This window comes from Ornithorhynchus anatinus, chromosome 17, assembly GCF_004115215.2.
Source record: "Ornithorhynchus anatinus isolate Pmale09 chromosome 17, mOrnAna1.pri.v4, whole genome shotgun sequence".
Taxonomy (NCBI): Eukaryota; Metazoa; Chordata; class Mammalia; order Monotremata; family Ornithorhynchidae; genus Ornithorhynchus; species Ornithorhynchus anatinus.
The window spans coordinates 11,877,534-11,948,866 of NC_041744.1; the positions used below are offsets into that span (position 1 = coordinate 11,877,534).

At 47.5% G+C, this 71,333-nt stretch overlaps 1 protein-coding gene across 3 annotated transcripts; it reads left to right on the forward strand.

Annotated features, from left to right (window-relative positions):
* The first annotated feature begins 231 nt into the window (after positions 1-231).
* YPEL2 (yippee like 2) lies at positions 232-56,838 on the forward strand. 3 transcript variants are annotated; one of them, XM_039914433.1, is made up of 6 exons: positions 273-290; positions 4,763-4,821; positions 20,424-20,739; positions 46,992-47,035; positions 48,761-48,869; positions 52,460-56,838. In XM_039914433.1, exons 3-6 carry the CDS (start codon positions 20,623-20,625, stop codon positions 52,763-52,765), a joined length of 576 nt encoding a protein of 191 aa, XP_039770367.1. In that variant the 5' UTR covers positions 273-290; positions 4,763-4,821; positions 20,424-20,622; the 3' UTR covers positions 52,766-56,838. The 3 variants fall into 3 exon arrangements, with proteins under 3 accessions (XP_028937863.1, XP_039770366.1, XP_039770367.1); XM_029082030.1 differs by lacking the exon at positions 4,763-4,821 and having other exon boundaries at positions 232-290; positions 52,129-56,838; XM_039914432.1 differs by lacking the exon at positions 4,763-4,821 and having other exon boundaries at positions 232-290.
* The last annotated feature ends 14,495 nt before the right edge of the window (positions 56,839-71,333 follow it).

The following is a 71,333-nucleotide window of genomic DNA, read 5'->3' on the forward strand; positions in this document are numbered from 1 at the left end:
GGGATAGGCGGGGGGCGTTGTCCGTCCCGTCCGGGCCCCGCCTCCGTCCCCGCCCCCGGCCCGGCCCCCGGCCCCCGGTCCCGGCCCCGGCCCGGGAGCGCTGCGCAGCGCGGCGGCGGCGGCGGCGGCGGCCTCGGCCTCGGCGGCGGCGCCCACCCCATCCCACCCCATCCCACCCTACCCTACCCTACCCTCCGCCTCGTCCGGCCCCGGGCCCGCGCTCCCCCGCCACCCCCGACCCTGCCTCCCCGGGACCCACCGCCCCCGGACCCTCCGGACAGCAGGACCAGGTGAGCGAGGGGGGTGGAGCCCCCCCACCACCCCCGGGGGCGAAGGAGGCGGCAGGACCGGACCCGGACCCGACCGGTCCTTCGGTGCTGGTCCCGGTCCCGGGGAGGGGCCGCAGCGCCACGTGATCGGTTTGTTTACAAACACGGGCGACCGAGGGACGGCGGAGATCGTCCCTCCATCCCTCCCTCCATCCCTCCCTCCCTCCCTCCATCCCTCCCTCCATGCAGCCGTGCATCCCATGCAGCCGTGCAGCCGCTGCTCCCCGACCTGGCCCGAGGTCCCTGCACACCCTCGGAGTCCCTCCCCTGTCCGGCCTGCTGCTGTCGGGAGGGAGCCCGGGCCTTCCTAGGGCCCCCTCCCAGCCATTCATTCAGCCAGTAGTGTTTATTGAGCGCTTATTATGTGCAGAGCACTGGACTAAGCGCTTGGAATGGACAGTCCCAGCCCAGCTCGGGCAGGACCGAGCCCGGGCCTGGGGGTCCCCAGGGCCTCGACGCTTCTGTCCCCGGGGCTGGGGTCGTCTCCCTTCTTCCTCCATCATCATCATTTTAATAATAATTATGGCACTGCATTCATTCAGTAGTATTTACTGAGCGCTTACTATGCGCAGAGCACTGGACTAAGCGCTTGCAATGGACAGTTCGGAGTCATCTCCCCAGCCCAGCTCGGGCGGGACTGAGCCCGGGCCTGGGGGTCCCCCAGGGCCTCGACGCTTCCGTCCCCTCTCCCCCCGGGGCTGGGGTCGTCTCCCTTCCTCCATCCTCTCCTCCATCATCATCATCATTATGGTATTGCATTCATTCATTCAATAGTATTTATTGAGCGCTCACTATGTGCGGAACACTGGACTGAGCGCTTGGAATGGACAGAAAGCGCTTACTATGTGCTGCGCACCGTTCTAAACGCTGGGGCCGATGCAGGGCCATCAGATCGTCCCACGTGGGACTCGCGTTTTTTAGTCCCCATTTTTACAGAGGAGGACACTGAAGCCCAGAGAAGTGAAGTGACTCGTCCAAGGTCACACGGCAGACAAGTGGCGGAGCCGGGATTAGAACCCACGACCTCTGGCCCCCAAGCCCGGGCTCTTGCCACAAAGCCACGCTGCTTCTCTATGTTTCTCCATCGCCGTGCCCGGCAGCGGGCACCTGGGCGACCACCGCCCCCCGGACAGGGGGGGACAGATCCCTGGGGACAGCTGCACCAGGGGGACGGACATGGGGAGGGGGCCAAGGGGCGGGAGAGGGGCTCCGCCGCTGGCTTTTTATACTTTCTTCACCTCCTTGCTGCTTGAGCTTGCTTGTTTATTCGCCCACCTCGCAGCTGTGACGATATTAGACACACACAAAAAAAACCCTCCCCCAAAAACAGAGGGAAGAAGGGAAGCCACGCTTTTCTCTCTTCTCCTGGAGCGTTTGGTTGTGGGGGAAGAAGAGCGCTGGATGGGGAATCCCAGAGCTGAGAGAACTTTAAATTTTCCTCCATCAATCGGTGGTGTTTATTGAGCACTTACTGTGTGCTGAGCGCCCAGGAAAGTACAGTAAAAATAATAATGTTGGTATTTGTTAAGCGCTTACTAGGTGCAGAGCACTGTTCTAAGCACTGAGGTAGATACAGGGCAATCAGGTTGTCCCACGTGAAGCTCACAGTCATAATCCCCATTTTACAGGTGAGGTAACTGAGGCACAGAGAAGTTAAGTGACTTGCCCACAGTCACACAGCCAACAGGATTCGAACCCATGACCTCTGATTCCCAAGTCCGTGCTCTTTCCACTGAGCCATGCTGCTTCTCTAGGATGGGGGTAGGCACAATGCCTCCCCCCGAGGAGTTTACAGGCTAAAAGGGGAGACTGGTTACCACTCCTAGCTCCAGGTTGTCTGGGCAGAGGGGTTTTTTAAGGGTACCTTTACGGCCTGTGTTGTTGGATAGGGATCGTCTCTATTTGTTGCTGAATTGTACTTTCCAAGCGCTTAATACAGCGCTCTGCACACAGTAAGCGCTCAATAAATAGGATTGAATGAATACACAACAGTCCTTATTAATCCTACTGACTGAGGTTGTATACCAGTCGACCACTCAGTGTTTGTCACGGTAGTTAATGTTTGTGGTGATTAAGGGTTTCTAGGTGCTAAACAGTTGGGGTGGAACCAAGACCATCAGGGTGGACACAGATCCTGTCCTAGGTGGAGCTCACAGTCTGAGGAGGAGAGAGAACATATGTCGAAGTCCCATTTTACAGAGAAGGAAACGGAGGCGCAGAGAAGCGAAGTGACTTGCCCAGGCTAACTGAGCAGGTCAAGATTAGAACCCAGGACATCTGATTTCTAGGCCCTTGCTTTTTCCACCAGACCATGATGCTTCCCCTGTTCCTCATGTGGCTGCCATACTATTTGCTACAGCTCTAAGCTGTTTACAATGGGTCTCTTGGTGGCCTCATCTTTCCTTAACCTGTAGTTAAGGAAAGCCAGACGGCTCCCGACTGCCAAACCCAAAGCTGATCTGCTGCTGCTGTTATTTCAGCAATCCGTTAGAGAACTGGTACTCTTTGGTTCGAACTCTGCTAGGGAGAGAGTGGATGAGGGTGAATGCTACCAAGAGATTGTCTTGCACAGTATATCCACGAGGCTAACTAAGCGGTTCCCCTTTTCTCTCTCCCTGCCATTTGAGGGGAGCAGGACTTGCACTTGATGCTTTTTAGTAATAAAATATGTCCACCAACTCCATTGTAATAATGATGATATTTGTTAAGCACCTACTCTGTGCCAAGCACTGTTCTAAGTGCTGGATACTGTACTTTCCCAAGTGCTGAATAATAATAATAATGGTATTTGTTAAGCGCTTACTATATGCCAGACTAAGCGCTGGGGTGGATGCAAGCAGTCGAGTTGGACACAGCCCCTCACGTGAGGCTCAGAGTCTCAATCCCCATTTTACAGATGAGGTAACCGAGACCCAGGGAAGTGAAGTGAGTTGCTCAGGGTCATACAGCAGACAAGTGGCCGAGTCAGGATTAAAACCCATGACCTTCTGACTTCCAGGCCTGTGCTCTATCCACTACACCGTAGTACACAATAGTGTACTCTGTAATAGTACACATAGTACACTCTGCATACAATAAACTCTCGATAAATATGGTTTGTGGTTTGCTCTACATTTTCTCACCACTAAATAGTTGTACTAGAACTTAATGAGCATCTACTGTGTGTAGAGAACTGTACTAAGTGCCAGGAAAGAGTGTTCAGGTGGGAAGTAGACATGGACCCTGTCCCTCAAGGAGCTCACATACCACAGAATTTTAAGGTGATGCTCCATTTTATTGCCTTAAAGTGTCCTGCCCTTTCTGCTTCCACAGGCCCCATTTCACCCTCTGGGAGCGGACCGGCTCCCCTCCTATTCATCGTCTGTTCTGCTCATTTATCCTACCCAGTAAAGCTGGACCATGGTCACTCTTGCCTCGGTGATGGTCAGTAGACCCTGTTTCAGGCCCTCATTGTCTGTTCTGCTTGTCTTCACATGTGAAGGTGGTGTTTAAGGTTAAGACCTGACTTGTAGGTGACCCTGATGAAACGCCTGGAAAAGTCAGAAGTGTCTTTTGGGCCAAGCCCGGTCTCACTCTTGGCCCTGCTAGTTTCATAGCCCTTTCTGTTGGTACGGAGATTCAATCCCCATTGCCACCAACCCTTATGTGTCCCCCAGTGGACATCTTGGATTTCTTAATACCCTTTTTTACTTGGGCTATTTGTGTATTGTTGTTGGGCGGGTTTCAGTGCCAACATTCCGTTATCTTTGGTTGTGTAGAAGGTTTTTGTTTATATGGGTGTTTTTTTTCCTGGTGATAATGGGTTGCTACCCTTGGCCTTCCAGGGAGAAAACTTACCTTCATTTTGCTCTTCATGTCTGGTTTTGGGGCAGCCAGACTTCCTGTGACAGTTCTGGGAGCTGAAATTCCTTCTGTGCACAACAGGCCTCATGTGGAGAATCGCTATTAACACTTTCCTCTTCCATTGCCCACTGACATCCTAACTTTGTTAGGATCCTGGATTTTTGGTAACTGAGTTAAGCAATTAAAAACACAAATGTTCCAGATAACTTGGTCAGCCCACTCGCCCTATGGCTGAAAATGCTCTTGTGCTCTTCATCTTGAACTCTCGGATTTCCACGATTGGCCTGGAATTTGTCTTTGTCCATGCTCCATGTAGATCCTAGAGCATTCTGGAATTAAAGTTTCCCCATGTTCTGGGTTTGTTGTGTTTTTTTGTTTTTTTTAAAGCCACATCATCCCTCCCCTTCCCCCCCCCCCCCCCCCCCCCCCCCCCGGGCCATCACCATCACCAAGAGGGAAGTGGAAGTTTCTGCTAAAAATGAAGTGGTCTGCTTACCTCTAACCTAATGTCAAAGGAGCCGCCTCTTGGGTGCAGAAGGGAAAGGCAATCTTGGGCTTTGCGGACATGACCTTTCTTTGCAAAACTCTAGGTCTTCCCTGAACCTAGAAGTGAAATCTGGTGGACCCGGAGGTGGGAAGGGGAGAGAAGGTATGTTCTCTTTCTTTCATTTGGCCCTGTAGTCAGCTGTCTCGGAAAGGTCTTTTTTTAATTTTCTGGTTGTAAAAGTAGTTGTGAGGATGGATGTCTCTCTGGCTTCCTTTGTTGGGGGTTAGGACTGAGGAGGTGAAAAAGCTTGAACTTCATGAGCACGGAGTATAAAGATCACTCCTAATAGTGATTGTGGTATTTGTTAAGCTCTTACTAAGTAAGTGCTGGGTAGGACACAGTTCCTGTCCCCCGTGGGGCTCTCAGTCTTCATCCCCATTTTACAGATGAGGGTACTGAGGTGCAGAGAAGTGAAGCGACTTGCCCAAGGTCACACAGCATTAATAGAGTAGCCTGGAATTAGGACCCAGATCCTTATGACTCCCAGGCCTGTGCTCCTTCTACTAGGCCACGCTGTTTCTCAAAAAGCCACCTGGGTGGCCTTTCATTTACTGAGTCAGACACAAGAGTGCCTCCCCACCCCCACCAAAAAAAGAAAAATGAATCCATAAAACCAAGGGCTGTGGCCTGTGGTTACGCTTCACTACTCTGCTGTGACCCCTTGGTCTGAGCATGTGCCAGTGTTTACAGTGAAGCCTCCTAGAGCCCTAAACACCCTGGCCCGTACACCTGGTTGGCCTGCTTGTCGACCCCGTATCGTCTTCTGTAATGTCGCCATCTGTGGCAGGAAGCCGGTTGTTTAGATAACGATATGCCAAGGGCAATTAACAATTTCTGGAAGAATGTCGGCTTGGTATGTTTTAATATGTGTTCTAGACTTTGTAACCTGGGGAAGGGATAAGGAGAGGATTCCCCAGCGGCCTCTTAGGTATACTATTCGGTGTAATCCACACTCAGCTTGGAGCCGTCCTCTGTATTCTTCTCTGTGGCATTCATTCACTCATTCAGTCGTATTTATTGAACGTTACTGTGTGCGGAACACTGTGCTTGGGAGAGTACAATGACAATAATCAGGTACATTCCCTGCCCATAACGAGCTCACGGTCTAGAGGGGGAGAGAGACATTAATGTACACAAATAAATACATTACAGATATATATATATATATATGTGCTGTGGGGATGGGAGGCTGTGGGATGGATAGGTAAAGGATTGAGAGTTAAGGAAGCAGGGAAGGAAGAGAGGAAGACAGCAATTCTGTCTGGAAAGTCCCCGGAAAAAAAAACCCAAACCACTTGGAAGCTTTCATTCCCGACTCTGTGTCCAGATCCACCAGAGTGTGCCCTGCTGGCTTCAGGCTGTAGCTCATTTCAGGACAACACATATGTAAATGCACGGCCTTTTGTTTTACACACCCATCCAAAATGCACTTTCTTAAAAACAAGATCATTTACTGTAGCTTTCCCAATATGAAATTGGACCAAGAGTCTCGCACTTGTCAAGGGTGTTTATGCTCTTAAGATGTTGGCGAAGATCCAAACTCAAAGGAAAGTAGTTGAGGCTAGTGATGCTGGAGAAGGTTTTGTGCTCTACTAGAAAGCAGGACCGTAGGCGAGCATATTTTCTTAGGAAGAAACGGTTTAAAATTCCCCAGTTCTGCATTCTCTAAGGTCACCAACAACCTCCCCATGGCCAATTCCAATGGGCTCTGTTATGTTCAAATCCTCTTTGACCTCTCGGCTGCCTTTGACATAGTTCCTTCCTCCTTGAAACACTATCAGGCTTTGGTTTTGCTGACACCGTACTGACCTGGCTCTCGTCCTCCCCCTCCACTCCCTCTCACTCCCATTCACCAGCTCCTCTTCTGCCTCGTAACTCCTAGCTGTGTGTGGACCCCAAGGCTCTGTTGGATCTCTATCAGAGAAGCAGAGTGGCCTAGTGAATAGAGCATGGGCCTGGGAGTCAGAAGGTCATGGGTTCTAATCCCGGCTCTGTCTCCTGCCTGCCTTGTGACCTTGGGCAAATCACCTCCCTTCTCTGTGCTCATCTGTAAAAATGGGGAGCGAGACCATGAGCCCCAGGTGGGACAGGGACTGTGTCCAACCCAATTTGCTCTTATCCCCCCAGTGCTTAGTACAGTGCCTGGCACATAGTAAACGCTTAACAAAAACCGTAATTATTATTATCAATCAGTGGTATTTTTTGAGGGCTTACTGTCTGCAGAACACTGTACTAAGTGCTCTGTTTTGTATTCTTTTAACACAACATCCGCTCACGAGGCTTCAGCTACCGTGCTGTGTGGGTGCCTTCCAAATCTACCTCTCACCTTACCTACAATCTCACATTTCCTCTTGCTTCTAGGACATCCCCACCTGAGTATTCCCCTGCCACATCAAATTTAACACTTCCCAAACTGAGCTACTCATCTGCTATTGTAAACCTTCTTCTCCCAACTTTTCCATCTCTATGACACCACCAGCAGTCCATGCCATGGCGTAATCGTGGATTCACTATCTGAACTCTCATATTCAAGCCTCCTGGTTTATACCACACATTTCCCACATCCTTCCATTCCTCTCTTCCCAAGATGACCCACATTAGTCCGAACTCTTGTCCTATCTTGTCTGGGTGATTTTGATCGGCCTTCTCACTAGATTCCCTGCCTCCTGCCTCTCCGTTCGCCAATATACACCAGTTGCAACTTGAAGCGCTGCTCTTCCCTCATCTCCTCTCTCCTCGGATCCCTCCGATGGCTTTCTGTTTCCCGTTTCCTCAATTAAAAACTCCTCCTTCAACTAGACCTACCTTACATTTCAGCTCTCTTCACCTGCTACTCTATATCTCATTCTCTGTATCCCTTCTAACTGTACCTCACTCTTGACTCTCCTGCCTCTGTCCCCTCCTCACCTCGTTCTGCCCACCTGGAATTTCCTCCCCTACCCCCAACCCTAATCCGTCAGACCATAGGTCTCCCCACCTTCCAAGTCCTCCTAAAATCCCACCTCCTCCAACAAGCCATCCCCAGTTAACTCCAACAATCCATTAGTCCATTTGTCATCTCTACTACTTTCATGTAAGTTAAACCTTCCCTCTGCACTTATCTATATGTGTAAGATGGTTCACTCAGCTTATTAATTATTAGTAGTACATTTGTCAATATATTCAGCCTATTTTTCCCCATCGGAATATAAGCTTCTTGTAGGCAGGGAACATGCCCAGTGCTCCTGTTTTACTTTATCAGGTATTCAGTGCAGTGCACCAGTGGGTGTTCAATAAATACTTCTCTTCCTACTGCTAATATGGCAGAGGCAGGATCTGCCTCCTTCTCCGACTTCACCTCCAGGATCCTCTGGCCTAAATAATGTAGTACTGGTGGTATTTGTTAAGTGCTTACTAGGTGCCAGGCCCTGTACCAAGCTCTGGGGTGGATACAAGGAAATCAGATCGGACATAGTCCCTGTTCCATATGGGGCTCATGGTCTCAGCCCACATTTTAAAGATGAGGTAACTGAGGCCCAGAGAAGTGAAGTGATCACACAGCAGACAAGTGGCGGAGCCGGGATTAGAACCCAGGTCCTTCTGACTCCCAGGCCCGTGACTCCCAGACGTTGACTTTGATTTGCTCAGGGACAGTGTCCTTGCTTGAACAGACAGAGAGAAATGGTCACAACTTTGGAATGGCTCCCCCAAATTTCAGTCAGGTCAGTGGTGTCCCATGACCCTCTAGGGGCTAGAGAGAGGTCCATGGGCAGGGAGGGAACTTAGATCTTGGCCATGGTCTTGAGAGAATGCCGCCTAGGCTGAAACCAGGCTGTGGTTGGGCCAGAGAGGGTTGGTTTGTCTGGTTATTGGACTTGTCCATTTATCTCCCTCTTTCTTCCTTCCCACCAGATGGGAGACTAGGGTGGCAAATGATCAGCACCAAGTGTGTAGTTTTTAGTCCAGAATTGAATTCTGTAGGCTTCAGGGAAGTCAGGAATTTCTTAATGCCAGTAGAGAACAGAACTACTTGCTTTGGAGCAGATGATTTTATTCAGCTGGAACTGTAGCCCTTTGTGATCCGTATCAGAAAGTAATTACCGTTTCAATAGCATCACCCAATTGCTACTTCCTTTTTCAGGAGTTCAGGCTGGCTGGGGCTTTTGGTATTTACCCATCTTTAGCCAGTAAACTATCTCTGCATCAAAGTCATTTATAAGTAAAATTTCCGTGCGGTGAGCTTTCCCGTTGGACCCAGTAGCAGAATCAATTCCAATAATGATCACAATAACAATAGTTGTAGTATCTGTTAAGTGCTTACCACATCCCAGGCACTGTACTGAGCACTGGGGTGAATCCAAGTCTATCAGGTCTGACACAGTCCCTGTCCCACAGAAGGCTCGCAGCCTTAATTCCCATTTTACAGATGAGGGAACTGAGGCACAGAGAAGTGAAGTGACTTGTCTGAGGCCACACAGCAGACAAGGGGCAAAGCTGGGATTAGAACCCAGGTCCTCTGCCTCCCAAGCCCGGGCTCTTTCCATTAGGCCATGCTGCTTCTCGAACTCCAGTGTAATATATCTTTTAAAAGACCTCAGAACGGGAAAGGCCTATATGATGAAGCCGCCAACATCTTGTCCCTTCTGCAGCATTTACTGTAATTGGCTAATGGTGTTGACGTGTCAGGGGGGATTGGAGAGGAATTTGCAGAATTGAGGGGTAACAGATATATACATTTTGGATTTCTGGCTTGAGCAAAAGGACCTTAGGAGGAGGAGACTGGTAATTACAGTTGGAAGAATTTATTTTTCTTCCAGCTCATTGTGGTTCAGATTTCTACTTCTCTGTCCTACTCACCAGTAAGGTAACCAGATTTCTGGTCATCAAGATGGCCTGGGAGTGAGGCCAGAGAGACTCAGGAAAGAGCGAGTCAGAGACCCAGAGGAGGAGAGAAAGGGAGATGGAAAGGAATATGAATCAGTCAGTGGTATTGATTGAGCATCTGCTCTGTGCAGAGCGCTGTACTAAACGCTCTGCACTAAGCACTTGGGAGAGTACAGTGTGACTCACTAGCTGTTGCTCACCATTTCTCCCTGAGTAGAACGGGCAGTAATAGCAGAGAGTGGCATCAGATTATCAATGGTATTGAGTACTTACTGTGTGCAGAGCACTGTACTAAGTGCTTGGGAGAGTCCAATGCAACAGAGTTGGTAGACACGTTCCCTGCCCACAGTGAGCTTACAGTCTGGGGGGAGGAAGAGTGGAAGAGAGGTTCCCCAACCACCTCTTCTCTTTCTTTGAATAATAATAATAACTGTGGTATTTGTTAAGCGCTTACTACGTGCCAAGCACTGTTCTAAGCATTAAGGTGGATACAAACAAATCGGGTTGGACACAGTTCCTTTCTCCCGTGGGGCTCACGGTCTCAATCCACAGTTTACAGATGAGGTAACTGAAGCCCAGAGAAGTGAAGTGACTTGCCCGAGGTCACACAGCAGACAAGTGGTGGAGCCAGGATTAGAACCCATGACCCGTGGGCTCCCAAGCCCGGGCTGTAGCCACGAGGCAGTGCTGCTTCTTGGTGGCCTCAGCTCCCACTGCCTGAACTAGCCAGCCCTTCTTGGGTCAATTAACTGGAGGTCCGTGCGGCGCTTCAGCCGGGCCAGAAAGACCCAGGAATGACTCTGATTGGACTAATTCTAGTGCAGTTGGTGGCTGTGGAAGCAATAACCATTTTTGGTTTTTTGCCCAACCCGACCTCCCAAGTCAAAAACATTTCATTCATTTAGTCATATTTATTGAGCACTGACTGTGTGCAGAGCACTCTACTGAGCGCCTGGGAGAATACAATACAGCAATAAACGGACACATTCCCTGCCCACAACCAGCTAACAGTTTCCTCCCACCCTCCTTGGACCATATGTGTAAAGCTAGGCAGTTAACACAAACTTTTGGGGCAATTCTGACCCAAAGCAGTGGCTGAGGCAGGTTTTTCATTATGGCAACTATTGATGGGGGGAAGGGGGAGAGGGCCCTTTGTCCACAGGTGTCCCCAGTGACAGTGGCCCCACATCCTAGACACCTGCAATTCTGGTATTGTTCCGGACCCACGTTAGCAGGAGCGTGTTCTTTCTGTGTGTGTTTCTGGCGCAGTAGCTCTGTAGAGGTTTGCCAACACCTGCAAGAGCTTGTGTGAAAAGACAAGACACTTTTACCCATGGTGACGTCTGTCCATCTTAGGCAGAGAGGGGAAACCAAGAAAAATGCTTTGTCAAACCTCCTTGTTTGTTTGGGTAAATAACGACAGGAAGCCCCCCTCTAGACTTGAAGCTCACTGTGGGCAGGGAATGTGTTTATTGTGTTGCACTCTCCCAAGTACTTAGTACAGTGCTTTGCACTTCATAAGTACGATCAAATGAATGAATGAAAGTGTCGGCCAACTCTGTTCTATTGTACCCCCCAAGCCGTAGTACAGTGCTCCGCAAACAGTGAACTCTCATTAAATATGATTAAGCCATTAGGTGTGTGAAATGGCTGAAAGATTAATAATAATAATAATAATGTTGGTATTTGTTAAGCATTTACTATGTGCACAGCACTGTTCTAAGCCCTGGGGTAGCTACAAGGTAATCAGGTTGTCCCATGTGAGGCTCACAGTCTTAATCCCCATTTTACAGATGAGGTAACTGAAGCATAGAGAAGTGAAGTGACTTGCCCACAGTCACACAGCTGACAAGTGGCAGATCCGGGATTCGAACCCATGACCTCTGATTCCCAAGCCCGTGCTCTTTCCACTGAGCTATGCTGCTTCTCTGATTAGGCAAAGACCTCAGTTTTAATGGTGACTGCTCCTCTCCTTTTTGTTTTTTTGGTCTTAAAATTTCATCTCTAGATTGCATTTATGCATACCATTGTGTCTCTCCTTGCCTTGCTGTTTTTTGGTTTATTTGAAGTGAAGCAATATGCCCAGTGTGACCTGCCAACGTGCAAAATGGGTTTTGACACCTGCTTAATTCACTTGTGCCTGTAGATGCAGGGTGGATGGTTTCTTAGCAGAGTCTGTGGAGTAGCTGGATTTCCCAAGATTGTAGCAAGTACCGTCTCCAAACTTCTGGCCGCTTGCTTCTCTCATCTGCCGTATGACATACTGGGTAGAGTGCGGGCCTGGGAGTCATAAGGTCGTGGGTTCTAATCCTGGCTCCTCCTGTCTGCTGGGTGACCTCGGACAAGTCACTTCAATTCTCTGAGCCTGTTACCTCATCTGGAAAATGGGGCTTGAGACTGGGAACCCCTGTGGCGCAGGGACTGTGTCCAACCTGATTTGCTTGTATCCACCCCAGCGCTCAGTACAGTGCCTGGCACATAGTAAGCACTTAACAAATACCATAATTATTGATTGGAAGCTCATTAAATAGATGTCCTTATTTAAAAAAAAATTACCTGCTCATCTATTTGTCCTTTCTAGTCTACTCTCCCCATTAGCGGCAAGGAGAATGGGTTCAACATTTTCTTCCATTTTCCCAGAGAAATTGCCACTTGCTTGGGCTGCATTAGGGAGTGACTTTTTCCCGGCCTCACTTAGTGGTATCACAGCAATACCCTCAGTAATTGCCAACTATGATGGTAGAGAAGCAGTGTGGCCAATGACTAGAACACCGGTCTGGGAGTCAGAAGGACCTGGCTTCTAACACTTGTCTGCAGTGTGACCTTGGGCAAGTCACTTCTCTGGACCTCAGTTACCTCCTCTGGAAAATGGGGGTTAAGACTGTGAGGCCCTTGCCGGACAGGGACTGCGTCTAACCTGACAATCTTGTATCTGCCCCAGCGTTTAGTACAGTGCCTGGCACGTAGTAAGTGCTTAAAAAACAAATAAAAACTATGGTGGCCCTCTAGCTATAGGGGGTGAATGAATGCTGCCTTTTATTCCACTCTTGAAGATTCTCTTCCCTGACATTCATTGAAACTGCTTATTGTTCACTTTGGCTTGTCCTAGGATAAACTCAATGATCTTCTCCTCTCTGATCATTGAACCAACCCCCATTAAAAATCATCTTGATCTTGGCTTCTCTTTGGCCCTGTGCAAAAAGGAATTAAAGAATATAATTGTAATGAGATTTGTCTCTATCTTTGGCCCCCCTCCTTTTTTTATGGTATTTGTTAAGCACTTACGCTGTGCCAGGCACTGTACTAATCAGAGAGATAGATACAAACTCACCAGTTTGAACCCAATCCTTGTCCCAGATGGGGCTCACAGTCTTAATCCCCATTTTGCAAATGAAGTAACTGAGGCATGGAGAAGTGAAGTGATTTGCCCAAGTTCTCACAGCAGACAAGAGTCAGATCTCCTTGCAACATGGAGTTAAGGAGGAAAAGGCTTTCCTCTTATGCCCAGCCTGAGCCAAGGTTAAATCTTTGGCCTTTCCCGGACCAGGAGGGAAGGGAAAGTCATGAAAGCTGTTTCTGCCTTGTCAATTAAGGATGCATAAAGGAGTCACCTTTACAAAGGGAATCTGGGGAACCTGAGCATCTTTTAGGAAACCCCGGTAGCCACCCAGAAACCGATCTCCCAGAAACCAAAGCGTCTCCCTCTCAGACCAGTGTGGCCTAGTGGATAGAGCACAGACTTGGGAGTTAGAAGGACCTGGGTTCTAATCCGTGATCCGCCATCTGTCTGCTCTTTACCTTGGGCAAGTCACTACACTTCTCTGGGTCTCTGTTACATCATCTGTAAAATGGGGATTCAGTGTGAGCCTCTTGTGGGACAGGGACTGTGTCCAACCTCATTAACTTGTATGTGCTACAGCGCTTAGAACAGTGCTGTGGCATATAGTAAGCGCCTAACAAGTACTATTATTATTTTTATTATTATTACCACCACTGCAGTGACTGCCTACAAGCCCAAAGATCAGTTGCGCCGATCAGGCCTCTTGCAGAAGCTGAATGACGATGATCTCGAAGGCGGTAAAAGGGATTATGTAACTGCAAAGCTGAGTATAGATTGGTTATTCAACTCTGTGCTGAGGGGCACAATCTGCCAATCTCAGTGATTCCAGATCACTAACCCCGGCTGGGTCTACCAGCAGGAAGCTGTGTGGTGTTTAACATTTAGAAAGGGCTAAAGATATGTGTCTTCCACACACTACAAATTTTGCTCCAGTAAATGCGCTGGGCAGAGACCAACTAGGTAAGGAGATTAGAAAGGTAGCCTCCCTAGCCAGAAACCATTTTGGGGTCGCAGATCCCTCTCCTTAGTAAGATATCATAGCCTCCCTACCGCTTCAAAACCAACAGAGGAGAAATCTTGAGTCACAGCTTCAAACTGACGGCTCTCCAGCAACCACCAGGGAAGCAGAGGGGCCTAATGGAAAGAGAGTGGGCCTGGGAGTCAGAGGACCTGGGTTCTAATCCCAGCTCCACCGTTCGTCTGCTGTGTGACTGTGGGCAAGTCACTTCACTTCTCTGTGCCAGTGTGACCTCATCTGTAAAATGGGGATTAAGGCTGTGAGCCCCACGTGGGACATTGGACACAGTCCAGGTAGCTTGGATCTACCCCAGGGCTTGTGCCTGACACATAGTAAGTGCTTAACGAATACAATTAAAAACAACAAAAACAAACTACCACCTTAAATACAATTAAAAACGAAACAACAAATTAAAAACCAACTACCACCTTGAGCCACTAAACAATTCAAATAATTTCTATTAGTCAGATGCAGCATTGGGTGATTCTGGGGAATCAGTCACCTCTTTTTCTTGCAGATGTTGGACAGCTGCAAGCCACAGGTGGGAGGATGTCCCCGGAAAAATCAATGAATGAACAGCCATGGAGTAAACACATTCACTTTACTAGCAGGTGCTGGGAAGATAACCAGCAGCCACCCTGAGCACACACCCACCCTCCCTGGGCTGACTAATCGGTGGCCAGAAAACATGTCTGCAGTAGCTCTCTGACTGTGCCATGGTTGCATCGAGCTGGCTGGATGCAGCTCCTGATATATATATTTTTTTCCTGAAAACCAGGGCCTTTCGGAAATGAGATTTCACAGCTGGATACACGGCCTTGGACTTAGGCAGCAGAGTTATCAATCCCTTTGTGTTGGATTTGGGGACTCTGTGGAAATGGAGACCGTTTCATGCTATTCAGGGATGAGTGGGTCTGTTTGATTTCCTGAGATAAATATTTTCCTCTGAGTTGGTTTCTTGTTTTTTCAGAATAGTATTTAAGAACGTATAATTGTATTTGGTTTTTCTTTTTTCAAGCATCAAAAGAGGCAGTGTAAACGGTCCAGATATGGAATAGAAAGACCCTCAGGCTTCAGTTTTCTAGTTTGTGGAAACCTTTCTGTTCCTGGAAAGGCTGTATTTGCAATACGATCCTTAAAAGAGGTGCCCTCTCCCTCTAACTTCTCTATCGTATTTGTGATATTCCCAGCATTGCAAGTCAGATTCTGATACATGGTCATGGTGGAGGATGGAATTCCATTCCAGAAAGGGGCTTCAAAAAAAATCCTTTAACCCAATCCAGGTAATTCTCTATCCCTCCCCAAGCCCCGTGAAAAAGATCCTTTGCAGTGATAATAATTATAATTGTATTTATTAAGCACTCTGTGCCAAGCACTATATTAAGCACTGAGGTGGATATAAGCAAATGGGTTTGGACACAGTCCCCATTCCATGTGGGGCTCGCAGTCTCACTCCCCACTGTACAGATGAGTACCTGAGACACAGAGGAGTCAAGTTACTTGCCCAAGGTCACACAGCAGACCAATGGTGGAGCCGGAATTAAAACCCATGACTTCTGACTCCCAGGCCTGTGCTCTATCCATTACTCCATGCTGGCCTTTTTACACCTCACCTATTCACTTTTTTGTCTTCTAGCCAAACAGGTCTACTCCTAACTTTTTCCCCCTTTTTCCTTCCAAGCCATCCAGTAGGGTTGGTACAACATTCTGCTCTTCAGCACAAGAAATCATCTTGCCCCTCATTTTTTTCCTTGAGGACAGAGACCAGTGGTTTTTTTGTTTTGTTTTGGGTGTTTTTGTACCTGGGAATGGGTTTCAGGAACAGTTTGGGTTCCTAACACCTGATTAGGGGCTGGAAGGTACCTGGTGACTTATAGAAAAGGCTGCTTATCTAAGTAATCATTCTGTCATATTTATTGAGTGCTTACTATGTGCAGAACCCTGAACTAAGTGCTTGGGAGAGTATAATTTAGCAATAACAATCACATTCCCTGCCCAAAATGAACTTACAGTCTAGATGGGGAGATAGACATAAATAAATGACAGATATGGATGTAAGTACTGTGGGGCTTGGGCGGTGGGGAACGAAGAAAGGGAGCAGGTCTGGGTGACACAGAAGGGAATGGGAGAAGATGAAAGGAGGGCTTAGTCAGGGAAGCCCTTTCCATACTAAACGCTTGGGAGAGTATAATAGAACGGAGTTGTTATATATGTTCCCTGGACACAACAACGGCTCTCTTCCTTCCTTCATGGTATGTGTTCAGCGCTTACTATGTGTCACTGTTCTAAGTACTGGGGTTCTATTTAGTTGCCATTGTTTTTACGAGATGTTCTTCCCCTTGACTCTATTTATTGCCATTGTTCTTGTCTGCCTGTCTCCCCCGATTAGACTGTAAGCCCGTCAAAGGGCAGGGACTGTCTCTATCTGTTGCTGACTTGTTCATTCCAAGCGCTTAGTACAGTGCTCTGCACATAGTAAGCGCTCAATAAATACTATTGAATGAATGAATGAATGGTTACAAGTTAATTAGGTCAGACACAGTCCCTGTCCTGCAAGGGGCTCACAGTCTAAGTAGGAAGAAGAACCGGTATCCTCATTTTACAATTGAAGAAACTGAGTCACAGAGAAGTTAATGCTGTCTGTGAGCCTTGCTTGCGTGCTGGAGTCTTGGCTGCTTTTCCTCCAAAGCTGCAGTGAGAAGCCTGTCTTTTCTTGGCCCATCACTCAGGTGGGAAAACTGAGTTTACTTTAGGACCCCCAGACTGAGCAAACCCAGAATATCTCTCCCATTAGATTGAAGATTTATGGTCGGTCGTTCACCTACAGAAAAGAAGTGAAGGAGGAAATTCTGTTTCTCCTGTTGTATGCATAATTTAGGCACCTCGTGTATGAGAAAACAGACTCTGTAGTCTGCTGTATGAACCTAGAGTAGATGCCAAAAGGTTTGCTTTTTTTCCTTCTTTCCCCACCCCTGCCTCCTAGAGTGTTTGCATAAGATGGGCCAGTTTCAGAGTACCTTGGTTCTGGGTGGGAGTCAGGACTGGGTTTCAGGAGCATTTGACTGAAGGAGAAACTGTTGACTCTTTCTCCTCCCCTGCTCTTTCTTGCTTTGGAGCTTAGACCTTTCCCTTCCAAAGCTCAGACCCATTAGAAGCTGGGTCTTTAAGGTCTCCGGCTTGGTTGGGACTCGGGAAACGTTGAGTGGGTCACTGGCCTTTTCCAGCCAAAAACGATGAGTTTTAATTAGAGAAGTAGAGTAGAGAAGCAGTGTGACCCAGTAGATATAGCCAAGGCCTGGGAGGCAGAAGGACCTGGGTTCTAATCTCGAATCTGCCAATTGTCTGCTATGTGACCTTAGGTAAGTCACTTCTTTGTGCCTCAGTTACCTCATCTGTAAGTGGGGATTAAGATTGTGACATGGACTGTGTCCAACTTGATTAACTTGTATCTATCCCAGTGTTTAGTACAGTGCCTGGCACGTAGTAAGCACTTAACAAATGCCATTTTTTAAAAAATACCATGAATTGACCCCGCCAAGCCTTCCTTTTTCTATCAAATCCTGCCTTTCACTACACTACCTTTGCTCAGTTGGACTTAAACCTCAACCTAGTCCTAGCAAGCCTTTCTTTACACAGGAACATGAGATGGAGGTAGGAGATGGGAGGATTTTCTGCTCCTAGAAACCTGGTTGAGACTATTTTTGTGGGTTTATTTTTCTAATGGTATTTGTTAAGCTGCTGTATTAAATACTTAGTTAAGTACAGCTAACCAGGTTGGACACAGTCCATGTCCCAAATGGGGCTCACAGCCTTAGCCCCCATTTTCCAGATGAGGTAACTGAGCCACCTAGAAGTGAAATGACTTGGCCAAAGTCACAGAGCGGACAAGTGGCAGAGCTGGGATTAGATCCCAGGTCTTTCTGATTCCCAAGCCCATGCTCTAGCCATGAGGTCACACTGCTTCTCTGCGAGTTGGATGTTGGCATTAAGGTGGAAACGGATCCATCACTCCCTTTGACTAATTTATACAGGTTCCAGGAGAGTGCGGACCATGGCGGAGGAGCCTGCCTTTGTTTGGAAAAGTGTGTTGTTCACGTGATTTGGTTTGGCAAGAACCCAAAGGGTACAATCGTAAGCTTTCTCTAAACACCAGATGGATCATTTGGTAAAGATTTGATTTTTTTTGTTTGTCTTCCTCCCCCACCCCCTAAATAACTTTATCTTCAAAGCAAGTCACGAGTTTAATTTAACACCACCTTCTCTCCTGGGAGGTAAGCAAATGAGAACACCCTTGACAAACAGTGTTCCTACTGGATAGAGCATGGGTCTGGGAGTCAGAAGGACTTGGGTTCTAATCCCAGCTCCACTATTTGTTTGCTCCCTGACCTTGGGCAAGTCACTTAACTTCTCTGTGCCTCAGTTACCTCATCTGGAAAACGGAAGTTAAGACTGTGAGCTGTACGCAGGACATGGACTGTGTCCGACCTGATTCACTTGTATCTGCACCAGCATTTTGCACAGTGCCTGGCAAATAGTAAACGCTTAACAGATATCATTTAAAAAAAACAACAATAAAAAAGCACCCGAGATTAAAGAGACTAGAATTCTATTTATTATATTAATGATGTGTATATATCTATAATTCTTTTTATTTATATTAATGCGATTGATGCCTGTTTACTTATTTTGATGTCTGTCCCCCCCCTTCTAGACTGTGAGCCCATCGTGGGCAGGGATTGTCTCTATTTGTTGCTGAATTGTACTTTCCAAGTGCTTAGAACAGTGCTTGGCACATAGTAAGCGCTTAACAAATACCATCATTATTATTAGTAGTAGTAGTACAGTAATCTGCACATAGTAAGTGCGCAATAAATACGATCGAATGAATGACTGAATGAATGAACAAGCAGGTTACAGGTAGCACATGGTTTATGAGAACTGAGAGACAATCCCAGTCTGTGCTGTGTTTAGGACTCCAGAGACCTCAACCTCTGTGTCCCATGTACACATTCTCTCTGACATGTTCCAAGCTACTCGGCCTTAAACGGCCTCCTTTCTCTGCGCCACACAAGAGTAAGAGGAGACCCGGCTTCTGTAGGTTAGATGTTGAGCTCAACACCCAGCAATTTCTGGGCCTGGGTGTGTGTGAGGGTTTCAGAAGGAAGGGAATGCAGCCCCTTGTATCATTTACTGCCCTGAACAGCAGGGATTGCTTAACAAGAGGAAGCTGAGCAGCCAGGCGTCAAGATGACCTGGCAGACCAGCTGTTTCCTTCAGCACAGAATCAGGGGAGTTTCTACATTATGCTGCAGTACATGGGTCCTGAACATGACAACGTTTGTGTGCCTGCCTGTCCAAGTCTGTTGCACCCAACCCACCTTCTCTCTCATTGCTGTGATGTGACTCAATGAGAATCCATCTAGCAGAGACTGTGGGTGGTAGATAGTGGTGTGCAAACCACTTGCACTGCAATCAATTCCTTCCCGCAGGTTCTCTTTCATGAAGGCTCAGGACGAGGGCCATCCTTTGCCTCGACAGGAGACTCTGTCATCCGTATTGACATTCTGGGGCTCTTTTTCTTCTAGACTGTAAGCTCAGTGTGGTCAGGAAATGTGTCTACCAACCCTGTGGTATTGGACCCTTCCAAGTATTTAGTACATAGTAAGTGCTCAGATACCATTGATGATGATGAGCCGACTCTCTGGGCCATCTCCTGTGGTGAGATGGGGCTGTGAGATCACCTCAGGAGTTTTTTTAATGAGGAACCGTAGCCTAATCTAGCTTCAAGCTACTCCTCAGTTTAGGAGAAATACTGGCACTGCAGGGAAGGTGAAGGGGATTCTATCTTGTTGAATTTGGATGTAGAATTCCCGGCAGGAAACTGGAAACTGTGACCTTGCTGAGAGGGCCGTTTGGGTGTTGAGAAATAGCGTTACCTGGTGGAAAGAGCACAGACCTGAATTCTGATCCCGGCTCTGTAGCGCACCTGCAGTGTGACCTTAGACCAGTCACTGAACTTCTCTTTGTCTCAGTTTCCTTTCCTGTAAAATGGAGATTGGATACCTGTTCTCCTTCTGATTTAGACTTTGAGGCAGGAACTGTGCCTGCCCTGATGATCTCATATCTACCCCAGATCTTAGTACAGCGCTTGGAGTATAGTAAGCACTTCACAAGAAGTGTAATTATTATGATTCATCCTCTGAGAAGGAAGCCCATCACTCCTGAGGAGGAAAAAAAAAATCCCTTGCCTGTTGATTTTTGTTTCCAGATAGGGCAGGGCTGGCTGTTAGGAACTAGATCTCTTAGGGCTGCAGTGGATTTGGTTTGGCTTAAAGTCTTCCTTCAGTTCGAGAGGCAGCTGTGCCCTAATTTCTTCATCGGCGGCATCTGTGTCTGGCGCACCACTTGCTTGCTTATGAGTCAGAAGCGCTCGTTTCCCAGCTAATTCTTTTTTTTCCTTCTCTGTCTGTCTTGGAACCAAAGGCTGCTGAGAACCTGCCCCAGACTTCCACCCGGGCATCTGTCTCCTCCGAAGAAGTAACCAGTGTGTGGAGCCTGCCCCACACCCGCCACCTGACAAACCACGGCCTTTACCTGTGTCTTCCGGTGTTTCCCGTGCGACCCGTCCTGTGGGAACGCCTCCTGGGCCGCCCCCGAGTTCCCCCAGCATTCGGCGGCGCCAATGGTGAAGATGACGAGGTCCAAGACTTTCCAGGCCTACCTGCCTTCCTGCCACCGCACCTACAGCTGCATCCACTGTAGGGCTCACCTGGCCAACCACGATGAACTCATTTCCAAGGTATGTGCTGCCCCCGGCCCCTCTTCGTTTGTCTTGTGGGGTGCGGGGGGCGGCCGGGAATTCACCCAGGAGGACGGAGAGCTCTGCTCCACAGCTCTGGGGGAAGGGGGAGACAAGCTGATCCTCATTTCCGCTCTGGTTTGACTGAGGGAGAACTTGGGGACGGGGAGGGGAGGAGGGCTCTGAGTTTAATTTGTTGCTTTGGAAATTCAGTGTCAGCCCTGGGGACTGACCATGAAGAGACTGTTTCCCTTGGAGACTCGGGTATCTGTGAGTCAGAAAAAGGGTTGGGGTGACCAGACAGAAAGATCTTGAGTTTCTCTGGGTTGGCTGAGGCCCTGGGATGGGGGTAGGACCAGGGATTAAGTCTCCCACCTCACCTCTGCTGGGTTGGCAGATAGTGGCTTCAAGGCCCAGGCTGCTCATAACACATACGAGGCCTGAAAAAAAGCAAGAGGATGATGCTTCTGGAGATCTCGGGCTGGGTTGTTGGAGCAGTTGAATTTCCAGAATGGGCCACTGCAGGGAGAGCCAAGGCACCCGGAATGTGGCACCTTTGTTGGTCCTGTCTAGGAAAGGGACAAGAAGCCAACCGTCCCCAGAAACTCCTGCAGCTGCTGCTTCAAACTGGGGCCAAAATCCTAAAGGCAGAACCCTTTCCTGTTTGGGGCATGTAGCTCTTGGGGAATTGGGTCATTTAGGTAATTCAAATCCTCTCCCCGCAAAATAATAATTATGGTACTTGTTAAGCATTTACTATGATCCAAGCACTGTTCTAAGCGCTGGGGTGGAGACAAGCTAATCAGGTTGGGCACAGTCCCTGTCACATCTGGAGCTCACATTTTTAATCCCCATTTTGCAGATGAGGTAAGTCAGGCCCAGAGAAGTGAAGCGACTTGCCCAAGGACACACAGTAGACAAGTGGCAGACCTGGGATTAGACTCCCAGGCCTGGGCTCTGTCCACTGAGCCTTGCTGCTCCTCTAGGAATCTGTCCTCCTCCTGGCTCCTCTTCCAACTGTTCAAACCACTGCAAGATCTCTGCTGAGGCATCATTCATCCAAGGGGTGAATGGGACTTGTCTAGTCTTTGGGTAAGGGAAGAGAGGGATGAACATTGGTGAAGCACAGCTCCTCCTTGAACGTGGTCAGATAGACTAGCAGAGCCTCACTGAGATGACAGGGCTAGGTGTAAAAATCCTTTGCTGCTAGAGGAAGCTTATAGCCACATGATGGGAGATGATTGTGGTGGTGGAAAAGGGGGTTCTGTGCAAAAGCTCTGAGGGACTGGAGACAGCGTTTTAAGAGCGGGGCTTAGGAGGGATGGGATACCTGAGGATCTTGGTGGCTGAGTGGGGCAGATGTCTGGAGGGTTTTTTCATTCCTGAGACTGCAGAACCCCAGTAAGGATGGAACTGAGATCCACAGAGTAGAAGCTATTCGGGATGGACAACAGGGATGAGGAACCCAGATCATGAAGTTTAAATTCTTGGCCAAAGTAAGATTAAGTACTCCAAAGAGTTCCACTCTGCCTTCTGCAGACGTGTGGCCACGGGGAGGTAGGACGAAGGAGCCAGTGAGCAGCCCCACAAACACCAGCTATTTGACAGGAAATGAAAGTGCGTCCTATAGAAGCTGAAGTTGGGAAAAACAGGTTTGAGGTGGGACTTGGAAACCTGGGGCTTGTGTTCTGCTGTGACTGTGGGAGGAAAATGGCCCTGGCCAGGCACTTGGCATCACTTCCTGTAACTGGTCCCTGCTGTGCTGAGTTGGAGAAATCCAGTGACATCCTGGTAGGAAGAGGCAGGGTTTCCTACTGCCGGTCCCTCGGAATCTCCAGGGCGGGGAGCTAATAATAATAATTATGGTACTCGATAAGCACTTACTATGTACCAAGCACTGTTTTAAATGCTGAGGCAGATACAAGTTAATGAGGTTGGACACAGTCCCTGTCCCACTTGGGGCTCACACTCTTAACCCTCACTTTAGAGATGAGGTAACTAAGGTCCAGAGAAGTTAATTGACTTGCCCAAGGTCACACAGCAGGCCTGTGGCAGAACTGGGATTAGATCCCAGGTCAGGCTGACTCCCAGGCCCGGGCTCTATCCACTAAACCTGGAGGCTCTGCTGTCTTTTGGTCCTTTGAGCGCTCACTCCTAGGCTCTTCCTCTACCAAATCTTCTCTCTCTTGCCCCTCCACCCCCCATCCCGGTCTCCTTGCTATTGTTTTCTTGACTTTAGTTCCTCCTTGCTTGGTTAATGAGCCTTTAGCCCTTTCTCCCCTCCACCCCCCCCCACAGCCCAACTAGTCTCAGCTCAACTTCCAGTTTTCAGTGAAATCCTTGGGCATGGCAGTAAAGGAGCCCTGGATTCAGCAGCAAAAGATAAGACTCTGCCTTTTTTTTTTCTTCTGCCCTCAGAGCCACAAGAGATCAGGGGAGAAGGGAGCAGGCAGTGAGGCCAGAGCAGCTTGGTCTCTGGAAGGATAGTTCCCAGCCTGAAGGGAAATGTTCGGGTCAGGATTTAGGCACCGACGGGTTCTCTGGTGACGCCCCGCAGACTATCTCCTGGATTCAGCCCGCCCCTCTACAACCCCAGCAGTGGGGCAGAGAAGCCGACCACAGCCTCACAGCTAGATGGGTGGCTTCGGCCTTTCCGGTGGCTGTGTGCCGTAGGGGGTTTCGTTAGCAAAGGGATCTGCTTGGGTGGACTGGTAATACGGCTGTCGGACCTGAGTTAGATCAAGTGAAACCGAACAAGGGCTTAATGTGGTATCTGGCTTTTGGCAGGTTCTCGCTGCCTCTCTGCCCAAATTCAGAACTGCGGGGGTCTGTAACCTATGTGACTCCCCGGCCTGCTTTGAAAGAAGACACCGTGTTGGCCCTGGCCACTTGAGGGACATGGAGATGGGTCTTTGCCTCTACTCTTTGGCCAGGACCTGAGCTGTTTCCCCTTCTCTTCAGGATGCCAGTTATCTCTGCTGAGGGGTCAGGAATCTCACTGACAATGGAGACTCCAGATCCAATGGCCTGTGTAGGGGAGTAAACCATGGTCTGAAGACAAGGACCTGGGCCTGTGGATCTGGATTGGGTCCAAGAAGGCGCCATAATGATTCCCTCCCCAAGGCTGGGGAAGCCACAGGGCTGGTGGTCCAGCCTCTTCCAGACCACTTCTTCTCCCCCACACCACCCAAGGCGTGTCCTGCTGGACATGTCCTTCATCCTTTCCAGAAAGAGAGACTAGTATCCTGTACATTGCAAGGAGAAACCACAATTTTGGAAAAAAAAAATTTAAAAAATCCTAAATTTAACATCTGGCAACAACTCTTCCCTTTGAGGCTCGGGAGGAAGGGAGTGAACAAGGATAAGTGGGGTGAGCGGCCCACACCCCCTACAGCAGCCCCAGATTTTCTTGCTCTTTGAACCTCAGCTCTGCTGGCCTCCTCCTTTTCTTCCCTCTTCCTCCTTCTCCTCCTCCCTTCCCCGCAGAAGGCTGCGTTCCCAAGCAGGGGCCAAATTTAGCGCATGCTTCAGTTTCACTGCTCTTTCCAGGGCGAAGAAGGGTGGACAGATGGGGTGCATTAAAGCCGCACTTTGAGAAAGTCGAGTTGAATGCCTGGCGGCTGTTAGAGAGTAGGAAACTGCCTGGCATCTTACAAAGATTCCTTTCTTCCTTTCCATGGCCACCCCCAGCCTAACAGAATCCATAGATTCCTCTGCAGATCTAATTCATGGAAAGAAAATGGGAAGCCTACGTCTTTTCTCTTCCATGTTTAGAAAGTCTTCTAGCCAGCACCCCTCCCGCTTTTCTTCCCTCATCTTCTATTCCCCTACTTCGTTTCACAGACCGTCCTGTGGGAGGTAGGAGCTGAGAAGCCGGTGACTGAAGCAGTGTAATTAAATAATTCTTGCACTTTTAATAGGTCCTTTCATCTGAGGAGTTGAAATTGTTTGGCCAAAAAAAGCCAGGTTGATGTAGGCCCATTGCACAGATGGGGATATGGAGGCCCAGAAAACCGAAGCCATTAGCTCAAGGTCTCATGGGGAGTCCTTTCCCAGGAGATAGCAAAGAAGAGATTTCAGACTCTGGCCTCCTTTCCCATTCTAGTAACTGAAGAACTTGACTTACACAGATATAGTACTAGGGTCTGTTCCCTCCCCATCCTGCCCCATCACTCCAGGGGTCAAAATGATGAAATCCCACCTAAGCTGTAAGGTTTTCCATCAACCCCATTGCCAACATGGACCAAGGCCGTGGGACAAGGAAGACCCAAGCCCACTATGTAACTCCAGTCTTCCAGGCCCACGGCTGTGTCTGTCTAGGGGCAAGCCTATGGGAACACACAATTGTCCTGGATTGATGACAGAAATATTTTGGGAATGTGCTGAAAGCATCTCACGGCCGTTTTCTCCAGGGATGTTGTGGTAGTCATATTGGAGGCGATGCAGGGCAGTGGTATGTGGAGTTGGCAGGAGATATTGTTCACATTGGTCTTTTTTTCCTTTACAGTGAGCCCTAATATAAGGATTGTTAAAATAATAGCTTCAACGGGATAAACCAGCTGCCCAGAGTAAGTAGAACAATCTAAACAAGCCTTATAGCAGTGGACCCAAGCTGCCAAATCTGAAATATGATCATTCAACTTGCGGCACGCTTTCCTCTTCCAAGACCTGCCTCATCTTTCAGACACTCCAGGGCAAGTAGCCTAGGAGAGCAGTGGAGTGGCCCCTTTAGGTTGCAATAGGTTGGACGGTTTTCTGGGGGAGTCTTGGTGATGCCTTTGGGACTCTGTTCCAAGAGATCAAAGTCCAGACTAGTTCTTTGGCTCTTGGAGGAAAGATGGTTTCATAACATGCAGGGCACATACACAATGAGGGGAAGTCCCATACCCCAGGGACCCAGTTGAGCTGATTGGATCTTTATTATTGACATAATAACTTAAAAATATCCTTTCTCCAGGACCTACCTGCTTTCTGGCCTGGAGGTGGGGTGAGTCTCCTCTCATTTGAGCTTTGTGGGAGAAAGCTATTTGACTTTTTTGAGCCTGAATTGCTCCCAAGAGGATATTAATTGGGCTGGAAATGTTCATTTGGTGGTATCCAGGGAGCCTCACTCTACTGCCTGAGTAGACGACAAATGTGCCTTATCCTCTGAGGGACAGTAGGTGGTCCCCAGTATTCAACTGCACGGTCCTGGGTCGGGGACGAATGCGCCCCCCCTTCAAGGACTGTGCTTTGTCTTATTCCGACTGCCTTAAGACTAACCAGAAAGAATGCTGCTATGTTATCGGGTAGCAGAGAAGCAGTGGCCACTTCCTGTACGTGATGGTTGAATACTACCAAACATTTCTCAACTCCATACATATACTCTTCTCCCCACCCCCGCCAACTTTCCAGCTATTTAGCATGATTAAAAAATATATAGATATTCGTGAATTTGCCATCAAGCAGGTGGCTCTGGAGAAGGGCTGGCTCTTAGGACTGAGCATTGTTTTGTTATCGAAGTGGCAAGTAAAAGCTTTCTCTCATCCCCATCCCGCCCATCCTGGATCGCATGTGCTACCCTGGTCTGTTGACCAACCTTTGTCTCATTCTGTCCCAGCCATGGAGGCCTAGTTACCGCACATGGTGCCTTGGCTTTCAAGCAAGGCAAGTTACGCCTTGTGGGAGCTTGTTTTTGTTGTTTAGGGTTCCCAGCAACCTGCCACTGCCATAGAATTCCTTCAAGATATTTTTAAGTCCCTCCCGTGCCCTCAGTTGCCATCCAGGTTTGCTGTAAAGTGTTGGGGGAGGGGAGAGGGTAGGAGGGGGAAGGCAGTTTCACTTTCCACATGACAAAAATTCTGGTCTGTTGCAGAGAGTGTAGCTGATATGCGAGCAACCTTTCTGTCTCCCTTTTTTCCCCCCCTCAGATTTTCAGCCCCCAACGCTATCATGTGATATCCCTAAATTGGGCTCTTGGGGACCAGAGCTGCCCTCCAGTCTTACTTCCTGACAGGAGAGGGCCTGCCTCAGGGCTGTGGGGCAGTCTGTCCACACCCTGTATTTCAACCCTCTGGCTTGGAAGTTTTCCTGAGATATGGCTTGGCCATGGGAAAATGTAGGCCCAGCCACTGCTTTTTCCTCCTCTTGAGTTGCACAGGGCCAGAGGAAGGGGTTAGCTAATGGGATGATTGGCCCAGACCCTGGGCCAAATGATTCCTACTGGGGAATGGGCAGCACAGCAGGGTTACTGGTCTCTAGTTGGGAAGAGAAATCTTCCTCTAGATTGTAAAGTCCATGTAAGTGCCTACCAATTCCATCGTGCTCTCCAAGCATTTCATACAGTGCTCCACACCCATGAGCACTCAATAAATATAGCCTGTTGGTTGATTCCAGAAGAGAGAACTGTGGCAGCTTTCTGTGTTTCTAGATTGGCAACTGCCTCAGCTCCTTGTTTAAGCTCCCTCCTCCTTCATTCTTTCCTCCCGCAGGCCTTTCAAGCCTGCCTATCCCCAGGGTGCTGAAGGAACAGGACCTCGTGCCATCACCCATTACACTGAAAATTCTCCAAGGGTTTTCAACTGGATTATATGTGCTCAGTACAGTGGTCTTGCCAGAGCAGACCATGAGTAAATGCCAAAGATGATGATGATCACCTGCACCCATTGGTCAGCCCAGGTAGATGCTATTTACAGGGATGGGAGGGAGGGAGGAAGGAGTACATGAGAAGGAGTGTGGCCTAGTGGAATGAGTGCAGGCCTGGAAGTCAGAGGAGCTGGGTTCTAGTCCTGACTCCACTACTTGTCTGCCGAGGGACCTTGAGCAAGGCACTTCTCTTCTCTGTGCCTCCGTTACCTTATCTGAAAAGTGGGGGTTAAAACTGCAAGCCCCACGAAGGACAGAGACTGTGTCCAACCTGATTAGTTTGCATCTACCCCAGTGCTTAGTTCAGCTGAGAGAGAAGGTTTTGGAACAATGACTCTGTATTGACAGGATTACTGCTTTGTTTGTTTTTTGTTTTGTTTTTAATCTGCCAGTTAAAATGTCTCTAGCTCTTAGCATTTGGATCCACTCCTGACTGGAAGCAGCTTCCTCTAGTGGAAAGAGCATGGGCCTAGGAATCAGAGGACCTGGGTTCTAATCCCAGCTCTGCCACTTGCCTGCTGTGCAATCTCAGGCGGGTCACTTTTCTATGCCTCAGTTTCCTCATCTTTAAAATGGGGGTTTAATACTTCCCTTGTACTTAGCTTATTAGCCCCATGTGGTCTCTGACCTAGTTATCTTGTATCTACACCAGTGCTTAATGCTGTGCTTGGCACATAGTCAGTGCTTGACAAATATCCTTCATTATTGCTACTAATAATATTATTATTACTATTCCTGATTCTGCCACTAAGGCGCATATAACCTGGGATGGGTCACTTCCCCTCAAAACACCTCTTCCAGGAAGGTGAATTTTAAGGTTTTGTAACCTGCTTCGGAGAGAGATAGTTCACTGCTATCATTTTAATGCTCTGATTCTATCCCTTCTATATTAAATAGAAAAGCCCACATTTTAGGGTGTTAGAAGCAAATGGGTTTTCAGCTTTAAAAAACCTAAGCCACTGGTTACTAGACTTCACCTGACCAGTGACTGGATGGGTAATGAGAAGAGTGATCCTGCCTTGGGTTCCTGAGGAAGTCTGACTCGCAGGTGGGAAAGAAGCTGATACTGTCTTCTGCCCTCCTTCCCCCCACAGTCCAAGAGTCTGAATCAAACCACCACTTTCCCACGTCTGGCCCTTTGGGAAGTGGACACTGATACCCAGCTAGATGCCTCTCTGTGGGTGAATGCAAGGTTCAGCCTGGAGAAAGAGACAAATGAAGGAAAAGCTTTCTCCTCCTACTCCTAGGCAGTTTGCCCTTTCCATCTTTTAGTTCCTTCCCTCCAACCTGGAATCACTGAAGGTAAATGAAAGGAAATCTCTTTAAGGATGTGTCGAGTGCTGTTTAGGCTGCAGTGTGTGAGTGTGTGTATGTGTATGTTTGTATGTATGTGAACCCGCCTGCACACACACACACACACACACACACACAGAGCAAAGGTTGATCTGTGCTATTGACTCCATCAGAGCCAGGACATCTGCACTTTGAAGGGGAATCGAATTGTGCTGAAGACATGGTCCCTTGACACTCCAGTTGACTAGGAACCTTTTAGTTGAGGGTGGCTTGCTCTCCTATGTCACGTGGGTGTTTGGGGAGACAGAGTCAAAGGCTTGTTGATTATCAAGCACTTCACTGTGTCTCCCTAGTTACATAATAAGAGGAAATGAATTCTGGATGGAGATCACTTCTCCAAAGCAGTGGATTTGATTTGGAAACCTTTTTTTTTTAAAAAAAAAAAAGTGTTCCCTTTTGGATGAGGCAGGAACCATCTCACCGTGGTGCATGTTCTGGGAGAGAATTAATGATCTGGACCTGAGTGAAATATCTCACCAATTTATTATCGAGGGAGCTGCCAGGGGCGGGCTGGTGACTCATCTGTGTTTGTGCTGAAGATCGCAAGCAACCGGAGCAGGAACCAGTTCAAATCTGATCTTAGCTGTTCAGTGGTTTAGAATACCAAAAGGAACCGTTGCCTTGAGCCAGGGCACGGACCTTGGGATTTCACTTTGCCATTTAGAGATGTTTGCCGTTAGAAGGCCTTCACTTGTGGGATAGATGTGGGATAGGGAAGGAGAAAACAGCAAAAATCATCTCAGCCTGTGGCAGAGGACTGTGGAAGCAAGACCAGAACGAGCTGAAGAATATGCCGGAGACTGCCTTTCCCTGCCAGGCATGGGGGAGAGAAGGCCGCTTTCAATCAATCAATCCATCCATCAGTTGAATTGAGCTCCCACTGTGGGCAGAGCACTACAATCAATAGTGCTTACTGAGCAGCTACTGTGTGCAGAGCACTGCAGTCAATCAGTAATATTGAGCACCTATTGTGGGCAGAGCACTGTAATCAATCAGTAGTATTTTTGAGCATCTATGTGTAGAGCACTGTACTAAGCGCTTGGAAAAGTACACTACAGCAGAGTTGGTAAGCTGCCCAAGAGGAGCTTACAGTCTAGAGGAGGAGACAGACATTAAAATAAATTACAAATAAGGGAAATGGCAGCATGTATGAAAGGGAAAGCACTGACTTGAGTGATCTTTGTATTTATTAGAGGAGACCCTTGAAACATCATCAAAGGTAAGTGAGTGCTTACTATGTGCAGAACACTGAACTAAGCACTTGGGAGAGTACAATACAACAGAGTTCAAAATCATGATCCCTGCTGTAGGGGAGCTTACAGTCTAGAAGAAGCTTCCTCATTTTAAAAGTAATCTAAACCAGAACTGTCCTCCACAGGTCTCATGAATTCTTCTTCCTTACTGCTTCACCCTATCTGCTTGACCCCATCGCTTAAGAAACGAATGTGTTACATCACCAGACACTCACACCACCAAGTATTCCTGGGGTTAAAGTAGATAGGAAGAAGAGTAACCGGGACGAAGAGAAGCAGCGTGGCCTAATGGAAAGAGCATGGGCCCGGGAATCAGAAGGACCTGGGTTCTAATTCCGGCTCTGCCCCTTTTGGGTGACGTTGGATGAATCGCTTGACTTCTCTATGCCTCAGATCTCTCATCTGTAAAATGGGGGTTAAGGCTGTGAACCCCATGTGGGACAGGGATTGTATCTAAGCTGACTAACTTGTGTCTGCCCCTATGCCTGGCACATAGGAAGAGCTTAAATTTCATTAAAAAAAAAAAGAGAGAGAGAAGGGTTCTCCCTTCAGCACAGGCCCTTTCTGCATGGTCCCAGGGCTAAGTAGTCCCAGGGCTAAATAGTCCCAGGGCTGAGTAGGCAGGGTCAGGACCTGCCACCACCTCCAGAAGGCAGACGGATTGCTGCAGTGGATCCTGAGGCGGCCAAGAGCTGTCTCCTTGAGCTGTCCGCCGGGGCTGCAGCTCTATTACAGAAAGTGCCTTGAGTGCAGAAAAAGATAAGCAATGCTCACTTGAGTATTGTTTTACAACCCCCTTGGCTTGCTGCTCATTTATTATCGACAACACTGAAAGCCTCTTAGCCCTTGCTTCTTCCCCCTGTTTAATGCCCTTGCCCTGGTCTGGAAAAACTGATGTTTAGACTCACACTGTCTGGGCTCAAAAAGGAGCCTGGGTGGAGGGGCTGGTTTGACAGATGGGGACCTCCAACCAGTCCCTCCTCAAACCATAGCTTTGTGTCATTTCCCCGCTACCCCCACCTTATTTTTAAGGGCCAAAACAGATCCCATAGCCTATTGGAAAGAACACAGGCTTGGACAGCCCTGTGTCTCAGTTTCCCCATCTGGAAAATGGGATTCGACCTCTTCTCCTTCCCCATCAAATTGAGAGCACCCCATGTGGGACAGGGACTGTCTGACCTGATTATCTTGTGTTTACCGTGGTGCTTACTACGGTGCTTGGCACACAGCAAGTGCTTAACAAATTCCATGATTGTATTACTGTTTACTGTTATTTCCTTGGGGAGAGTTTCCCCAGTGTTGGGGAGAATGGGAGAGATTCCCCTGCAATCTGCCTCACAGAGAAGTCGCTGATTAGACAGGAGCCCAGATATTGCTGAGCTGCAGTTGGATGGATGCAGTTGGAAGATGTAGTTCAGGAAAAGAGGCCTTTCCAATACTTCCCCCCAACCCATCTCTAACCAGTTTGCCGGATCCACTGGGCTGCTGGAGCTGTGTCAACACTTGCAGAAGGAATGAGATAAGATAAAGGCTTAGAAATGCAGTCCAGAGGGCTGGAACTTAGAACTCCTGGGTAGCCTCGCTCACCTTGAAATGAGCCAGCAGCTAGCTCCTCGGCCAGCGGGAGAATTCAGTGAGCTGCTCAGCCCTACAGTTGACTGAAACCAGAGCTTTCTTGAGTCCCTTGCCTTGGATGGATGGGGGAAGGGAATGAACGTGTCTATTCTCCACCTCTAGGCACAGTCCAAAGACTACAAAGCAAAAAACCTCTTGGGTTTAGGGTCTGGGAGGATCAGAATCAGCAGCGTGGCTTAGTGGAAAGAGCATGGGGTTGGGAGTCAGAGGTTGGGGGTTCTAATTCCGGCTCTGCGACTTATCAGCTGTATGACTTTGGGCAAGTCACTTAACTTCTCTGTGCCTCAGCTACTTCATCTGTAAAATGGGGATTAAGACTGAGAGCCCCACGTGGAACAACCTGATTACCTTGTATCTACCCTAGCACTTAGAATAGTGCTTGGCACAGAGTAAATGCTTAACACATACCAACATTATTATTATTTTAGAACAAATGGGCACCAGTGAAATTCCTTAAAAGCTCTTCACTCCACTGGCCCTTCAGAACTCATCATCAGGGTATCAGGGAGACCAAGCAAGGCAGAGTGAAGGAGGGAGGGTCTTGCCTTCATTCATTCATCCAAACATGTTTATTGAGCACTTACTGTGTGCAACGCACTGTACTAAACGCTTGGGAGAGTACAATATAACAATAAAAAGACACATTCCCTGCCCGTAACGAGCTTACAGTCTAGAAGCCTCTCCTGCTCCCCTCCTGCCTGGGCTATTTATTTTTTAAGATAGTATTTGTTAAGTGCAATGTGCCAAGCACTGTACTAAGCACTATGGTAGAGAAAGATAATCAAGTTAGACACAGTCTCTGGCCCACACGGGGCTCACAGCTTCCGCTCCCAGAAAACACATCTGTAAACTTGTGATGCAGGCCAGTTCCCACAGAGTAGGAAAGTGTTGAAATCGTGCAGTGTAATTTCCCAGGAGGTGAAAAACTCTGTAATACCAAACCAATTTGGACTGTGGGGGTTTTGTTGTTGTTGTTTTTTTTAAAGATAAACAGTATCTGCAGTCAGACCCCATGAAGGGTCCAGTTAGAATTTGAGAAGCACGACACCGAGGTATCGCATGGAATCTAGATTCTGATTTGGTGCCTCAGCCATGAGCTCACCATCTAAATAAGGGTGTCAGGCACATTGCTGGTGAAGACTAAGCAACTCGAGGCTGGTGGGTGGTGTATGTGGGGGGGTGCTCCCTGCCCCCACCCAGACCCTTCTGTTGGTGCATCCCACAGTCTGGGAGTGTCCTGAGTGTGGATCACATCAGTCAGTTCTCAAACTGGTCCAGTGTAGCCAACTTGCTGAATTATTATTTTATTTTATTGGAAAGCTTTGCACTAGCCAATCCGTTTTCTTGAGAGTTTCCATTCGAGAAGCAGGGTGACTTAGTGGAAAGAGCCCAGGCTTGGGAGTCAGAGGTCATGGGTTTGAATCCTGGCTCCGCCACTTGTCTGCTGTGTGACCTTGGGCAAGCCACTTAATTTCTCTGTGCCTCAGTTACCTCATCTGTAAAATGGGGATTAAGACCGTGTGCAGCCCCCACGTGGGACAACCTGATTACCTGGTATCTACCCCAGTGCTTAGAACAGTGTTTGGCACATAGTGGTTAACAAATACCATAATTTTATTATTATTATTTTTACCCACCCCAGTGCTTAGTGCAGTGCCTAGCATATAGTAAACACTTAAGTGCCATTAGAAGAAAAAAAGAAGAAAAACAACTGATAAATGAGAAAGGTTACAGACCTTGATGGGTTTTAATCAGCTGAAACCATTGACCAGTGGCAGAGAACCCGGACCCACCACACTTCATCATTTGTTTTGTTCTTTTGCAAAGTACTAACAGGGCTGGTTCTTCTGCTAGCCTTTGAAATTGACAAGTAACAAGCTGGGTGGTTATATGACTTCCTTTTTCTTGTGGTCTTGTTCCCTGTTCGGTTGGAGCCATCTCCCTAGTGTCTGGCCCTCCTCCCTTCACCCCACCTCTCAAGGCTTCTTCGTGGATTTCCAGTTTCAAGTGTTCATCCAGTGGGGAAAAGGGGAGGGAAAACAGCACCATGATACTAGAATTATTCTTCTTTTCTCTGTTTACTTTTTATCTCACTTTCATCCTAAAACTGAGGAACCCAGAGGGACATTCAGCTTAAGATGCTGCCCTCTCTAAGCACTGCCTGAAGAATTTTTGCCTCAAGGGATACAAATTTTCCTTCCCAAGTGACCCAATTCAGAAGAAGCAAGGTCTCCTGGTTAAAAAGGGACTCACTTAACTCACTTCTCAGGCTCCACTTAACAATTTCTCAACCTCTTATACTCACGCTCAACTTTCTGGAGTTCTCAGTCCGCCTCTTGAACCCAGGTGACACTCTGACCATTTGTCCAGGCCTTGCTCTCCACTCAGACCTCTCCTGGTACTAAATCACTCCAAATGCCCTGCTCCTGTTTCATGCCCTCGGCCAAGGGGATCCTGTAGATGTCCATCAGCCGCAGCTCTTCACGTGTTACCGGACAGGAGGGTGTCTGGTAGCATGTTAGGGCAGGAATGGGTTGGAAGTAGCTGGTGTCTGTCACCCAGACTATGGGGCCCTTGGGGTTCTGTGGATTTCTCTTGGGCGTTGTGAGTGTCAGCTGGGAACGTGGGCAGTGACCCAGTAGAGGGCTGATCTTGATGCTTTTGTTCCGGAGGATTGGAGCCTGGGCAAGGCTTTACATTAATGAGGAGCAGCATGGCCTAGTGAGTAGAGCACTGGCCTGGGAGTCAGAAGGACCTGGATGCTAATCCCGGCTCGGCCACTTGTCATTCATTCATTCAACCGTATTTATTGAGTGCTTACTGTGTGCAGAGCACTTGGAAAGTACAATTCGGCAACAATTGTCTGCTTTGTGACCTTGGGCAAGTCACTTCACTTCTCTAGACATCAGTTCCCTCATCTGTAAAATGGAGATTGAGACCGTGAGTCCCACATGGTTCAGGGATTATGTCCAGACCGATTATCTTGTATCTACCCCAGTGCCTAGAACAGTGCCTCGCACATAATAAGCGCTGACTAAATACCACAATTATTATTATTATTAGGGTGGGGCTAGGAGGTTCCCAAGTGTTGAGAGACAAAGAAACACAATGCTTAGGGTGTGGTCGGGAGCGGGGCCCCCAGGGCCGATGGGGTCAGCCTGTAGATCCACACAGGTGACCCAGGCCTCGCTCATCTTCCAGCTGATTTATTGAGGCCTCATTCACCAGCCTAGCCCCAGCTAAACCGAGATGACAGAGCAGCTGATACAAGATGGGTGGTATCGTATTCCTCGGTCCACTCCCACAGATCGTGGGTTGTTGATTTTAGGATTTCCCGGCCACTAAGCCGACCCCCTCCGTCCGGTCAGCAGGTGAACACCCGGGCGAGCTGATCGAAGCTACAGATGGATTTAGCTCAGAAAAATGGCAGGAAGTGTGGAGCGTGAGGTGCCACTAAGCCTCCAGCCTCCCACAATCCCCCATCCTACCAGTGAACCCCGGCATCTAAAATTAGCACCCTCACAAATAGAAGAGAGAGTTAACAAGAATAGGATAGCTGAGAAACCCAAGTGCATGAGTCAGTGTTGGAGCCAAAGAAGCAGACTTCCTTTATTTTTTTAAAAAAAAGAAATATAACGATCAAGTGTTTGTCTTGGAATAACGTCCCTGGAGCCCGAGCCCAAGGCTCTTATTAAAAATAGGTCTGAGCAGCACTTCCTGCTTGGCTGATAGCAAATGCTCTCGCAAGAAGCTGACCTTTCCTCTCTGAAATGGCCTCCTCATTTCCACGTTGCTAATTGAGTTCCCCTCTAGTCCCGATCACAGATACTTGGCCTGGAGCAGGGACCCCTGACAACCAGCCACCCCGTCCACACGAAAGTGCTGGAATTTGCTTGGGTACAACTAATTGGTTTTTCCCATTCATTTTTGAAACTCTTAATGAGCCTCTCCCTTCTCAGACAGCTCCTCCCTATTGTGGTTCAGGATTCTGCCTCCAGAAACCACCAACCAGAGACAGTGGTGTGGCTGGTTGGGGGGACCTATTGCCGGTTTTTCCAGCATGGACCCCAACTCCGAGGGGTCCAGTGGAAAGAGGACCCTGGTTCTAATCCTGGCTCTGCCTCTTGTCTGCTATGGGTCCTTGGGCAAGTCACTTCACTTCTCCATTCCTCAATATCTTTTTTTTTAAGTGGTGTTTGTTAAGGTCTTAGTATGTGCCAGGCACTGTACTAGGCACTGGGGTAGATACAAGCTAATGAGGTTGGACACAGTTCATCTCCACATGGGGCTCACAGTCTTAAACCCCATTTTACAGATGAGGTAACTGAGGTCCAGTGAAGTAACTCACCCAGGGTCACCCAGCAGACAAGTGGCTGAGTGGGGATTAGAACCTCAATCCTTCTGACTCCCAGGCCTTTGCTCTACCCACTGGGCCACTGCTCCTCACCTGTAAAATGAGGATTTGGTGCTGTTCTCCCTCCTCCCTAGACTGTGAACCCCATGTAAGACCAGGAACTATGTCTGATCCGATTGACCCAGCAAATGTGAACCCCTCAATCATGGAGAGCATGTCTTTGCACCTGAGAAAGAGTGTGCGGGCATCAGCCCAGCTGGTTCTCACTTCCAAATTCCCCTCCCCCCTCAAATCAAGTGCCACCCTCAGAAATCCAGATCTGCTGGTCCTGGCTCAGTGAGGCGCCCAGTCATGGCCGTTCCCAGCAACCCCAGAAGAAGGACGGCCAAATGTTATTGTTGGCAGAACCTCACTGCCTCAGAGAAAGCTTGGGAAGAAATATCTTTTTCAAAAAGAGTCTGCTGAAGGAAACCCTTGTGTGACCAGGATCAGGGTAGTAGGAGAAGACTTACTTTGGATCACTGACTCCCCAGGCATGAAAGCCATGTGTCCACATACTGGGGATGGGTGAGGTCACTGACATTTCCCTTAGAGTGGAGAAGTTAGTGAACCCCATAATACGGGGGAGGAATTAAGGTTTCAGCCTGTGGGGTGAGCATTTTAAGTGTGAAAAGCCTAAGAAGAATCCCCTCTCTGACTTGGAAGGTTTATGCCATCTCTATTAACTGAGGCATTCACTTCTCTAAAGACTGTGACCTGGGCTGCCTGGATCAGAGGCTGGATTCTGACTCAGTAATTCATATGCGTGTATATATATTAAACCCTGTCAGCTTCCTATGCCCCTTCAGCCTACTTCCCACCTTATTTCCTGCCTCCTTCCCCATACCCCTGTCTAAAGTAACTTCTAACCTTGCCAGAATCTCCCATGTAATTTCTATTCCTTAAGATAGAGATGGTTCTCCTATTGGCTTGCTGTGATTACCCGTGATCCTCCCTGTCCCTTCTCTGCTCCTGCGCCTCCCCACCTCAAACCCAAATCCGGGGCCGGGCTTCCTGGGCACTCAACAGCAAGCATCGATTTGGTTTTTCCAGTTCCATTAAGCTGAGTTATAAATAACTTCCCGATCCATTTAACAGGGTTACAAACCACCTTTCTTCTCTGGCTTCAAGGGGCTCTTGATGGGGCGAGAGTATTTTTTTCTCTTTTAATTCTGGGGGGAGGCATCTGCTTCGTCTGTCTTATTTTCTCCCCTGGTGACCTCCAAGAATGAACAGAATGTGGTCAGGGACTTGGCCCCTTCCCTTGCCCGCTGGTTGTGTGCTTGTTCTGGTTTTCTCTCCTCCCTGCTTCTCACACCTGGGGGAGTTTTACCCTACCCCCAGTTCAGCCCTTGGCAAAGTTGTCTGAGTTGGAGATGAGGTAGGCCTGGTCCCTGGGGTATCTGGTGGGAGTGGGCCCTGGGCATTAATTTAATTGACCTCTTCGCTTTTGGGGATAAGATTCTGAAGAAACCCTCTCCCCCCTCCAATCTACCCAACCCCATCTCCCTAATCCTTAAGGTTGTAACAGAATAAGTACTGAGGATAATAATAATAGTAATTATAGAATAATAATAGTAATTATAGTATTGGTTAAGTGCCTACCTTGTGCCAGACACTGTAGTAAGTTCCGGGGTGAATATAAGCAAATCGGGTTGGACACAGTCCCTGCCCCACATGGGTCTCAGAATCTTAATCCCCATTATACAGATTAGGTAACTGAGCCACAGAGGAAGTGAAATGACTGGTCCAAGGTCACAGAGCAGACAAGTGTCAGAGTTGGGATTAGGACTCAGGTCCTTCTGACTCCCAGGCCCCTGCTCTGTCCACTAGCCTATGCTGCTTCTTGATGAAGCAACTTCATAATGATGTGGATAAGTGAGGCTGAGAGATCAGACCCAAGGAAAAGGCCCTGTACTTCTGGAGGAGGTCTCATTTCATCTTTTCCCACTCCGTCTGCATTGCCCTGATTTGCTCCCTTTATTCACCCCTCCCTCAGCCCCACAGCACTTACATGCAAAACTGTATGCTACTTATATTAATATGTTTGCCCTCTACACTGTGAACTCGTTGTGGGACAGGAGTGTGTCTGCCAACTCTGTTGTACTCTCCCAAGTGCTAGTACAGTATTCTGCACACACTAAGTGCTCAATAAATATGATCGATTGTTTGAGACTGCTTCTTCTCTCCTTCGTCATCGGTTAGATAAGCCTTCCCCAAAGCTGTGATCATGTCCAAAAGATGCCCAAGTGAACTGAGTATGAGACAGTGAATTGATAGGCAGGATGGAGAGGACAGAGGAGATTGGAGCATGATGTGGGCTTTGGAGTCAGCTGTAAATAATAATAATGTGTGGTATTTGTCAAGTGCTTACTATGTGCTAAGTGCTGGGGAAGGTATATGATAACCAAGACTGTAAGCTCATATAGTCAGGGAAAGTGTCTCTTAATTCTGTTGGATTGCACTCTCCCAAATGCTTTATCCAGTTCTCTGCTCATTGTAAGTGTTCAGTAAATACCATTGATTAACACAGTCCCTATTCATGGAAGGGAGAACAGGTATTTAATTCCCTTTTTTTTTTTTTACAATGGGAGGTTGAGGTGTGGAGAAGTTAAGTGGCTTGCCCAACGTCACATGGCAGAAAAGTGACTGATCCATGATTAGAACACATGACCTCTGATTTGTAGGCCTCTGCTCTTCCACTAGATCATGCATGTTGTCATTTTGAAGTGTCTGGGCAAATTGGCCCTCATGCAGTGCTACTGTTGGCTCTGCTTCCACCATTCATTCATTTATTCAGTCATATTTATCGAGCACTTCCTGTGTGCAGAGCACTGAACTTAGCACTTGGGAGAGTATAATATAACAATAAATAGACACATTCCTTGCCCACACTGAGCTCTCAGTCTAGAGGGGGAGACAAGCATTAATATAAATAAATGAATTACAGATAAGGACGTAAGTGCTGTGGGGCTGGGAGAGGGATGAATAAAGGGAGCAAGTCAGAGTGACTCAGAAGGGAGTGGGAGAAGAGGAAAAGGGGGCTTAGGCAGGGAAGGCCTGTTGGAGGAGATGTGCCTTCAATAAGACTTTGAACAAGGGGAGAGTAATTGCCTGTCAGATTTGAGGAGGGAGGGTGTTCCAGGCCAAAGGTAGGACGTGGGCCAGAGGTCGGTGGCGAGATAGACAAGATGGAGGCACAGTGAGAAGGTTACCGTTAGAGGAGTGAAGCATGTGGGCTGTGTTGTAGAAGGAGAGTAACGCCACCATCTCCAGAGATCACTCCGGCCTGGATCTGGGTACCCCACTGGGAGGGCAGTGATGCCTGAGTCATCAAGGAAATGGAGAACAGAAGTTTAAATGGTTTTTGTAACTGGAAGTCCCCCAGAGGACAAGGACTGTGTCTACTTGCTTAGTACTGTGCTCTGCCCACAGTAAGTGCTCAATAGCTACCTTTGATTGGCTTTGTATTATTTCCCAGTGCTTAGTACAGTGCTCTGCACCCAGGAAGCGCTTAGTAAATGCTATTACTACTATTTTGGAGAGGACATCTACTTGAGTATTCCCCCAGGCCCAGAACTGCCTTCCAGCAGGAATTCCTGGACCCCATCAGAGTTTTCTAAGAACATAATAATTGTGGTATTTGTTAAATGATACTATGTGCCAGGCACTGTTGTAAACTCTGGGGTAGATACAAGATAATCAGGTTGGAAGAAGTCCCTGTCCCACATAGAGTTCACAGTCTTAATCCGTATTTTACAGATGAGGGAACTGAGGCCCAGAGAAGTGAAGTGACTCCCCTAAGGTCACACAGCAGACAGTGGGCGGAGCGGGGATTAGAACCGGAGACCTTCTGACTCCCAGGCCTATGCTCCATCCACTAGGCCATGCCACTTCTGTAGAGGTCGGAGGGTTGGGACCCAGTGGCAGTGTTGTTCTGCACCTGGGGAGGATCAGCCCCTCTCGGTTCTATTCCACCACAACAGGGGTCCAGCTTAGCGTGGGGTCATCTCCCGGCTCCTCCGCTCCCTTCTTCCCCCACCCCTGTTGGCCATAGGTAGCTTCCTTTTCTTCCCCCGAAATGGGACCCGCCACCTCATCCTCCTAGAAGCTGGTTCTTGGGCTGTTTTTGTTTTTGGCATTTGACACCTGTGCCCACTACCTGGCAATTTCCTGATGGTACAGCATTTATACATCCACCTTGGGCCCTTTCCTTCCCCACTTGGGACACCAGGGACATGGTCTTCTCCCCTCGTTTCCTCCGCCTCTGATTCTGGAGGAACTATAGGCGTTTTGGCGAAAGAAGTACCCTTGTTCCTTGCATTTCCGGTGAAATGATGTGATTTCAAATGTACTTTCAGTGTTTAGAATGGTGCCTGGCATGTAGTAAGCAGTTCATGAATACCGTAGAAAGAGAAAGGTATTAGAAGAAGTAATGGCCTCCATGTCCCCGTTAATTAAGCATCCTACATTGCATCCAACATCATCATCACCATAATAGCAACCTACTCACTACCTTGATCTCGTCTATCTCACCACTGACCTCTCACCTATATCCTCTAGCTCTCTCCACCTTCAAAGCCTTATTCAAGGCACTTCTCCTCCAAGAGAACTTCCCCGACATTACCTCTCATTTCTCTTTTTCCCACTCCCTTCTGCGTCGCCCTTGCATTAGCTCCCTCTATTCACCTCGCCGTCGGCCCCACAGCACTTATGCCCATATCCACAGTTTGTGTGTATTCCTGCCGTCTCCCCCTCTAGACTGTAAGCTCAATGGGAGCAGGGAACGCATCTACCGACGCTGTTGAATTGTAATAATAATTATGGTATTTCTTAAGCGCTTACTATGTGCCAGCCACTCTTGTAAGCGCCAAGCATTTGGTACAGTGATCTGCACTCAGTCAGCACTAAAGAAATACGATTGATCGATTGATTGCATTCCTCCCCCACCATCTGGCTAGTGGATTGGAGTTAGCCTGTGGGTCAGTCATCAATGCTTAAGGCTGGTTAGGTTCCACAGCGGCCATTGAGTCTATCCTCCTGCCTCTAGGGAGGATTTGGGAGCTGAGGTCTTTAAGCCCAGTTTCAGTAGCCTTCAGGCAGTGCTTGGGACATAGCGCTTAACAAATACTATTATTATTATTGTTTTTATTCAGGCAGAAGGGCTCTCTCGATCTTCCCTGGCAAATAATGGACCCTGGCCTGGGATTAATTGGCAGTCACCCTCTAGACTGTAAGCTCGTTGTAGGGAGGGATTGTGTCTATTATATTGTTACAGTGTATTTCTCAAGTGCTTAGTACAGTGCTAAGCACACAGTAAGCGCTCAATAAATACAATTGACTGGCTGACTGACAAGTAGTAGGGACTTCCAGGATCGAGACCTCTTCAGATTAAGGGTCTGCTAGGGGTGGAGTGTGAAAAGGGTTTGCGGTGCTTGTTGCTAGCGGGGAAGAGGATGGCTGCCACATTCTGCCCCTCCTTCCCTCCCACCCCTGCGTCATTGTAAGTTGAAAAACAGACCTTTTTTAAATACCCCTGTGGCTGTTAGAGAGGCTTGTTCCAGCCAGGCTCTATATGACCCCAAAAAAAGGCAGCTTGGCTATTAAGCAAGAAATCCCAAGTCATTTCCATTCCTTTGAGTTGGTTGGAAGGGTTGTGCCAGGAGCTATTACTTTAAAGGGCAAAAAGTTTTAAGTTATAAAAAATCCTTTCCTGGAGGCCTGAAAACCTGCCCAAGTTGATGCACAACAAGGAATGGAGCCGCCTTTGTTGCCTGGCAGTATTGACAGCAAACAAATGTGTTTGCCGGTCTGTTTGCCATCTCCAGAGCTGAAATTCTGTTTCCTTCCTATCCCATTGCTTCCTCCAGGGCCTTGCTTGCTTCCTCATTGCCACAGTAACCTATCGGGTGGCCCTGTCAAATGACTCCAGAACGGCAATAGCTCAGCCTGAAAGAAGACCTACCCAGGAGATGCTTCCCCTCATGTCTATCAATGTCAGCCATTCATATTTATTGAGCCCTTACTCTGTGACGATGATGATGGTATTTGTAAAGCGCTTACTATGTGCCAAGCATTGTTCTAAGCACTGGGGTAGATACAAGGTAATCAGGTTGTCCCACGTGGGGCTCACAGTCTTAATCCCCATTTTACAGATGAGGTATCTGAGGCACAGAGATGTTAAGTGACTTGCCCAAAGTCACACAGCTGATAAGTGGCGGAGCTGGGATTAGAACACACAACCTCTGACTCCCAAGACTGGGCTCTTTCCACTAAGCCATGCTGCTCTAAGCACTTGGGAGAATACAATGCAACAGAGCTGTCAGACGCATTTCCCTGCCCACAACAAGCTTACAGTCTAGAAGGAGAGACAGACATTAATATAAATACATAAATTAAGGTTCTGGATGTAAGTGCTGTGGGGCTGAGGGAGAGGTGAATGAAGGGGGCAAATCTGAATGCAGAGGGCAGTGGGAGAAGAGGAAATGAGGACTTAGTCGGGGAAGGTTTCCTGGAGGAGATGTGCTTTTAATTAGGCTTTGAAGGTGGGGAGAGTAAACGTCTGTTGGATATAAAGAGGGAGCGAGTGCCAGAGCAGAGGCAGGGTGTAGGCGAGAGGTCGGCGGCGAGATAGACGAGATTGAGGTACAGTGAGTAGGTTGGCACTAGGGGAAAAAACCCCTGCTTTTTCCTCCTTGGGTGTTGGCTTGGCAGTGGCCTCTGGGCTAAAAGCCATGGAATGGAAGAACTCAGCCCGCTCCCTTTCTTCCGAGGGCCAGCCTGAGAGCCAGACAGGCAGTCAGACACACCCTGCCCTTCTCCTTGGCTATTTGGGATTTCCGCCATCTTATCCTGAGGCATTGACATTTCCTTTACAGCCCATCGGGCAACAACCGTCACCCGTCTGGAAACGAGGGTTTCACAGAAGACGATTCCTTCAGCTTGCAATGTGCTACGTTGAGGAAAAATTTCCCCACCTCTGCTCTTGTCTCTAACGACCGGCCACTTATGGCAGCCCCCTCCCAAAGTCTGACTCACACTTTATCGTGGTGCTGGGGGAGGGCCTTATTAATTAGAGAAACAGTGTGGTCTAGTGGGTAGAGCACAGTCCTGGGAGTCAGAGAGACCTGGGTTCTAATCCTGTCTCCATCCCTGTCTGCTGTGTGACCTTTGGTGAGTCTCTTCACTTCTCTGGGCCTAAGTTACTCCTCTGTCAAATGGGGTTTAAGATTGTGAGCTCTATGTGGGACAGGGACTGTGTCCAACCTGATTATGTCATATCTACTCCAGCGCTTAATCCAGTGCCTGGCACATAGTAAGTGCTCACCAAATACCATTAATAAAAAATAAAATTCTGACTGAAGAACCAAACCACCTAGTGTGTCAGGTGGAATGGGTGGACCCAGAAGGAATCCCGAAAATAGCTGGCTTTTATAGGCCAGCACAACAGCAGCTATGAGGACAACCAGATGCAGCGTCTAGGGTGCTACCCCTATAGACTGTCAGATCCCTGTGGGCAGGGATCATTCCTAACAACTTTATTATATTGTAATTTCCCCAAGCAATTTGTCCAGTGCTCTGCACACAGCAAATCCTCAATAAATACCTATGAGTGATGGATACAGAACAGCACTGGCAGTATCCTGTGGCCACTTTGGTCATAAATGGGTTTTCTCCATAAAAATCTTGTACATATCTTTAAATGACGTATTATAAATTACTCATTTATTCATATTAATATCTGTCTCCATCTCTAGATTGCAAGCTTATTGTGGGCAGGGAACACACAGCGCTCGGTAAATACCACTGATTAACTGATTGCCAGTGATTGTCCTCCAGGCATTCGGTAATCAACCAGCACTCCTTCCATTGAGGCCACGTGGGCAGCTCTACCTTGTCCTGGGCAGGACCGAATGTTTAATTCAAAGGATGGTTGTCACGGGTCTTTAAAAATGCAAGCAGCAATGCAGAACACTGACCGGCTTGTGGCTGCGAGATGTTGCCGTGTAATCTGACCAGGAAGACATTGAGCTATTTGACGGAGATGCCAAATCTCGTTGCAAACTCTGGTTTCAGCTCCCCGCTGCCACAAGGGAGGAACTCCCACGGTGAAGTGAAACGTGTCGGGAAATAGGGCAGCACTGTAATGGGTTGTTCCACCGTTTGGGACAGGTCGAGGAACGGTTTCACGGGGTATAGTGGGGCTAGTGTGTTTAGACGCCACTAGGAAGTGAACAACCCTTCCTCTGCAGCCGTGGGTTCCAAGTGGCTTTGTGCTGCAGCCTGAGAAACAGGAAGTGAAACTACCCGACTGGTTTCCTTGGCCCAGCTAGCGGCGAAAAGGTAATCCACTGTCAGGCTACATGCAAAGGAAATGAGATCAGAGAAGAGCTGGTGCCTAGGGATAATCTGAGGTGGAGCCAACAGTGGGGAGGGGATGAGGTGGGGGAGAGACAGGAGGCCTTAATAAGGTTTAGATTTTCTTTCATTTTATCCATGCCAAATGGGAACTAGAAAGAGCCTCAGCGGAAGTGTTGGGGGTTACTACAGAGTCACTAACTGTTGTTTTTGAGAACTTCTGGAAGAAAGGAGAAAGCCCTAAGGATTCGACAAGAATAGATACTGTGCCTGCTTGAAAAAAAGAGGAATGGGAAAACTCCACTAATTCTAGACCACTCAGTGTAACTGATACTGGAGAAGATGTTAGCTCCCTCCACATTCAGTGCTCTCCCAAAATCCCATCTCCTCCAGCAAGCTTTTCCTGATTAATTTCCTAGCAGTCGTTGAGCCAACTGTAGCGTCTGCAAACTTATTTGTTCGCAGCCTATGTTCTCGTGTCTATTTGCTTATTCAAGTATTTAATCTATTTTAGTCAACAATTTTATGGTTGTCTTCTCATTTAGAGTATAAACTCCTTGTGGGCAGGGAACGTGTCACTTCTTTATTCAGTACTCCTCAAGCACTGCACCAAGTGGATGCTCAGTAAATGATACTATGACTATACTAAGATTAATTTGCAACCACCTCAGGGAAACATTGTGACCTAGTGAAAAGAGCACGGACCTGGGAGTCAGAGGACTGGGACTCCAGCATTGTCTGCAGTGTGACCTTGGGCAAGTTGCTTAACTTCGTCATGCCTCGGTTTCCTCAGCTGTAAAATGAGGATTTGAGACCCTTTCTCCCTCCTACTTAGACTGTGAGTCCAACCTGTTTATCCTTTACCTACATCAGAACTTAGCTGGTACAGTGCTTAGTGCAGTGCAGGGTAAATATTTAACAAATACCACGAACATGATGATGACTATTACTAGTATATATTAATAATACATAATAATAAGGGCCCCATGTACTAGGAAAAAACCAACACAGTTGTGGGAAGACTGAATGGGGCCAGACAAATGGAATCTTTTCTTTGTGAGTGTCAGAAGCCCAAGGTAGGACAGAAGCAATAGATACAGTCTAGCTAGATTTCAGTAAAGCTTGGGATTCTTTCCCACATGGGAGGGAACCTGTCCTAGTTGGAGGAACCTGGATCTGGGAATCAGAAGACCTGGGTTTGTTTTCCAGTTTGCCCATTGGCCTGCTGCGTGACCTCAGGAGGTTACCCCCTCTCTGAAAAATGGGGATAATATCTATCTTTCCCTTTCTCATGGGTATTTTAGGAGAATAAAATGAGAAAAACTATGTGAAAGGGCTGTGGAAAAGAAAACTGTTGCATAAATTCAGGGTACCCTCATCACCAAATTTGGGAATTAGTCTGTAAGCTGCTGATGATCAGGGATCCTGTCTTCCTACTGTATTGTATTATACTCTCCCAAACACTTAGACCGTTGCTCTGCCCTCAAAAAATACCATTGGTTGGCTGATTATCTACAACTGTTTGGTGGTTATTCCTAATTGGCTTGATGTCAACAGAAGTCACACAACAGTGTTCTTTAGGGATAGCCCTCAGCCGGAGTCCATTTCAAGGATATGGATGAGATAATTGATAGATGGAAGACTGGATGGATTTCCCAGTGACTTGGACAATCTGGGAAAAATGGTCTTATAAGAATATGATCAAATTCAGTAGGGACAAGTGCAAATAGTCCATTTGGGACAAAAAGCAAGGATGAAGAAAGATGGGCTCTGGTCAAACATAGTCTGAAAGATCGGGGGAGAACATAGTTCAACAGAAGCGGAATATGAGCCAGCATGCAAAGGCAGTTGAGGACTGATGGAATGAGCATGGGTCTGAGTCAGGTGATCTGGGTTCTAATCCCAGTTCTTCCATGACCTGGTGTGTGACCTTAAGCAAGTAGCCTAACCTCTCTAGGCCTTGTTTTCCTCCTCTGTAAAGCGGCCATAATAAAGTCAGTCACTCTCTAGCTCACAGAGATGATGTGAACATAAAATGAGAGAATTAGTGTGAAAGCACTTTGGAATATAACTTTGAGGTATTATTATTATTGTGAATAATAATATTTCATAGTTATGTTGTGCCTCTAGTAAAAACCATATGGCTCTGGAATGTCCATCAGAAGGAATGTGACATACAAGGGTCAGGAAGTACTCCTTCCTACATTGGTCAGAGATTCATAAAAATTTCATCTCCACCATATTTTTTAAAAGATGTAGCGATGCTGGAGAAGGTTCAGAGAACAGTGTCAAAAATGAATAAAAGACTGGAAACCAGAACTGGCCAAAAAAGGTTAAAGAATTAGGGTTATTTGGCCTAGAGAAAAGCAGAGGTTAAGGGATGCCTTAATGAACGTCTCTGGTTTTTATGAGGGTTTTTATGAAGTGAATATGAACTGTCCACCACCATGAACTGTAATTCGATGAGATCCCGACTGAGCTTCTGCCTCTTCTTCCTCCTCCTCTCCAGGCACTTACCAAGTGGGCTAAACTTGGTTGGTTCTGTGCCCTCTGGTCCATGTGGTCCTGGTTTCCCCACCTGGGAGCGGGGGAGCACCATTCATCTCTAACATTTGGTTTGTTTTCTTGTTTTTCAGTCGTTCCAAGGAAGCCAAGGACGAGCTTACCTCTTTAATTCAGTGTGAGTGTCTCAATCAATCACTCAATCAATGGCATTTATTGAGCCCTTATTTATGTGCAGAGCACTGTTCTAAGCCTTTGGGAGAGTACAATACAACACAATTAGCAGACAGGTTCCCTGCCCGTAATTAGCTTACAGTCTACAGGGGAGACTGACATTTATATGAATAAACAATTTATAATATATCATTTAAAGATATATACATAAGTGCTGTGGGGTTGGGGATGGAGTGAATATCCAGTGTGCAAAGATCGCAGATCTCGGTGCATAGTCGCCCTCTGAAATGGTGTTAAATCATTCGGGGCTGCTTTGGGGAGCAAAGATAGCCACTCTAGAGAGTCATTAAGCAGCAGGACTTACCTTCCTTCTCTTTTGATAGGTGTTTCCTAAACTGGGGAACAGGAAGCCAACACCACAGAGTTCCGTTCTCCGAGTTTCCAGGGTTAGGTCCAGGTGTTTTTTTTGTTTTGTTTTGGTTTTTTTAGAAGCCAGTCTTCTAACAGCAGAACCAAGACCCCTCTTATCCCCGGATAAAACAACGATTCCACTTGTCATCCCCACTCTTTCCCTACCTTCCCCATCAAACTATGGTGTAACCTTAGGGTGCAGTTTTGGGTGTTGCCTGGCTGGGAGCCCCCCAAATTGCCTCTTTTCAGGAAGTGAGTTTATAAGTGGGAGAAGCAGTGGGATCTAGTGGATAGACCACTGACCTGGGACTCAGAAGGTCACGGGATGTAATCCCAGCTCTGCCACTTGTCTGCAGTGTGGCTTTGGGCAAGTCACTTCACTTCTCTGGGCCTCAGTTACTTCATCTATAAAATGGGGATGAAGACTTTGAACCCCATATGGGACAGGGACTGTGTCCAACCCAATTTGCTTGTATCCACCCAGCACTTAATACAGTGCCTGGCACCCAGTAAGCACCTACCAAATACTACAATTATTATTAGTATTATTATTATTAAGCAAGAATGCTTCAGAGTTGTCACTGGAGTAGGAGTGGAGGATTCTGAACCCTGGACTCAGGCTGGGGTGGAGTGCACGTTCTGAAGAGGGTATAGCCCAGAGAAGGCTAGAATGAAGAGAGAGGGTATCCGCTAGTTTACACCTCACCCAGCAGTTCCCAGAGCTCAGCTGTCACTGCTCCCCAGGGACTTGTTTCTAGAATCAGAAATGTTCCTTAGAAAGTGCCAGAATAAAGGGTGGTAAGATGGGTCCTGAACAGGAACTGACTGGAGTCTCTCCATGTCAAATGGCAGTCAAGCACCCTGCTCCTCTGAGGGACCTTCCATTCCTGTGATCTGGGGCACTCCGTTCCACCAGACTTGATCTGTAGAGTTCCACTTTAACTGCTGGCTTCTCCCTGCTCGGCTGGGGATTTCACAGCTCACAAATCATTTTTTCCCAAAAGGCTGAAACCTTCTAAACATTCATGAGGGCTGGCAGAAAATTAGCCTTTTAGCACTGGTTCAGGATAGTCAGATATGAAAATCGTTTGACCTGAAAGATTTCCAGGTGGGTGGAGCCCTTCCTTCTCCTCAATCTCTCCCCCCAACAGCCCCTCAACTATTGGCCTTTGGCTATTCTCGTTTGATTCCAGTCCCTTCCCCAGAATAGTTTTCTTGGAGAACCCATGCTGTTCATTTCTGCTGGCAACTCAGTGTGAATGACTAAGGATGTCACGTGTACCTGGCAGCCATCTCCTCTTTTCTCTCCCTGGCACAGAGTTAATGTGGGCTGTGGACCTGCAGAAGAACGGGTGTTGCTCACAGGACTGCACGCGGTCGCAGATATTTACTGTGAAAACTGCAAAACCACCCTGGGCTGGAAATACGTAAGTATGGTGGAGTCTGAACGTGGAGGCAGGAACAGTGGTTGTGTGTGTGTGTGTGTGTGTATGTGTGTGTCCGTCCCTCCTCCCTCGTCCACCACGATAGCACCGGGCTGAGGGGAAGGAGTGGAGTTTATCGGGTGATACCAGTTTCTAGGAATTCTGCTCCTTCAACCATTTCCCTCCCACCTCCCCAACTGAGACCGTGAACTTTGGTTCTGGGGGCAAATGTGGCCAATAATTCAATCAGCGGTATTTATTGAGCGCTTGCTATGTGCAGAGCACTGTACTAAGTGCTTGGGAGCATACACTACAACAGAATTAGTGGACACGTTCCCTGCCATAATGAGCTTACAGTCTAGAGTCTGAGTTCTGGTGTTCGGTCCAGAAAAGGGGCAGGCCCCCCTCAGGTGCAGAGCTTGGGGCAATTGATTGGACTTGCCACCTCTTCAGCATGCCCCTCGGCCCAGAAAGGAGCTGAGCCATGGGTACATCCGGGGAGGGATCAGATTGGGAGAGGCCAAGGAGAGAGCTGGCTCCTCTAACCTCTGGGGGGTAGATCTAACCTGAACTGGAGTGGGAAATTGAGTCTGAGGAGGCTTTGATCATACTAGTCCCCTTTCTTTCCCCCTCCCCCTTCTCTCTTGATTCACTTGCAGTAATTTGTTTTAAATTTTCAGAGAGAGAGAGACAGAGTGTGTATATGTGCACACCCTTGCGCGTGTATGTTTTTCTCCTACCTACATCCCTGGGGTTCTGAGGGAGTTAGCATGTATGAGAAGCAACTTTCCTACCCCTCCCATTCCTCTATTTCCCCCATCCTCTCCTACCCACTGTGATTTATAGTGTTTAAGTGCTTTGAGCTTCTCCCAAAGAGAGAACCATCAGCAGCCACATCCCACCAATGCATCTGCTGGGCCCCGTCTATAGACATCACAGATTTTTTGGTATAGACAGTATTTATAGTAAGCATTTATTGAGCAGCTACTGTGTTCAGACCACTGTACTTAAGAGAGTACACCAAAAGCAAAAGACACAGGGCCTGCCTTCAAGGAGTAACCCAGGTGAAAACCAACTGGGTTACTCAGAGCAGCACTGACTGAGAAATTGGCATCACCAACGAGCAAAATATCAATGTTTGACCCCAGACTGAAATAACTGGGGGAACGAATTCCCAATTTAGGAGCTGTGTTAACAGAGCAAGGTGCTTGGCATCAGTTCTGGGTCTTTGCTCAGATCCTTCGCATGGGGTGGGTGCTTGAGGTGGAAGAGACCTATGCTGGTTGTTCCACTTAATTAAACCTCTTCTCAATTATCCAGATATTTTGAATTATCCAGGTTCCCTACTACTTGTCCTGCCTCCTCGCCCTTTGATCTCTTCTTTGTCGGTAAGCACGTACAACCAGAGGGTGTGCAAAGAAAGAGGAGGCGAAATAAATGAGACAGTCTTTCAACTTGGTAGTTTTAATAAGTGGTGGGAAACTACAGTGGCTAGCACAAATTTAAATTATTAGTGGATTTAAGTTATGGGAGTTTTTCTCCTCCCTCATTACCACAAAGAATAAAGAATGGCTGAATCTTTCCTTTTTTTTTTTTTTTGCCTCATGACCTTTTTTGACCCTTTATGCTTTGATACTTCCTTCATGTTGGGTGCATAAAGTCAGAGAAAGCAAAAGAGAACTCTTCGTGAACATTTATCCAGGCCTTGTTTTATAACCCTCTTTTATCCTGAAAACACAACTATGCATCAGCCAATTGTCTCTCTAACACATTCCTTTATTACAACAGAATGGCCGAGAAAGTTACCGAAAAGCTGGCAGCTCTTAGCATTCTCTGCTTTCCCAGCTGGTTTGTGAAGTGATTTAAAAGCAAAAGGCCAAACACCTCAGCCCTGAAATTCTGTTCTGAGACCAAAAGCACCAGAGCTACAGCTTCACCCTGGCCCAGAACAAAGAACAAATTTCAGAGAAATTCTGCCCTCACAATTCCCTATTATCAGTGGGATTCTGTTCCTTGGTAATTCTGAGGGAGCAAAAGGGAGGGGATTGTACTGATCTGAAAATTTAAGGTTTTAGGCAAACACAAAAACGGGTGACTGGTATTTATTAAGGCCCCAAAGATTTTATTTTTCATAAACTATTAATAAAATCACTGTTAGGTCCTTAGTTTCTTAGTAGGAAGCTCCCCAGCTCTGGGAAATGTAGAAAATAATCCGTAAGGTGTTGTGAATTGACTCTTCCCCCTCCAGAGTCCCGATAAAATGGGCTCATTCGCACACCGACTTTTCAGTACTAAACTCTAGGAAGGTTTCTCCCTCTTCGTAGTATAGAGCAGTTCCTCATTTTGGTTTCAAGAGACTCAGCAGAGGAGAATTGGAGAGATAGGCACAGGCAGGAATGAAGTGAAATGGATAGCAAATTGTATTTTCCCACAATCCTAAACATCACTAGTCAGTGTCTTTCCTCTGAAGATCTCCACCTTCTAGAAAATATCAAATCTTCCTTCCCTCCTGACTGACCACATGCTGGGCCATTTTACGGAAACAAGAGAAGCAACATAGCCTAGTGGATAGAACATGGGCCTGGGAGTCAGAAGACCTGAGTTCTAATCCCCGCTCTGCCAATTGCTTGCTATGTGACCTTGGGCAAGTCACTTAAATTTTCTGTACCTCAGTTTCCTCAACTGCAAAATGGGGATTAAATACCAGTCCCCTTCCTATACTTAGACTCTGAGCCCCATGCGGGATAGGGAGAGTGTCTGACCTAATTCATTTGTACCTATCCCAGTGCTTAAGACAGTGCCTGACATAACAAATACCATAAAAAATAATAATTTTTTAAAAAACAGGCCCTTAGAAATTTTTCTATGAACTCTGTTCCTCCAGAAGTAACAAAGCAGTCTCAACTGTGATAATGAGCATAGTAAGTGCCAGATACAGAATAACCGGCTAGTGTAGTATAGAATACGTTCATTTCCATCCATCCCAGATCATCATCACTGAACTCCATTGGAGGGCCACTGGCCCGTGGAAGTAGTAGAGGGGAAGGGTCCCAGCCCCTGAGTCATTTCCAGCCTGATGAGCATAAAAAGCAGGTCAACGGAGGCCCAAAGGTAGATGTGATTTGCTTCAAACTCTCAGCGAGCCCACGGTCCAGCTAGGAACTGTAGTCTCCCCACCATCTCCTTGACTCCTCCACTCCTCAGGGACTCCAGCCTGCTTATCCTGTGGTCGCTAAACCCCTTTTCTCTCTGTGTTGGCTAGGAACATGCCTTTGAGAGCAGCCAGAAGTATAAAGAAGGCAAATACATCATTGAACTAGCGCACATGATCAAGGATAATGGCTGGGATTGAACGGAGGCAGAGTCCACCCAAACCAGTGTCTAAGCGAATGCCATCCAACCGAACATTATACCCAAGAGTGAGAGAGTGACTGAACGCTTGGTTCCACCCATTTAGAGGCTTTCCCCACCCGGGGGCATCCTCCCACCCTAACTCCATCTTGACTGGTGACTAGCCTCTAAGCCGCCGTCTCTCTGTCTCTACGCTTTGTGTCTGTTGTGTGAGTTGACCCTGGCTTCTCTCTCTGTTCTAGTGTTGGCTAAAAAAGAACGAATGCACCGTAAGCTCGGCCACGTTCCACTCCGACGAAGGGGTGAGAACCCACCGAAACAGGCCGCCGGGGGCTGGGAGGGGGGAGGCAGCAATTGAGCTGGATAGCAGTGGTACAGGGACTGGAGAAGGAAAGAGACCCCTGAACACCCTGGTGCTGGGGGGGTGGGAGGGTGGAGGCAGGAACGAGGTTTTGTTGCTCCTAAAGTCCTGGTTATCCAGGTTTGAAAAGATCAACTTGTCTATGAGGACAAAAAAAACAACCAACAAAAGAAAAAATACCTCATGATCGCGTTCTCTCTCTGACCAGAAATTTCTGTTCCTGACACCGGTGTGTGTGGGTATCAAACTGAGCATGATTGTGGCCCCCGGTCCCTTTCACCTGCTTCAGAGGCAGGTGGCTGGTTTCCCCGGGTGGAACGTGGTGCTCAGCACTAGCCCCAGCCAATGGCTGGGGTGAGTGTGTTTGGGGTTTTGATGACTTGCTCACGTCTTAACCAATCCCAGAGTTGTTTTCTCCTCTGCCCCTTCAGCAAGAGGGAAAACTGCCTTGCATCACATGCCCAAGATCCAATTTTCCCCACAAAGCAAGGGGACCAAAGCCTGGGACAGGGGGCCCAATAAATAGGGAAGGTGAGAGAATAGCCCAGACTGAAATGGAAGCTTAGAGGATGCTCCAGGAAGAGTTCAGATCTCGGGCGGGTTAAATCGCAGCCAAATTGGGTCAGAGAAACCAATTTCGAGATGGTTCTCTCATTCTTATTCCTCCCGGAGAACAGCTAGGACTTCGTCTTAGCTTTGATTCCAGGATGAGGTAGAAGTCAGCGTTCCTCCCAGAGAGTGGGGTATCCTTCGATGGAAACAGCAGCGGAGTATGGATCCCTTGGCCTGCAGACCTGTCTTTCCAGGCCATTGAAGATCAAATGGTGAAGCCCTGCAATTTCCCTTGTTGTTATCCTTAGACGGGTGAATCGGGGCAGCAGAGGAGAGTGAGTGAGTTTGATGACTAACTAGAAATAACCAATCAAATATCATCTTTTCCCCAGACTCCATGATAACGGAGGAGGAGGGTTCATGAGGGAAAGAGAAGTTTGTTATGTTTTATCAACACTGTGAAATTTGTTCTACAGCAAATCCAGCCAGAATCTGGTGCATGACATGAAACTTATTTAACTGAGTTAAGTTCATTTCTTAGCTTGAAAAATATTGTGTTGTTGTTGCTGTTCTTGTTACTGTTATTATTTAAATGTGTGATTCTCAGCATCTCATTCTTCAAGTAGACCGATCCGGTAGGAAAATCCACCTTAGTGTCACAGATAGTGTATTCATGAAAGTGGGAATCTGGAATGGAATGTTCCACTGTCAGCCGGGTCTGATGTGTAGATCAGTGGATTCAAGAGGTTTTTAGGATTGACTCTGGATCTTGATCAGATTTCCACCCAGGGTGGGCGACTGGGGGCAGTGGGAGGGTGTAAAGGAGTGGGTGGTGGTCTTCCTGGTCACTCACTTGGATGTGGTAAAATCAATCTGAAAACACAGAGTTCTGACCGACAAGGAAGCCCTAGGCCTGGATGTTGACATGGGGACTTTTTTCTGCTCTGGAAGCTGAGTTGCTCCAGGGTAGGACTGGGGTGGCTTGTGAAAGAGCATTTAGTCTCTGGCTTCTTATTTGCTCCCAGCAAAATGTCAACACTGCTCCCAGCTCTTCCAACACTAGGCAGAATGCAGCCAATCCAATCTCAAAATCGCCCTGGCAAGTTTCACAGGGGAAAATGAGGCATGGGGAGATGAGAGTAGTCGGTTCTGGCCCCCAGAGGTAGATCCTTTCAGAATGGACAGACTGGCACTGGATTTTAGCTTCTGGCCATCTGATCAGCTCCCCAGGCCCATCCAAAAAACTCTTGAAGCTCCGATGATTCTGAGTGAGCCCCCTGTTCACAACTAGTCACATCTCCACTCTATTCCCACTGGACAACCCATTGATTAGGGCCACTGGATTTGCTCAAGGAAAATCCCAGCTGCATAGATTCCCTTAAGTAGGGACTGGGGTTTTCTCGACCCTAGGGGACTTGATCCCTAGGGAGTTGCTTTGTTAAAATGTTTGGAAACTGAGGATATTTTTCAAGATTTAATTTGAACTGGAGCTGTCAGGATGTGTACTTGAGATCCGTGAGGTCCAAGGGAAGACCAGCTTTGCTCCTTATGAGTTCCTGAGGGAGCAGGCCCTGACTTCTCCTTCAATTTGACAAGCTACTGACCAGATTCTAGTTCCTGTTGCATCCAATTCTGTAAAAAATTGAGCACTTATCGGGTGCCCGATGCACTAAAACACCAATAGGATGATGCTTTCTGTCCCAAATGCAGTTGAACTCCTTCTTTAGGCTTACTTCCCTTTGTCAACTAAACCTAAAGTGCTTCTTATAACTCTCGGTCCACCCATGGCTCTTCCATTTAACGTCTGGAAGTATTTGGCGACCACAGCCGGGAAATGGAACACGTCAGCTGGTGGGCTTAATTAGTTAATTCTTTCTTTCAATCAATCGTTATTTATCGAGCACTTACTGAGTGCAGAGCACTCTACAAAGTGCTTGGGAGAGTACAGTGTAACAGAATTGGTAGACACGTTCCCTGCCCACAACAAGCTTACAGTCTACCATAGCCTACTCAGAGCATAACTAAAGACCTCACCCACACATGCCATTGGTAGATTGGTAGATCACTGGAGTGAGCATATGGAGCAGAGGGGGAGGGAGGGGGAAGGAGGAATGGCTGCCTTCATTCTCGAACCAAGAGTCTCCAGTTTCAGTTCACCGGGTGCTCGTGGCCCGCCTCGGCCTGGACTGAGACGCTGAGGGCCAGAGCCCGTCATCTGAGTCTGCTCCTCGCATCTCAAAGGAAGGGGAGCAGGATGGGCTAAAATGAGAGTCACCCGTGCTGGGAGAGTGGGCTGCCGAACACGGGTCCTCTTGTTACAAGTTTCCGCTGGTAATGTATAAAGAACAGGAACGCCCGCTTTTGAAATCTACCTTTGTAAATAATATTTAATTTTTTAAATAATATATTTGGTGCTGTTTTCTCAGATACCCTGAGAGCACTTTTTATTTTATTTTTAAATTCTCCTGTATCCTTGGCATTTCTTGAGAGACGTTTTAAGGGAAACACCGACCACCGGTGCACTCTGTTTTCTCTAATGCTGTTGTCGTGTCTGGAGGATGCGAAAGAACAATGCTTCTGCTTTCTTTATTCCAGTAGAACTGACATCGGTGGTACATAACCAGATTGTGCATTGAATTCTCTCCTTGCACCAGGATTGGCTAGAAAAGACAAAGAAAGATGAAATCTGTTGACATGCGTTAAGTTGCGACTCAGAATGCTTTCTCTTTTTGAGGCAATTTCCGACACATTGGAATCTCGTTTTTAACCGTCTGTTTTTTAGAAGTATTTTGGGTTGTGGCTCCCACTTTCCTTTCCACAGGGGACATTCTGGTAGCTACAGTGAAGTTTACACCTCCAGCAGTAAGGTTTTCTTTATTATTATTTTTGCTTTCTCCTCTTTTGATTGTTCATCCTCCGTCTCCAAGTGGACCAACAGCACAAACCATTGGGATGCATTCTGCTGGGTGTGGAGCTGTTTGCTCTGTTGCATTGCCGTTGCACGCTCTTCTTTCTTTCCTTTTCTTTTTTTTTTTGTGCACAACTTCTAAAAATGGTGGAATTTGTTGTCCTTGTGAAAATCAAAGAAGTCAAACCTAGATGTTTTTTAATTGCGCCATGAGTGTATTCCTTATGTGCACATTTATGGAACACATGCCTGTGGGTAAACAGCTTTTTAAAAGGTCAGAAATCTCAGGGTCAGGAAGAGACCTGGGAAATCAAATCCTCGCAACGATGAACTTCTATCACCTTTAACAGCACTATCCAAAGTGAGAAAACACTGCAGATGTGGGAATGGGGTTAAATTTAAATGTATACATTAAAGCCCATTGGCATTTTAGGGTAACAAAGGAGGGGACGTAAATTATTCCCACCTGACCAAATTCTTCACGACTTTAATTTTTTTGTTCAGAATTTGGGTGAGTGGGATTGCTCTCCATTCCCAACCATCAGAGATTTTCTTTAGTCTGTTAATGCTCTTGTGTTTACAAATTGTGTTAATTGTTAAGGGGTTTGAGGGGGCGGGGGAGGGGGCCATTCTTTCATGCCACTTGATTCAGTAAAAAAGGTAATTGTTTTCAGATGATTTGTCTTCACCTTTTTCTGTATTGGTACACAGTGATTCAGTATTAGCGGAAAGTGCATTGTTTCTGTCAGTTCCAATCTGTGTTGGTGCTCATTTGAGAAAATAAAGTTTTCAGATATTAAGGGGAGAGTTTGGCTTGTCTGTCCATCTTCCGACCTTCTTAACTCTGAAAGAAAGGCAAGCCTCAGCCCTCGTGGAAATGTGATAGTTTGAAAATAAAATTAGATCCTGCTATTCTGGAAATATTCCCCTTCTAACACTCTTCTCTTCTGTCGTTCTGTTTCCCAGCCTAGAAGTATATTGAGATGAATGTTTTTCATTTTCCAAAACAAGCAACTCCATCGAAGTCAAGGCCAGATTTTGGTAATCAGGTGAAGAAACATGAAAAACACTGATCCGCCTCAGCTTTCGTACACTGGTTTAACTGAAATGGAGTTTTAGAGAAAGAATGCTAAACACAATATAGCTTCTCATAGGAAACAATGTCAAGTGCATTACTGGGTTCCCAAGATCCCCAAATATTGACCAAAACAATAGAGACATGTTCAGTGCCCAAAACGCTCAATGTAGTTAACCCATTTCACTCACACAATCAAATAGCAATATATGTTGTCCCCATAATAAAAGCTTATGAATTTAAGTAATTGCATGTTAACAAACATATGCATAATTGTCCTCACTGGCAAACCCAGTGCTCTGTATAGGTTGATGTGATGTTCACCTGAGTCCTCACACTTCACCAGATCTAATTTAAGTGATCAGACAAATTTCTCCGGGGCTTTTTCTCTGTATGGCAACAGTACCTGCGTGATTTGAGGGGTAACTGCAATGCCAGTGAGCAGCTGTATGTGTCGGTGCCGGGCCGCTGCCCAGTGAGTATGCACACACAGAACACATGTACACCGCCCGGCGCATGCCCTGAAAAATCAAAGTAATCTCTGTAAGTGAGGAGAACTGTAATGAAATATCGGCATGACAACTCAGAAGTGCCATCACGAAACAGTGCTAAGAGAAGAGTATTATATAAGGAGAGGGGTGTCTGTATTAATTGGTAAGGCAGACATGGAACCGGTTTTGGGGGCTGGAAAGCAAGGTGATCGCTGGTGGGGGTGGGGTCCCTTTCTGGTTCTGCCCATGCTCCCTCAAATGGCAGCCCTTTCCTCCATCTCTCCTCCTTCCCGTCCCCGACAGAGAAGGCATTTGGTGGCTGTGGGACTGTACATAGTTTCAATTTAGTGAGGGGTGTGTAGGGAAACACAAGGAGGAATGAGGGTTACACCAGCAGAAATGCCTGCCCCACCAGTAATTCGTGGGTGGGGAATGTTGTATCTTCTAGACTGTCAGCTGGTTGTGGGCAGGGAACGTGTTTGCTAATTCTGTTGTGCTCTCCCAAGCACTTGGTACAGTCTCTGCACACAGTAAGTGCTCGAATAAATACCACTGACTGATTGTACTCTCCCAAGCTTTTTGTACAATGCTCTGCACACAGTAAGCTCTCAGTAAATGCATTGATTGGTTAAACAGCCTCCTCCGTGTCCAGGGGTGATGGATCCAGGACTGAATCAATCAATCGATCAAATGTATATATTGAGTGCTTACTATGTGCAGAGTACTGTATTAAGTACTTGGGAGAGTACAGTATAGCAGAGTTGGTAGACCCGTTCCCTGCCCACAATGAGCTTATGGTCTAGAGGAAAGGGGCAAAAAGTAAGGAGCAGAGCTGCTGGAGGGGCAGGTATTTCTGCTCATTTAGCCCTTTCACAGTCATGGATTTCTGGTTTGCCCAAGGCCACCAAATGGCTAGTGCTGCTCTGGGCAGGGCTGCTTCCAGGCCAGAAATGGACTGTGGGTGCTGATTTACTTCATAACAAATGTGAACAATCCAGCTCATGGAGATTTCCCTGGGGACCCTCCGCCTACATACCTCTTCTTAGGAATAGCTAAGATTCTTTGGTGTGAAAAAAAAAAGTAGACAGCTTTATAGCAAATAGGAATATTTTAATTTTTTTTTAAAAGTTGATACCTTTTCCTCAATACTTTCAGTCCCAAAATGGGCTTAAGTTTATTTACACATCCATCCTAAGTTTGCCATGGTTGGCTGAAATCATGGTGCAAATGCTCCAAATCAACTTGCTGATATCACCAATGCCTTCAAAAGAATCGGCATGAATCAAAGGATCAAAGGATAATGGGAAGGCTTGACCCTTTTAAAATACAGTACATATATATATATATATATATATATATATATATATATTTCTCTGGAGGATTCCCCTTGCATAACTGACCTTCAAAATCAGTTTTTGCCTCACTTGTGTGTGTGGTTCCTCTTTCCTCAGTATTGAGTTCTCATCTCAAAACCAACGAAACATGGGCTACCGGAAAGAGCCAGGGGCCTGGGAGTCAGAAGACCTGAGTTCTAAGCTTCACCACTGGTATGCTGTGTAACCTTGGGCAAGTCATTTTACTTCTCTGTGCCTCAGTTACCTCATCTGTGAAATGGGGAAAAGGCTGTGAACCCCACATTGGACATGGATTGGGTCCAACCTGATTACCTTGTATCTACCCCAGTGCTTAGTACAGTACCTGGCACATAGTAAGCACTTAATAAATATCATAAAAAAAAATAAGGAATGGATATTGCTAGGTCTTGGATGAGCATTAACACCCAAATACCCTAAAATTAGCAAGTTAACTATAGCAAATTGCTTCTGACTCCCAAGCCCATGCTCTTCCCATTAGGCAGTACTGCTTCTCTACTCTGAACTATTTCTCTATGTCTGCATCCAGAAGTCCAGCGATATTAATTTATCTGGCCTGGGGGTTGTTTAATGTGTTGAATAACAGGGGCGCCCAAAGTGAATGTGTACCTCCAGAATATTTGTTGGGTGTCTGCCTTTGGTTTGGCTTAATCTAGTCTCTGTGTTTCTTTAATCAATCTAGTTCCAATGTGCCCTCACAAAAAATCCAGGAGAGGCTGAAAATACTGTCCAGGTTCTCCTTTGGATAGTCTGTACTGAACCCAGGGGTAACTTAAATACTCATTAATGAATGAAGATGATCTATTTGAACTTCGGGGCGAACGGCCCATGATCACCCCCTCTCCCCTTACAGCACCTTGCTCTTTCATCCCCAGAGAGCAAGAACGAATGTTTGTTCTCTCCGTCTATTCGGTTTCTCATTTCCATGGCAATGCAGCCAGGAGCACCCACATCTCCCTGAAGCTCTCGGGCTAGAACCAGTTGCCATGGTGACAAGCAACACCCGAGTCTCACATTTCATCTCGTTTCAGATCTGGGTTTTTTTATTTTCAGAAAGAAACAGCTTCCCAGTCAGGACACCAGGCCCCCACAACATGAGTCTCCGGTGAGGGTCAGCCCTTCACTGGCCTGGAGCTTGCCCCAACTGGGATTCTAGAGATGAGTCTGAGGTGAGGAGCCGTCTTGAACTGAGGGATTGTTGGCGCTCATGGAGGAAAGAAGAGAACATGAACCAGCTGGAATTTGGCCTGCTTAGTGTACTTTTTTTGTTTTAAATGTATTTAAGTGCTTACTATGTGTCAAGCACTGTTCTAAGCACTGGCATAGGTCCCACACAGGGCTTTACAGTCTAAGTAGGAGGAAGAACAGGAATTGGATCTTCATTTTGCAGGTGAGGAAGTAGAGGCACAGAGAAGTTAAGTGACTTGCCGAAGGTCACACAGGCACATGGTGTAGCTGAGATTAGAATCCACGACCCCTGGCTCCCAGGCCTGTGGGAGCCTGGAAGCCATCTTAATACCAGTATTTAATAAGTGCTGATTATGTGCCAAGCACTGTACTAAACACTGGGATCGATACAGGATACTCAGATTGCACACACAGAAGGCTCCCAACCTAAGAAGTAGAGCAAGTTTCTTATCTCCATTTTACAGATGAGGAACCTAAGACCCAGAGATGTTAAAGTGATTCGTCCAAGGTCACCCAGTGGCAGAGTTAAGATTAGAACTGGGGTCTCCTGACTCTATGTTTCATTCTCAGTCCACTAAGTCATGCAGCCTCCCATCTTGTCTAGAACCAAGCCGGTGTTTAGCTTAAGGGAGTCCTGTGTAAGCAGATCTGGGTGCAGGAAACATCTTAACCAATGGTGAAAGCAATGAAGGGAGGTTGTGCAGTAACAGAGACCTATGATTCTTCTAATGACTTCTTAGTTTTCAATTTATCAATAGGGGGGAATTATTCAGCGCTTACTGGATGCAGAACACTGTACTAAAACTGCTTCACGTGGTATCTTTCCTCATGGAATTTCAGTGATCCTCAAGGCAAGTATTTAGTCTGGTTACAGTCCTCTAGACTGTAAGCTTGTTGTGGGAGGGGAACGTATTTACATCCCCCCAAGCGCTTAGTATAGTGCTCTGCTCTCAAGTGCTCAATAAATATGATTGAATGAAACACAATTGAATTAATAAATATGATTGATTGGTTTGGAGGCCAGAAAGACTGCTGTGCCCACTGGGGACCAGGGACCTCGTCTATACTTCATCGCTATTTTTTTCCCAGCACTTAGTATGGTGTTTTGCCCCCAGTAGGTATCCATTAACTATTATTGAATGAATTTTCAAATGAGGAAACTGAGGCACCAAAAAGTTGAGTAACCTGCCCAAGGTCGCACAGCAGGCAAGTGGCAAAGCCAGGATTAGAACCCAGGTCCTCTGCCAAGCCTGTGTTCTTTCCAGTAGGTCACATTGGTAGAAATGCCGACAGCACAAACATCGGACTTGTAGCTCCACCTAGAAGCTGATTGCAAGACTTTGATAACTGGGACAGCCTCTAAGGGGTGTTTGCGTGACACAGATTCTAGAGCACGCGGGCCGGAGCACTGAAATAGGACTGCACAAGCTTGGCACTTATCTCACCCCTGAGTCAGAGAAGCTGGAAGCCCTGGGACTCTGCAGGAAAATCTCATCTCACTACGTGACGGGAATGATGGTCCAGGCGAACAAGACAGAATCCAGGCAGAGAGCTTCACCTTTCGGACTCTGCCTCAGAGCCGAGGCAGAGAATGTAGAATCAACAAGTGGCCTAGTGGATGGAGCACGGGCCTGGGAGTCAGAAGGACCTGTGTCCTAATCCCTGCTCTGCTACTTGTCTGCTGTGTGACTTCAGACAAGTCACTTCACTTCTCTGAGCCTCAGTTACCTCATCTGTAAAATGGGGGTGAAGACTATAAGCCACAGGTGGGACATGGACTTTGTCCAACCTGATTATTTTGTATCTACCTCAGCGCTAAGAACAGTGCCTGGCACAAAATAAGCACTTAATGAAAAAAAAATTCCATTGAAAATTACCCATTAAAAGATATCAAAGTGTTAGCTGATCCCACAGGCAGGAGATCAGCTGTTCTCGGGAGCTGAAAATCCCGTCTGCTTTCTTGATGTTTCACCTCCTGTTTCTGGACAAAAAATGGCTATATTCAAAGCTAGATTCTGTCTCTTTACTTTGGGAACGGGAAGTAGCGGGAGGGGACAGGGAGCAGAAAGGTCGAATTTGTATTTCTGCCGGATGGCTGTCTGACTGGTTGGAAATATTTGGTTTAGGTTGCCAGGCAATAAATCATGGCAGACGAGTGAAAGGACACTCCTGGTTTCCGACACCATCTGGCAACTTATTCCCCAAGGCTCAGTATCCAAGGCTACCTTTAGTGGCAGCAGCTATAAAATCTATGCCTGCAAGTGCCTCCGCTTTGGACCTAAGGCTCTAGGCTCAGAAAAAGATGGAAACAGATCTAGTTATTCCCTTGGGGACTGCATCAGGGTTCAGGGAGAGGGGAGATTAAGAACAAGAGAGTATCGACAGCGACATCATTGGCCCAGTCAGCCCAACATTCTGTCTCCATCAGTGGCAACAGGATGCTTGGAGGTATTGTATGGTGGTTTTCCTCATGGATATTGATCCTCATTTTTAGGAGGCAGTGTGCTGGAGTGGAAAAAGGATGGGTATGGAAGTCAGGAGACCTTGGTTCCAGACCCAGCTCTGTCACTGACCAACAGGATGGCTTTCAGCAAGTCCCTTAACCTATCTCAAGGGATGTTAAGAGGATAAAATGAGATCACTGATGGGAAAGTGCTTTAGAAGAATGAAAAAGTTCTATAAATTCAAGGCATTATAATTTAGGGATTATTTAGCTCAAGCTCTTCCTCTTTAATATTCTGAACTTTCAGTGGAAATGAATTAATTCCTCATTCTTATCACCCATTGGGTGAAGAAGTGTTTCCTTTTGCTCGATTTAAGTCTACACTTTTCTGGCTTGAGTGGGTGTTCCTTGTCGGCCGGGTCTTGGACCGTAGGCAAAATCCCAAAACTGATGTGAGTGGTCAAAACCGTATCTGTGGGCATATGTCCCCTAAGTTTCAGACACCCCTTCCAGAATCAGACCACCAATCCATCAATAGTATTCTTCAAGTGCCTGTTCTGTGCAGAGCACTGAACTGAACACTAAAGAGAACATAGTGGAATTTGTACACCCGATCCCTTACCTCAAGGAGTTTACCATCTAGCGGAGAGAAGGACATTAAAATAAATTACAGGTAGGAGAAAGGCAAGGAATATACTTTGTACAATTTACTTAGGGAAGCAACATGGCCTAGTAGAAGGAGCATGGGCCTGTGAGTCAGAGGACCTGGGTTCTAATCTCAGCTCTGCCACTTGACTGCTGTATAACCTTGGGCAAGTTACTTAAATTCTCTGTACCTCAGTTACCTCATTTGTAAAATGGGGATTAACTCCTCCTCCCTCCAATTTAGCCTATGCACCCCCATGTGGGACAGGGACTGTGGTCATATTCCCTCTCCAACTCCTTACTTCTCTCCCTGGGGCTCAGAAGGACGATATTGCTCCTAAATTCCCCAGGCCCTTGACTTACCTTCAAGCTCATAAAAGATGATGGCCTGTGACATCTATTTCAGCAGAGGGACCTATAAACACTTAAAAAATCCCATCCATTTGCCTTGGAGGACTGGAAGGAACTGGAATATTACAAGGAAAATTCAGTCCATGGTCAATCAATCAATCAATCAATCAATGGTATTTATTGAGTGCTTACTTTTTGCGCAGAGCACTGCCTAAGCTCTTGGGAAAGTACACTACAACAGAATAAGCAATCACATTCCTTGCCCATAACGACCTTATGGTCTAGAGAGGCAATTGAAGCCTCTTGTCAAGGTTGTCCATAAGCTGCCCAGGATAATAATAATGATAATAATAATAATTATAGTATTTTTAAGCTCTTACTATATGCCAGGCACTGTACTAAGCACTGGGGTAGATACAAGATAATCGGGTTGGACATAGTCCCTGTACCACATAGGATTCACGGTCTTAATCCCCATTTTACAGATGAGGGAACTGAGGCCTTGAGAAGTGACTTGCCCAAGGGCACAGAGCAGACAAGTGACAGAGCCAGGATATGTACCCATGACCTTCTGGGACTCCCAGGCCTGTGCTCTATCCAATGTGCCTTGCTGCTTCCCCACAGACAGCCCTCATTGCTGGGCCCTTATAGAGAAATGCTGGGAGAGGGCAATGAGGTCAACAAGATCTTGGGGCTGGGGGTCAGAAGACCCAATTTCTAATCCCAGCTTTGTCTCTTGTCTGCTGTCTGACCTTGGGTGAGTCACTTCACTACTCTGGGCCTCAGCTTCCTCAGCTGTAAAATGGGGATTAAATCCCTGTCCTCCCTCCTTCTCAGACTCTGAGCCCCATGTAGGACAGGGACTGTGTCCAGTTTGCATGCCCTGTATCTACCTCGGCACTTAACTCAGCACCTGGAACACAGTAAGCAGGAAACAAATATCACTTCTTATTTAATATAATAATAATAACAAGGTCAAAATACCCGAACAACTGATTCTCCTCAGTCTCCCCACTTCTTCACCACTGTCTGTGGAGAGTGGGGAGCCAAGCCCTGCAGTCCTGGAGGTTGAGAATGCGCAAGCAAATTCCACCCTTTTCTCCCCACCATCCTTCCCCTCAATCCTCCCCCATCCTTCTCCCGGGAAGTCTATATCCCTCCTTTCTGGTGTCCCCTTACCCTGCAATCGTCCTCAGAGAAGAGCCAACCAAGCATGGCTATTAATAGCAAAGTGCAGATAAGCTGACTCAGGGGGGAGTAGATTTTGGCCTTAGAGGAAGGAGCTGGCTTTGTTCTTACCCCCTTGACCTGCCTCACTCAAATGGGAGGTCACACAGAAGAAGCCTTTGCTTAGTCCTTTAATGATGGGAGTCAGGGTCTGCTTGATTTCCCAACTTCAGAAATAGAAACCCAAAACAGCCCCGGTGGCAGAAATATTTCTCTGCTTCCCTCTGGCCCTTTGGGAGCCTTCAAATCCTGAGCACAAAATAGTAGCAGAGTTATGACTCAGCAGGCAGCAGCTCTTTGCCCAGGGCTACAAACCCCAAGGATAACAGGGCTGCCTGCATGGGGAGGCTTCCTTCCCCTCTGCACCAAGTTGGGAAGAAAGCCCCACAGGATAAACAGCAATCCCCCCAGTCATCACTGGCTGAAGGGTCAAAAGACCCTGATTATAATCCCAGCTCGACCACTGGCCTGCTGGATGACGTTGGGCAAGTCACTTCACTTCTCCGGGGTAACCCAAATGCAGGCAGAGGGTGTTTTTCACAACGGTGGAGTGTTTAAATCGGAGGAGCCCCAAGCCTTATGAGCAATGGACTGTTTTGGAGAAAGTGTGGAGGGGGGTTGCTGAAATGGAGCAGTGGTTTCCTATATCTTCAGGGTTAGGAGCATTTCTTGGGGAATGCCACTTCTCTTCGCATGGAGACATTCAGCCTGTTCCTGTAGCCAGAATAGGATACAGGAGATTCTGGCCACCAACCTGGGCTTTAGCTCCTGAGAACTGACCCATTGCCGCAGCCCGAGGTGATGATGGAGATCATGAAGAGTCAGAGTAGCTCCTCCTACCGGATCCACTTTCTTCTCAGTTCAGGCCGAGTGGGAAGAAATGATTGTCCCCATTTTACAGATGGAAACACTGAGGCATGAAAAAAGGAAGTGGCAGGTCCAAGATGTTTAGCAGAGTACATGACTAAGCCAAGGAAAAGAATATAATAATAATAGTAGTAATGATATTTCTTAAGCACTGTGTGTCAAGCACTGTACCAAGCACCGTGGTACATATAAAATCGTCTCATGGGGCTCACAGTCCAAGTAGGAGGGAGAACAGGGATTGAACCTCCATTTGCAGTTGAGGAAACTGGGGCACAGAGTAGTTGAATAATTCACCCAAGGTCACACAGCAGACAAGTGGCAGAGCTGGGATTAGAACCCAGGTCCTCTGACTCCCAGGTCCATGCTCTTTCCACTTGGCCATGCTGCTTCTCCCAATGCAAAAGCCCTGAGCTTTTCTTGGTGTCAAAGCCACCCCATGAAGTAATGACTCTCAACATGTCAGGGAAGGAAAAGGTCCTAAGTATGAGGGCCTCATCCAGGTTCTGTTGGAGTTTAATTAATCTGTGGTGTTTATTGACTGCTTATTGGGTTCAGAGCATTGTACTAATCAAATAATGGTACTTATTGAGTGCTTGCTTTGTGCAGAACACTGTACTGAATGCTTGGGAGAGGACAATACAACAAAGCTGGTGGACACATTCCTCTCCCACCAGGACTTACAGTCTAGGGGAGCCAGACATTAAAATAAACTGTGGATATGTTCATTAGTGTTATGGAGTGAATATCGAGTGCTTAAAGGGTCCAGTGCAAAGGGAGAGAACAATAGAGTTGGTAGACATGATCCCTGCCCACAAGGAGTTTACAATCTTGAGTCAGCTCCTTCAGTGGATATTTCTTTCTGGAAACAAAGAAGAGAACAGCATTGACTTGTGACAGGAATACAGAAGGCACCCGGGCTGCTGACAGCTGTTCCATGTTAAAGTTCATTCATCCCCACTGAGCCACCAAACAGGCCACCTGGAGCTCAGCAGCAGAGCCCGTGGCAGGCTCTCACTGCTTGGAAGGGGGTTTCTTATACAACTGCTTCTGGGATATCCTGGGGAAATTCACCTCAGCCTTGGCTGAGGCATTTCAGATGAGCAAAGAGGGAAGTCTTCCCTCCCGGGAACAACCCCTCCTGAAGTGGCGTTGGAAGCTGGACCGAACTGGCAGAGTTATTTTTAACCAGTCTCCCGGGATCAGGGTGTAAATAGCAACTGGAGCCGTCCCTCCCACCGCAGCTGACAGAGCTGAGCTCACTTTAGACCGACTCACCCCTGCTGGCATTTTGCGCAGAGGAAATGTCACTTGGAGGAGAGTTTGCCATGGAGTTCGTGGGAGAATCCCAGGGTCCTTTTGGCCGGTGACCAAGCGCCGATCGCATTTTGCCTGCCAGGTTACTTCACTGCCCTCTGCAAATAGCAGCAGGGCCCTGGTAGGGCAGGCCACTTGAGAAGCAGCATGGCTTAGTGGAAAGAGAATGGTCTGGGAAGTCAGAGGTCATGGGTTCTAAACCCGCTCTGCCACTTATCAGCTGTGTGACTTTGCCTAAGCAAAGTCACTTAACTTCTCTGTGCCTCAGTTACTTCATCTGTAAAATGGGAATTAAGACTGTGAGCCCTGAGTGGGACAAGCTGATTACCTGTATCTCCCCCAGCACTTAGAACAGTGCATGGCACATAGTAAGTGCTTAACAAATACTATTATTATTATTGTTAATAATAAAAAGAGAGCAGTTCACTCTGCAAGCCCCCTGTGGGAAAGGGACTATGTCCAATCTGATGAACTGTGGTATTGGTTAAGAGCTTACTATGTGCTAAGCTCTCGGGAACATATAAGATAATCAGGTCCCCATTTTGCAGATGAGGGAATTGAGGCACAGCGAAGTTAAGTGACTTTCCCAAGGTCACACAGCAGACAAGCGGCAGAGTCAGGATTAGAAGCCAGGTCCTCTGACTCCCAGGCCTGTGCCCTATCCACTAGGCCACGCTGCTTAGTACAGCGCTTGGCACATAGTAAGCGCTTAACAAATATCACACTTATTATTACTCTGATAAACCTAAAACCCAAAGGAATGGAAATACTCCTGTAAATCTGAACCAGAGAGAAAGAGACTGAGCCATGTTTCAGGCTCTCATCTCTTTGGGCAGCTGAGCTGTGGGCAGCTCTCCTGACCCTCTCAACCCAATCCACTCCATCAAGCGGATGGAGAGAAGCCATGAGCTGCCCGCTTCACTCAACTCACTGGGTGGGCTCGGTGCAGAAGGAAGGCCCCTGAAGAGGCTGTCTCTGCCCAGGTATGAAGGGCAGGGGGGAAGCGGGGACTGGGATCCTTCTTGCCTCAGGCACTTGCTCCAGTCAGTTAGAGGGATGGCAGTAAGGCATGGTAGAAATGATGGCAGCAAGGCATGGTAGAAACTGCACGGGCCTGGGAGTCAGAGGACCTGGGTTCTAATCCCCCCTCTGCTGCTTGCCTGCTGGGTGACCTTGGATAAGTCACTTCACTTCTCTGTGCCTCAGTTTCCTCAGTTGAAAATGGGGACGAAGGCCGTGAGGTTTATGTGGGGCAGGAACTGTGTGCAACGTGATTAGTTTGTATCTTACCCCAGCACTTAGTACAGCGCCTGGCACAGAGTAAACATAAAGCATATACCGTATGAAGAAAACAGGCAGGTCTGGAAGGGAACTGCAGGGGCCTGCAAACTTGCAGGGTCTCAAAAAAGATCCCTCTGTGCCTTTCATGCCTTAGGTCCCATTAATGAATCCTTCCAGTGGCTAGTGATGATGTTAGCAGGACCCACCTGCCCAGACCCAAAGAGCTTCGTGGCCAACGAGGCCCAGAGCCGGCTCTTGTGTCTGCCACAGATGCTGCGGGTGGAGGAGTGCGCTCTCCACCTTTGGCGACACCTCCCGGCTTATCTTTTGGGGAATGAGCAGGTTTAGACTGACTGCCTATCTCTCAGGCCAGGTTGCTTACTCAATCTGCCCTTGGGCCTTTGGCAAGAAATGAGGAAAGAGCCATGAGTCAGCAGGAAAACAGTTCTTCACGGCAAGCTGCACAACATCTCGCTGCAGATCTGCTGTTGGTGGAATTTCCCTGGACTCCGCTTCTGGGAGCCGGTCAAGGTAATGGCTCCCCCAGGGGATGGAGCTGGAGGAAGTGATGGAATCAGGGAAGAAGCTTCCCCTGCTATGTGATTTTGGGCGAGTCACTTAACTTCTCTGAGCCTCAGTTTCCTCAACTGTCAGTGGGGTTTCAGGACCCGTTCTCCCTCCCCCTTTGACCGTGAGCCCCTTGTGGGTCAGGGACTGTGTCTGACTTTCCTTGTCGGGCATCTGTCCCAGTGCTTAGTGCAGTGCTTGACATGTAATGCAGGCTTAACGAATGTCCCTATTATTATTATTAGCAATAAGAATGATAATAAATTAGCAGGTAGGAGGCTTTTGACCTCCACAGTGCCCCGTTGCAGGAAACGGAACATGAGTCCTGTCGGTTGTTGCTGAAAAAGTCAACGAGCTTTGAGTGGGTAAAGTGGGGTAAGAAGGGTGTAAAGACAAACATGGGAGCAGGTAATAGGGAAGGAAATGGCTTTGCACTTGGAAGAAGAGGCTGGTGACAAACTGGATCACTCTGCTGGAACAGAGTTTTCTACTAGCGACAGCTGTTCCCTCCCCTCGTTAAGCAGCAGACTCCATCCTGGGACCTCTGGAGAGAATCGGCCTACTCGCAAACACTTCTGTTAACCTCCTAGCCCCAAATAGTAGTGACGAAGGCTCCAAAGGGGATCGCTTGCCTGTGGTCTCTGTCCCGTCCCCACCCCCCAAACAGCTGTCCCGTCCCCCCTCCACCGTTTCTCTGGCAGAAGCATTTGAGCATTTAATCGTGGGACTCATGTGAGAACTGCTATTGGTCTCCTCAGCGGCAGCACTATGCCAGTTTTGTGCATACATGGGTGCTCACACATACACAAACACACTCACACTCACACACCTGTGCAGGAAAGTCTCTCTGAAGCCTTTTGAGTATAAGGCAGTAAATATTTACCCAATAAAGCAACAGGCCTTGATGACAAGGAGCAGCGGAGGCACTTGGCAATCTGCCCAATGACCGGGCCGCCCATTACTTTCAGTTATTTCCTTCGAGTTGGAAGATTTTGGTGTAGGGTGAATGTTCCTCCAGGCCAGAGTTCTAGAACTGAAGGCTTTTGAATGTTTTAAGCTGGGGATTTATAGCAGGTGAGGAGGACCCCTAGCTCAAAGGAACCCCTGGCGAAGGAAATACAAAATGAGTAATAGATAATGCAGTTGTAATAGGTAATAGAATAGACAGATAATACGGTAATAGGCCTCTGGGCGGGGTGTGGATTTTCTTGATTTCAATTCAACAAGGGAACTTTCTTCCCTGAACCATCGAGTGGTTAAAACTTCTGCTCAGTTTTCCTGGTGACTAATGCACGGTGCATCTCAGAGATTGGTGAGGGGAGAGAATGACAGTCAGTGTGGGATGCGAATGAGATCTCAGGTCTTTCTGTAATGCCTTTGCTGGGTATGATGAGCAAAGAAAGAGATCGTGGCTACCCAGAGTCCCCGTTGGTATAATTTGGTTTTGAATTCCTGTCTCTCTCATCCCAGTGACTTGAGCGTTGCATTACCTAAAATGAATCTCTCTAAGTTACTTGTGAGTTGAATTATGTGGCATATAAATAGTGAGCTTTGGCTACAATGCATTCCTGATATGGAGCCTGTTTCACGCTTTGGAAAATGACCTATTTTTCTTGAGCCGTAACTCTCGATGGGCGAGCCAAGTTATATGTTCTTTTGGGAGTGTTCCTTCCTCCCTGAAGCCCCCCACAGAAAACACCTATAGGTGCTGGCCGGCCAGCAGCTCTGAGAAGACGATGGCTTCAGCACAACATTCTCTGTGCCTCAGTGACCTCATCTGTAAAATGGGGATGAATACTGTGAGCCCCACATGGGACAGGGACTGTGCCCATTCTGATTACCTAATATCTACCGCAGTGCTTAGAACAGTGCCTGGCACATAGTTAGTGCTTAACAAATACCATTTTAAAAAGTACAAAGTTTGCAGTCAGGAGGCTTGGACTCCTTTTGAGATGTGCCACTTATTGACTGGGTGACATTGAGTCGGGCTTTTTACCACCCTGTGATTCACTTTCCCCTGCTAATAAATGAGTTCAGATCTCCCTGGGAGGGCAGATGATGGCAGTGAGGCCCAGAAGTTGAGAGAGCCAGGGGCTAAGTAAACAGAAAGTGTCTGCACGGCAGGGCCCATTAAGCTCTCATCACTGGACGTCCAGTTCAGTGGGTAGGGGATGAACAATAGCCATAATAGAGAAACAGCGCCGCCTAGTGGATGGGGCACCGGCCTGAGAGTCAGAAGGATCTGGGTTCTGATCCTGCTCCACCTCTTGGCTGCCTTGTGACCTTAGGCAAGTCACTTCATTTCTCTGTGCCTCAGTTACCTCATCAGTAAAATGAGGATTGACTGTGAGCCCCGTGTGAGACATGGACTGTGTCCAACGGGATTAGCTCGGATCTGCCCAGCACTTAGTACAGTACTTGGCACATAGTAAGTGCTTAAAAAATGCCATTTATTGTACTCTCCCAAACAGTA

Coding starts and splice junctions, on each gene's coding strand:
- YPEL2 (XM_039914432.1), top strand. CDS start 20,623: ATGGTGAAGATGACGAGGTCCAAGACTTTCCAGGCCTACCTGCCTTCC. Junction 20,740..46,991: donor ACGATGAACTCATTTCCAAG/GTATGTGCTGCC, acceptor CTTGTTTTTCAG/TCGTTCCAAGGAAGCCAAGG. Junction 48,870..52,459: donor CCACCCTGGGCTGGAAATAC/GTAAGTATGGTG, acceptor TCTCTGTTCTAG/TGTTGGCTAAAAAAGAACGA.